Source organism: Helianthus annuus, chromosome 13, assembly GCF_002127325.2.
Source record: "Helianthus annuus cultivar XRQ/B chromosome 13, HanXRQr2.0-SUNRISE, whole genome shotgun sequence".
Classification (NCBI taxonomy): Eukaryota; Viridiplantae; Streptophyta; class Magnoliopsida; order Asterales; family Asteraceae; genus Helianthus; species Helianthus annuus.
The window spans coordinates 31,758,406-31,830,494 of record NC_035445.2 but is presented as its reverse complement, the minus strand read 5'-3'; the positions used below and the strand labels follow the sequence as shown (position 1 = coordinate 31,830,494).

Sequence of the window (72,089 nt, the reverse complement as noted above, 5' to 3'; positions counted from 1 at the left end):
ATCTAGTCGATGGAGTATTTCTTCCTGTTCAGGAGGAGAGAATCGTGGTTGTGGCGCTTGATGCGGAACTGGAGGTCTGGGAGGTATTGGATACCCATGAGCTGAGTAATCCGGTGGTCCCATGTTTCCATGTGCTCCGTCAGGGTAGCGCGCATTATATCTAGCCGACACCACATATGGGTCGCGCTCATAGCCGTAGTTGTATTGTGCTTGTGACGGTTCAAACGGGTTGTAAGCCGTTGGACCTGTGTAAGCTGGTATGGGTTGGTCATACCCAAATGGTGGCGAATTTCGTGCAGTAGGTGCGGAGTTCGCTTCTTGTATAGGACTTGAAGGTCCTTCTTCTTGTAGCGGCGGATAGTGGCTGCTACTAGAATGTCGAGGAGTGCTGAAGTGGTTACCCCCTCCTCCTCGTGTAGACATACGAGCATTGGTCCTCCTACGCCTCGGCGGATCAGGTATTACTGGTTGTGCCGGTGGCGGAGGTGGTGGCGTAACTGCCTCAAAGCGTGAATCCTCAGAGGGATCCTGTGGATGTCTCGGTTGTTGTGTCTGATGAGATGGTGTGTTGTACCACTCATGTCGGTCAAACAAGGCCATAAAGCTATCTGGGCCTTGATACTGCGGACCATGATATGAAGATCCATCAGATACTTCTATCGGATGCATGGGCGTACCACGAGCTGGTTCAGTTGGATCCTCATCTTCCTCCATGGGATCTTCAGAAAAGTGGTCTTGAGGACCAAGCGGAACAAATCCTGAAGGTTCCTGTATGTAGTCAGCCGGATTAAACTGAGCTACGTAGTAGGGAGTAGGGTCGTCGTAATTCCGGTGCGAAACCGAACGTTGTAGAGGTATGAAGGAAGGTTGTGGGTTGTTGGGATTATTTTCTGAATCTGGCCCAAAGGAGTGCCGGTAGGATGGCGTCGAGCTGTGCGAAGTGGAATGCCTCGCTGGTTCGTAAAGATCTCTTCGTCGTTGTGGCCCTTCGCTTCTTGTCATCGAAGGATGTCTTGTACCAGATGGTCCAGCTTCTTGATCGTGATGTGTCACGATTTCTCCTCGGCCTCTACGTCCCCTTCCTCTTCCTCGGAATATAACAGGTGGCATTTCCCTGCTCCAAAACTTATTAAAAATCAAATCGAAAAATAAAGACAAAAAGGAGTAAAAATCCGAATTTGTCCTAAGTTATTGTCTAGACTCAAGTATGTGCAATTGTGTCACTGAGATTAAACACATTAGGATAGTGTTTAATTCACTCAATGTTGGCTCTGATACCAACCTGTCACACCCCGATTTCCACGTGTCTCACCGGTGGGCCCGGTGGGGGATTACCGTGACGATGTTGGCAACAATATAGTCAAACCACACAATTATATAATGCACAGCGGAAGCATAATTTAAATATATAATTTCAACCTCTGATTGTAATATCAAAATGTATTACAGAAGTTGAATATCCACAGTGGATCGTAAATATAGATAAAGTATTGTTCCATTAGATACTGCAATCAAGCTTGCGAGGCTTATCCCGACGCTAGGGAGCTAATACCAGCCAATTACGTTTAGGTACCTGCACTTAATCTTTTTGGGGAAAATACGTCAGTTTACACTGGTAAATACATTCAACTGACACATTTGAAAATGTTTATTAAAATTGATTTGAATGCACAAGGCACAAACTCTTTTATAACTTGGGAAAATTCATAATGATCTTGTGAACGTTTTACATGTTCTTTTATGCGTTCAGTAGCCCGGGTCGTGCCGGGTTAAAGATTTATAGACACACCACGTTTGCGTAAAACCGTAGTATGAAAACCAACGGCTACGTCTTTTAGTTTTAATGTCGACACTTTATACCGGGTGTACGCCTACACCGGGATGTCGATGGTCGTGGCCATTTCGTAAAATGATGCCAAGGATATCCGGGACAACGGTCATTAAACCCCCCAAAGGCTTATAAGCAACAAAACTGTTTAAATGAGCCGATCATATTTAATCAATTAACCACCTAAGCGATGGAATTATATAATGCTCAATCAAGCGGTATTAATATACCGTAACCCAAGCCCATATAGGGGAAATAAGTTAAAGTATTTACCTTTGCAAGTATTAATCCTTAATTTAGATCAAGTCACCGATAGCTTTTACTGGGGCTCCTAATCTGGAACGAAGGTTTTAATTAACCTCTTAGAATCCTAACGGTCCTTGTATTAGCCGTAGCTTAAACCGGTTGATTCCGATATATAGATATGGTTAATTCGCACGAAAAGGCGAAAACCGAGAATGGAGTATGATTTGGACCCAACAAGTTCAGTGACTTGTTTTATATGGGTTTATAGTTCATACTCTGGATTTTGGGGTTCAAATAATATAATTTGACCCATATCGGCTATTGCACGAAAACTAGTTCCATGAGCCGTACCGTGTGCGCAAATAGGCGAAACGGTTAACCATAAGAGTCGTACGCTTATTTCCTAAGTCAATATTCCTTAAAAGTATTTTGGTATCAGTAGGATACCTTCCGTAATGCCCGTAACGAGTCTAAGTTAATATTATGCCCCGTAGGGGCTTTTCGGTCATTTTAAAGACTTTAAAAGGGCTTTTCGAGTTCTACAGGAAATCTGAGTTTCCCTAACAGCTTATAAAGCTTAAAATACTTTATTTATTATTTAAAATCAGTGGCAACTGGAATCGGGTCAAAAGACCTTGTAGAACTCCCGTTTTGGCCAAAAAGGGCATATTCGGTATTTACCGAACCGTAGCCATAACCGCAGGTTATGAGCGAGGTAAAAATTATTAAAAATCTTCAAAATTCCCAAAATATTATTTTACCACAGTGGGTAAAAGTTTTGGTGACGAAAACTTGGGTTAGATGGGCGTTATGCTAATTGCGCCGTTAATTACAAAACTTTCTTAAAAGTGCGCCTTTTAGCATAACTCTCATTCTAGGCCTCGGATTGACGTGAAACTTTAAGGACATGCTTATAATTCAACAAGCAAGGTTTTGGTCCGTTCACGTGTCCGAAATACTCGTTTTAATTTTAAAAGGCCGTTACGGTCGACTTTTAGGCGAATGACGGAATTGCGCAAAAGACTCGGATAACTCATGAACCGACCACAGAGGCTTATACCAACATGTGACCTGGTCCTAAGAGAGTCCTAAGGTATATTTATACCTCACTAAAACGGGTCAGAACTGAAGTCAAAGCAAAAGTCAAACTTTTGCGACATTCGGCTCCGAACCGGTTCTATATAGTAAATGATCGATTCAAACGAGCGCAAACAGGTTTATATACTTATTATCATGTTTTATGATTGTCAAAACAGGTTCCATAACATATATATTACAGATTATGCATAAATTGCTAAAATAGCTTTCTGTTGACTTTTTAACCGCACGTTTGACTCGATAATTGACATAGTTAGAGTGGTGATCAGGGGGAACCATTTTAGAGGTTTAATACCCACATAAATACCAACTCATAACCATTTTTGATTCGTCATAAGACTGAATCATTTGCGAGTTATTGTAATGACAACCGTTAGTTACGACGGTTGCGTTTATGAGCTATAAGTATGGAAATGTGAAACCAAAATGGTTATGAACGACTTACAGAAGTTGCTTCTTGATTATAGAGCAGAAGAGAATGCTTGGGAGCACTTAGAATGATCAGAGAGGTGTTGTTTGATTTGTGTGAATGTTATGTGCCAAACTTGGCTATTTATAGCCAATGTCAAGCAAGCATGATCATTACAAGCACTACAACAGGTCAAGGGTGATGGGTAGGTGTCCCCTGAAGCTATGGGTCAAGTGTAGGGTGCCCATGCCTCATACATTGGTGTTTGATCATTCAAAAGCTCCAAAAGCCAAGTAGTTACAACCATTCTGCATCTTGGCACTTTACGCGGCCCGCATGGGAGTTCCCATGCATTTTAATGCGGGTCGCCTAAAGATCAAATAACAGACGCGAAACAAAGGAGGCTCGCGGCCCGCCTCAACTAATCCTTAAACTTCACGCGGGTCGCCTAAGGTTAAGATTTCAGGATTTTTAAATCTTTTTGTAATGATTACAGAATCTGGCCATTAATAACGAAATCTTTCGTAATGATTCGCCTGACCTTTCGGTATTGAAGGGGTAACTTTGCGGTTTGGCCCTCGGTTATTTACCGATAGGGGCCTCGTGTTATTTACCCGCTTTATTAAGTCCCCGGTTTATTTATTTAATTGTTCAGAAAGCCTTAACTTTCATTATTGACGTTTTTAACCCTTCTTCTACGAATTCGATCGTAACTTTCTCGTTTCATATCGAAACTTCGCGAAATTTATATATATTATTTTAGTGAGGGTATAATACCGTTACAAAGTCTTTGGGACGTTAAAGGGTCACTCAGAGGTATTATTAAACATGTTGACACAGTTAACCCCTGTAGTTTGTAATCTCTCACTTTCTTCCGCATTTTGTTTTTGTACGATCTATAATTTATTCGTTTGAAGGTTTAAGCATTATTTAGGGATACTATACAGTATATTTACCCTTGTTGACATTTTATAACCCTCGAATTTATATACTTTCAAGGTTTGTCAAAATTAGTCCTTTGTTTATTATAGATGCCACGTGTAAACAAATGACACGTGTTAACACATCATTGGACACAAAAATTCGAGGTGTTACATTTAGGTTCTTGAACCTTCTGTTCTTTGACTTTCTGTTCTGAAACTTTCAGTTCCTTGGGCTTTTCTTTGACTTTGACTGACTTTATCACCCTTTTCTGAGATATAGCCCTCGATCTTTCATTTGATCTCATTGGGCAACCTCTGGCAATGTGACCTTTGATGTTGCAGTTATAGCATCTTCTCGATTCAAACCTCCAATTCTGGCAGTTAACAGCAATATGTCCTTGATAGCCGCATCTGTAACACACTCTGTTATCGTACCAATCACCATTTTCAGTCCAAATGCTCAAATCAAAGCATTGTTTGGCTTGTTGATACTCCTTTCTCCTCTTGATTGCTGGATTTGACTTTTGAGTACTGTGGTCCGACCTGCACCACTTATTACCAACAATTTTGAGTTTTCATTTTTTACTTTTTGTAATTTTTTATTTCGATTGGATGATCGATCTGATGAGCTTTTATTTTCTTTTTGTACATTTTTCTCATTTTTAATTTTTTGTTTCTGTTCCACTTTCTTCTTCAAAGGTTTTTGCTTAGAGCATTCTCCCTTTTCAGTCGATTGTAGAGCAGTTTTCTGAAATTTTTCTTTTAATTTCAAAAACAATTTTTATTTTTCAATTTTTTCATTTTCATCATCAGATTTCTTATCGCAATCTTCAACTTTGACATTGTCAAAGTTTGTGACATCGTCACTTATTGGAACAGAATTGATCGGTTTTGGACATGGAATATTCAAATACTCTGAAGAAGTCACAAAACCTTTCAATTTCGTTTCAAGCTTGTTGATTTTCTTTCGAGCTTGCTCACCTTCTTTTTCAAGTTGAATAATCTTCTGAAGATGAGAATTTATCATTTTTTGCTTTTCGATGTTGTTTTTGCTAAACACATCTCTCCCATCTTCAAGAATTTTTATTTGACTTTGAAAATCTTTTTCAATTTTTACTTTTTCATTTTCTAACTTTTTTATTTGAATTTTCAAATCATTTTCTGAATTTTTAAAATTTTTGTTTTCTAATGTCAAACTCTCTAAATCCCTCAAGAGTTTGGCATTTTCGGATTTCAGATTTACACAATTTAAGCACTTCTCGATCATCGTTTCAGCTTCAGCTTTCTTCTCAACCATGATAGCTGAAATATCTTTAACCTGCTCCTCTACCTCATGAACAATTTCTTCAGATTTGACTTTTACTTCATCAGTTGCTGATTTCTGATTCTTTTTTCCTGAATCAGACTTCAATTTTCTAATCTTTTGGAATTCAATTTCTTGAACTTGAATCTTCTCAACGAACAAGCTCAAATTAAAAAATTCATAGTTTGAATTGTTCTTCAACATCATCAAGTAAGTACTCCACTCATCATATGGCAATGCGTTTGCCAATTTGTCTTTCAATTCCTCATTGGTCTTGGTTATCTTCAATCTCCTCATCTCCAAATACAACTCGACGTACCTATCGATCAATTCTTTTGTAGACTCTCCCTTGATACCTGTAAAATTATCAAATTTGTTCATTGCAATATAAAACTCAGAATCCATGTTTCGGTATCAAAAGATTCACAATGACGAATTTTCAATCAATTATGAAATTCACACAGTCTAAAACCAATTCAATCACTTTGTCAAATCACTGAATCAGATGAATATCCGATTTAGTGACAAAAACCAAGCAACAACAGATTGGTTGGAGATTTGCTTGGACGGGTATCCAATGTTTGGCAAACCACGTTTCTCCTGCAAACAAACGTACAAATGATCAGTTCAAAACGAAACAAATACGTAAAAGTATATGTTTGATGAAATCAATCTAAGACTCGTTGTCGAAGATTCGCGAATTCGTTTTCACTGTTGTTCAAGTGAAAATCACTGAATGAATGGGTTATGATACACTTTTTGGATGAGCTTAGAATGATCTGGGCTTGATTGGTATAATGGGCTATTATCTATTGAAAGCTATACAAATTTGGGTCGACAAAAATGATAAGACTCAATTTTATAAGACCTGAAAATTCACTTAGTTCACAATAGCAATTGTTCAAATCAATCTGATTGGACCCCTTTATAAATGTGTCCGACAACTAATCTTTCACATGCAACATATTAACAAGCTTCTGACATATGATTTGGCCTGATGAGCACATGTATCGTTAATAAATGGGTCGAGAATCATATTGGTAGCCGACCACTTGATTGTTTATTTAATTCTGATTGGGCCGTTGTCTTAAAGCACTGTATTTCACATGATTGGGCCGACCAACTTATTCAATTATACATGGGCTTTAACATAGATTTGACCAAGTAAAATGATTTATCAATTCAATTAATCACATGTAACCAACACTATTTGAAATCGGGCCAAAAACAATCATTGGGTTTCAAACCCACATGCACACTCAATGCTGATTGGACCGAATACTATTAGACTCACGTGATGTCTTGGGCTGATTTGGCCAATTATTACAAATAGGCTGACAATTCTTTAATCCACTTGGGCAGTTTGTATTAGTGTCATTGGACCGCAACAGGAACCAATCTCATGGGTCGATAACTTTCATTTCACAATTCAATTCATTGAATTTTATGGCCGACAACAATTGTTCATTTCAACTTATGATTGGGCCTTTTTGATCACACACATATGAGCTAATTATAAATGTGGCCGACAAAAATTAATGCTTTTACTGACCGATTTTGTGTATTCAAGTGTGATTGGGCCTTAGCTTACACTAAGCCGACAACATCAATTTGCAATTCAACACCAATTAAATGCACAATCTGACAACTTTAATATGCCGACACAGATTATTGGACCGTTGAAGCAAAACTATATGTTACACTTATGAGCGGACCTCAACTGTTGCAATGAGCGGACCTATACTAGTGAAACCTATGAGCGGACCTCAACTGTTACTATGAGCGGACCTATTGTTGTACTTAAGAGCGAACCATAAAAGCGAACCACTTAAAATATCACAATAAGCGGACCTATCAATGTTCATACGAGCGGACCTGAATTTTGACGCAAAAACGAACCGAAAAACTTCGATTACTCCTAAACGACTAAGAATTTGGATCTGAAACTTGGTAGGGTTATAGATCAGGTGTTTTCGCACAACATATCAAAAATTCAGCCGATTCGGACAGTAAAAACCCGTTCAATTTGATGTTTTTCAGTAAAAAACGTGATAAAAGTGAAAAAATGAAGAAATTGATGAAAATCGGATCTGAAATCGCTGAAATCTGGTACGAATCAATACGTTTGATCAAAGCAATCGGGCTCCTAGCTCTGATACCACTTGTAGGACCGGTTTTGACGTCGTTCGATTGCGTAACGAACGTTCGACGTGCGGAATCCGTGAACGTGCGTGACCGAACACACAATAACGTACTAGAACCGTGATTTTATTGATGAAGATGACGTGTACGAGCAAAAATCACGTGGAGAGAGTTTTCTCTCTCTAGACTTTCTCTCTCTAGACTTGAATCTCTAAATCACCAAATGGAGCAAAAGTCTTAAACATTAAATCTAAGGCTCCTATTTATAGGCCTTGGAATTAATGAGATTTCTCATTAATTACCAAAATGCCACCTTACTAATTCTATCTAAATATTACAGTAAGACTTGATTTCTTCGGTTTCTCGTTACGGCTCGAATTGACGAAGGCGATAGACATTAATGCACTAACAAATATCTCTATGTTTTAAGGGATGACCCAATTGGACCCGTTAGTTACTAAAAAGAAGCCCAAACCGACCCATTGCAATTTAAAAAAGACCCAAAATGACCCAAATCTATTTAGTTACTAAAAAGAAGACAAAACCGACCCATTGCAATTTAAAAAAGACTCAAAACGACCCAAATCTAATAATTCAGGTCAGAACCCCCCTCCCCCCAATTTAAAGGGTTATTTGACTTTCCATGGTCAAACAAGTTAGACAGGAATGTTTAACGGTTATGCAGGGTGTAAAACGTTCAGATTTTACAAAGTACTGGGTGTAAAAAAATGGTATAAATGTCATTTCACATCACAACTAACATAAATGTGATGTCATTTAGTAGCAGGGTCCAAGATTGATTAAATTAGCCAAACGTGGGGGGTAATGCAGCAACACTTTGAAAATAGGGCGTAAACGTGATTACGCCCCAAACCACAGGGGATAAAACTGCAGTTTACTCTTTATTTTATAATAATAATAATAATAATAATAATAATAATAATAATAATAATATATCTTTATGCGATAACTATAATTATTTAAATATTAAACTATTTAATTGGCTATGCTTTGTTAACAACTTAACACATTTCATTACAACAAGCTTTTATGATTTAAGAATTTAACCTCTTCGTTATTAAAATTTATCCAAACCTAGACAGTAGACACTTAAAATATATTTAATAGCTTAGAATCTTTTATAAAACCAACTCAAATGGGCTTTCGTGATGCTATTGCAACACTGGGCTCGTCTCTAAGGCCTGTTTTAAATTGTCATCTTTTATGTGCAATTTTAAGGGTTTTTGTTTAAAGTGAATATTTTTATATAAAATTACAGTAATCGATTTTAAACATTTATAAATGCTTAAAAGTTGTTTGCATGTACGTTTAAGAACTACTTATGATGTTAATATCCAAGTTATGAGAATTATATGTGTTGTAATTAAGTAAAAAATATATAAAACTAATCATGACAACTCATAATAGTTTTTCGTTTATTAGTTTCTAGTTAGAATCTCGTATATTACACGAGTTGAATAAATGGTATATACATCACTTTTAATTGATGTGTTAATTAGAGGCCATTGATAGTTGTTAACTTAAAATAGAGTCCTTGATGGGGCAACCATTACCCAATCTATAAGTGACGCCCATGGTGAAAATATTTTATGTTATCATGTTAAAATGGAAGTCGCTTTGGAGTTGTATGATTGATGGAAACTTGTATGAAAGTTGATCGTCAATTATAATTATAATTGATTATCATAGGTAATCACGAGTTACTACTTATTAGTGGAAATTTGGTTCTTTAGTGGCAAATGATCTCAACAACTTATTGATGATCATCGGTAACAACTAGCCATTAACCCTCTACTGATCAGTGGTTACATAGTGGCAATGGAAACTAAGTTACCAACTTACCACATGTGGAGCTTTTTTGTCACAACCCCCGATCCCTAGTTCCCGGGAACGGGCGGTTGTGAGCCAGTTTTGGTGGTATCACTTTATTTATCCAATCTGGCAGCGAAAATTTTCATCAGGACCGTAGTTAGGAAATATTTAATCAGAGTAAACCACCACGTTTTATAATATTAAACACATGGGTAAAACCCAAGTTTTCAGTACACACATTTATAGGAATCAATCCTATTTTATTTAATAAAAACATCTATTTTATTCTTAGGTAACTTTATTGCCACTTTTCCAAGCCTTCAGTGCTGTCCAGCTGGCTTCTATTTGGCTTTCACATTTTGTTACCTGAAACCCGTTTTAAAAACAATTTGTCAGTGGGAAATATTGGTGAGTGAATCCCAGTTTAATCAAGTTTAAATAAAGAGTCACAGTGAACAGTATTGAGGGCGATCCCGCAATTACATTTGTTTCCAAGTTATATCAATTATCACCCGTCGGTACTGTCAGACCTGACTTGTGGAAATGTTACTCCTTGACCAGGTGGTAACAAATTTTGTATACAAAACCCCAACATACCCATGATAATTGTATTCTTACAAATACTCAATAACTGTTATTCGCATGGAAAGGTATTTAAGGTTTTGTAAAAACATTTAACAAAAAGAGGATTACTCACATTGCTGTCTTAGGGTTTTCAGTAATGATTTCTTGGGAATAATCTATAATTTACACAAATGCACGTGTGTTAGTATAATAACCCATTTTAACATTAGTAATACCCTCCCCGAGACGGCATTCAAACGACTACGTCGGGCAAAACCACGACAGCCATTACGGAACCCTAGATCAATCGGGCAGCGTATCTAATACGTCTCCAGGGGTTATAATACTTACATCGTAGCAGAACCTCGCTATTTACGGGGTATAATGCCCGCGTATAATAACTTCCTACAGAATTTTGAGATTGAGAATTGAAATCTGAGCGGACGAAAATGAAATCCGATGCGTTCTATTTATAGTTGTGAAATCAGACTTCCAGGCGGCCCGCGTAAGGTAAGGCTAAGCCTTACGCGGCCCGCGTCAACATGCGGTCAACCTATAGCTCGTCCGGATCACCACTAGCCTTGACACGATGTCGACACGTGTCAGCACCGGATGTATCCGCGTTTTATGAGTCCGCGCGGCCCGCGTTAATGTAAGCTCAAGCTTACGCGGCCCGCTTGAACTAAAGAATTCAGCGGAGTCCGGTTAACGCTCTCATATGGCCCGCGTGAGCTTGAGGTGGGATCTTACGCGGCCCGCCTCAGCTCTAAATTCAGATTTTTATTTTATTTTTATAAACTATAATGTATTTCGGGCTTGGTTTTCACATACGGGGTGCATATAAAGACATATTGAGACATTTTAAGATATATTAGGGTGTCAGAACTATTATGAGGGTGTTGGTTTTACCGAGGGTTATTACATCCTCCCCACCTTGTTTTAGAGCTCGTCCTCGAGATCTACCGGAATAAGTGTGGATATTTCTTTTGCATTTCTGATTCAAGCTCCCATGTATAGTCGGGTCCTCTTTTGGAGTCCCATTGCACTTTGACCAGAACTAATCTCTTATGCTTGAGATTCTTAATTTTCCTATCTTCAATTTGTAGAGGCCTCTCTATAAAATTAAGTTGTTCATTTACCTCTATATCTTTGAGAGGTACTACGAGTGATTCATTGGCTAGGCACTTTTTGAGATTACATACATGAAATACATCATGTATTCCTGCCATTTCCTCTGGCAGTTGTAGCTGATATGCTACAGGTCCTATTCTTTTAATAATCTTAAAAGGTCCAATATACCTGGGACTTAGCTTTCCTCTTGTGATGAATCTTACCATTCCTTTCCAAGGAGAGACTTTTAGTAACACTTTATCGCTTACTTGGAATTCTAACGGCTTACGTCTGTTGTCAGCGTAGCTCTTCTGTCGATCCCGTGCTGCTTTCAGTCGTTCCTTGACTTGAATGATTTTGTTAGTTGTTTCTTGTACTATCTCGGGTCCAGATAGTTGTTTTTCCCCAATTTCTGCCCAACAGACTGGGGTTCTGCACTTTCGTCCATAAAGTACTTCGAATGGTGCAGCATTGATACTTGTGTGATAACTGTTATTATAAGAAAATTCTATCAAAGGTAAGTGTTCGTCCCAATTACCTCCGAAATCAATTACACAAGCTCTAAGCATGTCTTCCATGGTCTAGATTGTCCTTTCGCTTTGTCCGTCCGTTTGAGGATGATAAGCGGTGCTTAGATTTAACTTGGTTCCCATTGCTTTTTGGAAACTTGACCAAAAATGAGAGGTAAAACGGCTATCCCTATCAGAAACAATTGATAAAGGTATTCCTGTAATGAAACAATTTCATTTACATACAATTTAGCTAATTGTTCCATGCTAAAGGTTTCCTTCATTGGTAGGAAATGAGCTGACTTGGTTAGCCTATCTACAATCACCCAGATTGTATCATTACCTTTTCTTGTTTTGGGTAATTTGGTAACGAAATCCATTGTTATCAATTCCCATTTCCAAACTGGCATTTCTAATTGCTGTAATAAACCTGAGGGTTTCTGATGTTCGGCTTTAACTTGTGAGCAAGTTAAATATTTAGAAACATAAGCTGCTATATCCTTTTTCATTCCTATCCACCAGAAATTTTTCCTTAAATCCTGGTACATCTTATCATTTCCTGGATCCATCGTATATTTAGATTTATGAGCTTCTTCTAATATACGGTGACGTAAATTTCCTAATTTAGGTATCCAAATTCTCTTTTGATGAAATCTCCCAATTCCATCTGTTCCTTGTTCTAATTCCTTAATCATTCCTTTTAATTTTTCCGTATCTTCCTTGATTGCTGATTCTTGAACTTTCCTAATCTGATCGTTTAAATCTACTTGAAGATTTAATTTAAGAGAACGTACCCTTTTTGGCTTTTCGTGATACTTTCGACTTAAAGCATCAGCCACCACATTGGCTTTTCCTGCATGATACTGAATATTACAATCATAATCGCTAAGCAGTTCCATCCAGCGTCTTTGTCTCATATTCAACTCCTTTTGCCCAAAAACATATCTTAAGCTCTTATGATCTGTGAATATGGTAAACTTACTACCATAAAGATAATGTCTCCAAATCTTAAGGGCAAAAATTATGGCTCCTAATTCCAAATCATGGGTTGAATAATTTTCTTCATGACTCTTAAGCTGTCTAGAGGCGTAAGCTATAACCTTTTGACGTTACATTAATACACATCCATATCCTAATTTTGAAGCGTCACAATAGACTACAAAGTCTTCCGTTCCTTCTGGTAACGCTAATATGGGTGCATGGGTTAATCTTTACTTAAGGATTCTAAAGGCTTCTTCTTGTTTTGGTCCCCATTCAAACTTAATAGATTTACAGGTTAACTTAGTTAAAGGAATGGCTATTCTAGAAAAATCTCGAATAAATCTTCTATAATAACCAGCCAATCCTAAGAAATTTCTAACCTCGGTTGGTGACTCAAGGGTTTTCCATTTGGTAATTGTCTCGATCTTTGTTGGATCTACATGAATTCCTTCATGATTAACTAAATGTCCAAGAAATTGAACCTGTTCTAACCAAAACTCGCATTTTGAAAACTTAGCATAAAGCTTTTCCTTTCTTAATAAACTTAAAAGTAAGTGCAAGTGCTTTGCATGTTCCTCTTTACTTTTAGAGTAAATTAGAATATCATCTATGAAGACAATTATGAATTTATCCAAATAGGGCTTACATATTCGGTTCATCATGTCCATAAATGCAGCTGGGGCATTGGTTAAACCAAATGGCATGACAGTAAATTCATAATGACCATACCTTGTTCTGAATGCGGTTTTAGGAATGTCCTCTTCCTGTACCTTTAATTGATGATATCCTGATCTTAAATCGATTTTTGAGAAAAATCGAGCTCCCTGAAGTTGATCGAACAGATCATCGATTCTCGGCAATGGATATCGATTCTTAATCATGACTTTGTTCAATTCACGGTAGTCAATGCACATACGCATTGATCCGTCCTTCTTTTTAACAAATAAAATCGGCACTCTACATGGCGATGAGCTTGGTTGTATGAATCCTTTTTCCAACAATTCGTCTAATTGTTTCTTCAGTTCCTGCATTTCGGCGGGTGCCAAACGGTAAGGTGCTTTGGCAATCGGTGTTGTTCCTGGTAGCAGATGGATTCTAAATTCGACTTCCCTGTCTGGCGGTAGTCCTGGCAATTCCTCTGGAAAGACATCTGAAAATTGGGACACTACTGGAATGTCTTTTAATTCTTTTCCTTTAGTGTTAGTGATTATAGAAATCAAATACACTATAGATCCTTTTCTTATATAGCTTGCAGTTTTCATCACAGAGATGAATTTAGTGGATCTGGATGGTTTATCTCCTTTAATTGTGATCTTCTTGATGATTTTACTTGAATTGACTTTTGATCACATAAAATACTGGCTTTATTGGCTATTAACCAATCCATTCCTAGCACAACATCGAATCCAGCCAGATTCATTGGGTAAAGGTTTGCAATAAACTTTTGATTAAAAATTTCTATTCTTTCTCCCTGCAAGATTTCAGAAATCCTAACGGTTTCTCCATTTGCTGTTTCTACTAGACATTCTTGTGGTAGTTTAGTTAATGATTGATTTAGGAGTTTGCAAAATGAAGTATTAATAAAACTTTGGTTTGCACCAGAGTCAAATAATACTTTAGCAAAAATATCATTAACTAAAAACGTACCAGCTATGACGTCCGGGATCATCTTGGCTTCATCTGCAGTTAGAACAAATGCTCTAGCATTTTTAGTATTCTTGTTGTTTGTAGCTGGAGCTAACTTCGGACAGTTTGGCTTGATATGACCTTTTTCTCCACAGTTGAAGCACATTCCATTTCTGGTTTTTCTCCTGCAATCTTCTTCCTTGTGTCCTGGTTCCTTACAGTAATTGCACTGAGTGGAGCATTTTCCAGAATACTTCTTCTTGCAGATCCTGCAGTATGGTGCAGAGGTAGAACCTACATTCCTACGGTTGGAATTTCCAGAACGGAATTCTTGAGTAAGCCTTTGGGTCAGGTTTCTCCTCTGGTCTTCTTCTCTAGTACGGATTAACTCATCTGTCAAGGTATTAGCTAGTTCTACAGCTTCTTCTATGGTTTGGGGTCTAGCTGCCTTGACTACATGTCTAATCTCCCCAATTAATCCCCAGATGTAACGGGAGATTAATACCGGCTCAGGTGATGCAAGGGTTGGTACTATCCTAGCACATTCAAAGAATGTGGTAGTGTAACCCTTACTGTCTACCCCGGTCATTCTAAGATTTAGAAATTTATTTGCTATTTGTTCCTTTTCATTGGGAGGGCAGAATTTCCTTTCTACCATGTTTTTGAACTCCTCCCATTCCATGTTATAAATCCTATCACTTCCTCTTGACTGGAGGATAGTGTTCCACCATTCTAGGGCTGCATTTTTAAACAGATTCGAAGCAAACATTATCTTATCTTCTTCAGCACACTTGCTTATTTTCAAAACAGCCTCAGTTTTCTCTATCCAGCGTAGAGCTACAATGGGTCCTTCATTGCCCGAGAATTCTATTGGTTTGCAGGACCAGAATTCTTTATAAGAACAACCATCTGGCATGGTTCTTCTTCTTTTGGGAATGGGCGCTTGAAGTACGAGTCCATTGTTCACGCTGTGTTCTGGTTCACTTGGTCGCTTACTGCTATGCTTACTTTTATTATTCGCTTATTGAACTGTTTGAATAATAAATGGCATTGCATCTATAATTCCTTGTGCCACTATGTGTTGGACGACACTATTATCCATTTGGTTTCCATTGTTGTTTGGATTCTCATTAAGCATGTTATTGTTACTCTGGTTATCGTTATTCAGATTATCTTGATTTCCCTCGTCGGCCACCTGAATTTTAAACATTTACCAAATTTTAGTATCACAAATAATATTTGAATATAGCCAATTACATGACAAACACTTTTGGTCAAAAGCGTCGAGCATTGCAACTTTTACTCTATTTATATAGTATGCATCATTACACACCAGTACTGAAATTAAAATTACAATACCGACTGAAATGTAAAGCTACAATACTAATAGTATGCATCCGTAGTTTTTTTTTCTAACACATACACACATATATTATTATCTTATTATTATTATTATTATTATTATTATTATTATTATTATTATTATTATTATTACTACTTACTACTACCGTTTCCACCATCACATTTACTGATATGGATTCATCCAAAAATCCATATTACGCTCGTCGTATTTCCATACGAGACGCTCTCCCACCTGTCGCATTCTCTCACTGCTTTCTAAAATGCCCTCACCGAAAGTCCTAAGTTCTTGTACGTTTTCTGCACTCATTAGGGGTGCAGGTTCTAGGACTGGGTTTGGAATCTGGGGTACGGGTTCCTGGTATGGAGGGATAGGGGCCTGGTATGGGTAGGGATTCTCTAAGATCTCCCTGATGTATGCATCACTAACGTTATAGGGATCTTGAGGATCTAACCCTGGGTAGGCTCCTAAGTTAGGTATTAGCACATTTTCCTGTATCGGGTTTTGTTGCACATAGTCCCTAACATCGTCCCACCAGGGGTCGTAGTCATTTGGGTCTAGGGGATTTGGTGCAGGTACCCTAGGTATCTCCTCTGGGTTCTAATCAGGCATTTCTATTTGGTTTTCAGGGTTTTCTAGCTCCATGGGTTGATCAGGAATTTGTGGTTATGGTTGGGGTGCTAGCATTTGCTCCAGGTTTGGGTCAGCTGCAGTGGTTGCTAAAATATGGATATTAGCTATACCCCTATTGAGCATATCCTGGGCATAGGCATCAGTTTCTCTTTTAGCTGCGGCTAACACTCGCTATTCCTGTAACTTTTTCATACGTTTCCTACGCTCGTGTGCTCCCCTACTGAACCATCCCCTCTTTTTCTGAGGAAATGGCTCTTCAGACTGAGCTTTAAACACAAAGATTCCTTCTTCCGTATCAGCAGAGTACCCTGAGAGGGCAGGCTGAGAAGAGGAGGTGCCTTCGCTTCTAGGCGAACCAGACAATTGACGGCACGCGTCAGATGGTCCTTGGTCGCTCATACTGTAAACTAACAAATAGTCAGATAACACATAACAAGAAAATACAATTATGCACGTATTTCCGTAATTTCCTAACACTTTGAATTTTGATGTCAGCAGAACACTTCTATGGCTGAATCAGTGGCATAGCTCTGATACCACCTTCTGTCACAACCCCCGATCCCTAGTTCCCGGGAACGGGCGGTCGTGAGCCAGTTTTGGTGGTATCACGTTTATTTATCCAATTTGGCAGCGGAAATTTTCATCAGGACCTTAGTTAGGAAATATTTAATCAGAGTAAACTGTAGGATCGGACTTCGACCTAAATGAGTCGTTCGGAAGAGCTCAAATCCGTTTCAGCGGCGGAAACAAAGAAACGGACGTATACACAGCTTGTATCACACTTTAATCCTCTTGTATATTAATATTACAGCGTTTACAGTAAGAGGAAATACCGGCAGCACCTTGGTATCAGTTTCGAACTTCGTTACAAATGAAATGACAAAGTACCTATATATACTAGTTGGGAACCGCTCATATGACAGTCCATAAAGGCGGTTCCAACAGATGCCGAAAAGGCGATTCCACATGTTCAAATAAGCGATTCAAACATTTGTAGAAAAAACGAGCCGTCATACTGTCATATACGCGATCCCTATGTTGCCTTCCATTTTTTTGTCTTCACATGATCTCTTTGATTTAATTGGGCCTTTGTTTGGTGGATTCTCATAGGACCACCTAGTGGTCCAATCAAACAATAGCCACTTCACTTTTTCTTTTGTGCATGATCATGTAAACGGCCATCATAGGTTTTTATTATCATGACATCACTTGTGATGTCACCTAGGTGATGTCACTCGTGATGTCATGCCCGATCAGATCTGCACCGTGACCGAGACTTGACACTAAGACGAAGCCGACAGATGACTGCACCAACAGACTCCCCCTCAGATGTTGACGAGTCTTAAGTGTCGAGTCTTCAACGACTTCAGTCTTTCTCACAGTCTTTGGACTTCTCTCTCTATCTTCAGAATCTTCAGGCTCCCCCTTTCGTCAAGCTTCCGTGCTTTTGGGATCGACACCTGGCTTTGCGTATCAACAGATTGAATGTTGACAGAATCTTCAGTGAGAGTCTTCAACATGACATTCTCGGATATAGTTCGGTCTTCTTCAAGAATTCTGCCTGAATCTAACTTTCTTTGGCTATAACCTTCATCAGACTCCCCCTATCACTCTGCTAGGATAGTTGTCTGGGATTTTGTTACCACCATCGAAATTATCTCCTGGCTTCTCTCTGTTCAGTTCATCATCTCTGGTTCTGATATATCTCCTGGCTATCTGTAGCAACAGGATCAGAAACCTGCAAAACTCAACCACTCTATCACAAAACAGAATAATTGTGATTCAATTTAATGAATCAACTTAATCATGTGATACCGTTTTCAATTAACCACTGCTTCACAAATTTGAAACATTTCAATTACTGATTCAACCTAATGAATCATTTTAAACATTTCAAATGTCTTAACCAACCTGTATGTTCATCAAGTTTAGCCTTTGAGATTTTGAAAATCAGCTCTTCACCATCAGTTGTCGAAAATCTTTTTGGATTTTTGAAAATATGAAACATAAATGCAAAGATAGAAATTTAAATGCAAAACAAACATATTTTTGTGAGTTTGTGCAAGAGGATCATATCAGTTTTTGAGACATAACACAAGCACCGTTAAGCTTCTAATCGTTTTAAGTTCTAAACAATTCACGTAGATTGACGATATAATTGTCCTCTTAAATTTTCATACAATTTTCAATCTATTCAGGATACTATTTAGGTATTTTATGAACTTAGTTCAATTCATGTGTCCCACCTCTTGAATATACTCCCGTATCCAGAATCCCAATATTCAGTCTTACAGGTATGAACACTACAATGATGTCTGTACATAAATTAGGGGAAAGATGCGAGAACTGAGGGATCTCAGGTCAGAACTTCCGTTCAGCAGAGAGATATCAGCTTCGACTTAGCAGTGTGTCCCCTTTAGAGGATCTTTTCAGCTACAACAAATGATTATCAATTTTATTGTCTAATCAACTGAGGGCTTTATGCTATATTTCAAGCATTTTGTGGAAAGTATTAGCCAAGGACTAGGTCAGAACTACCGTTCAGCAGAAGTCCCGGAATAATACCCCAGACATCATAGAGTATAAACACCTAGTATATCAGAATACGAGACCTTTCAAACGAGATTTCAGGGGTTACCTATATATCCAAGTAGTGTTCCCCACGAATTTCACAAGTTTGAAATTTTAGGTTTATATCCCGAATAAATCTACTAAATGTATAAAAACTATCATCACATCATCAGTGAGACCGTTTATCACATTTTACATTACATTTCTTTAGCATGCTGTGATAGTCCACTGATTTACAATCATTTCCTCTTTTTCACAACAAAACTCATTTTTAAATTTTTAATGTTTTTGACATTTTCAAATTTTCTAATTTTTTTAAAATTTTTCTCCCCCTAAAATCAAAATATGTTTCAATTTTGATTTTCTGGGAAAATTTGAAACAAACTGTACAAACTTGACAACTTGATGAAAATCACTTCAATTCTCCATCCACTTGGCATAAACAATCAGAACTCCCCCTCACAACAAACTATTTTCCCATTGTGATTTCAAAACACTTAAGTTTGTTTTAATCAGAATGGCTTTTCCGGAAAATATAAGTTTGTTTACCAAACAATTTAGGTACGGGGTTACTTCATCATCTTGTTTTCTACACAAAAGTAGGAAAATCCAAGTACAAGTTAATGTCCTTGATTTACCATATGCAGTCCAGAATCCTCTGTACCACTTGTAAAACATTCACAAACACAACCAAACCTCTTTACCGTTTGCATGATTGACGTTACCGAATAAAATTCAAGAAAGATGCCGATTCATGATCCACGATACCATCTTGGGATCTCCGGCAATTCCTGCAAAATCTTCAAACACAGATTTAAAAAGATGCCGATTCATGCTCCACGCTTACAAACCTGGGAGCTCCGGCAAGTCAGGTTTTTCTATTTGAAAAGTTTCACCCAAGCTTGACCAGCCTTGGGTGATTTTGAATTCTTGTTCAACAATGATGGAAAATTTTTCTCATCCATTGTTAAACTAGAATTCTCGACCTTTACCTCAACACATGGATCCTCTGGCTTTACCATTCCAGAATCATTGCCTGAATGTGGCTTGTCTGACTTTAATGAGTCAGATTCATCGCCGACATGTGGCTCCTTTGTTTTCGAAGAAACAGATTCATCGCCAGGAAGTGAAAACTTCACTTTCTTCTTCTTCTTATCCTCTTTTGTCCCCAGATTTGTATCTGATGAATTCATCTTGCTTGACTTTGCAGCCGAGGAAGTTGATTCATCAGAACTCTTCTTCGATCTGTCGGGTGAACCCGAGGACAAAATCTTTTCGAGATATTCTCTTGCTTTCTTTCTTTTTTTTCTCAGTCGATCTTTCTGCCCCTGAGAAAGCTTCACTTTTGTTTCTTGAACTTTAGGTTCTTTGACCTTCTGTTCTCTGACGTTTTGGACCGAAACTTTCAATTCTTTAGGCTTGACAACGACTGGTATCTTCTTTGCCATTTTCTGAGAATTAGCCCTCAATCTGTCATGCGATCTCTTTGGGCAATCTCTGGCAATGTGACCTTTGATATTGCAATTGTAGCACTTCCTGGTCTCATAACTCCAGTATTGGCAGTTAACAGCAATATGCCCCTGATATCCGCAGCTGTAGCACACCCTGTTATCATACCAGTTACCACCTTTTTCACACCAAATGCTCAGATCATAGCATTGTCTGGCTTGGTGATATTCCTTCCTCAAATGTGCTGGTTTTGACGCTTTTGCACTGTGGTTTGTTCTGCACACAACAAATTTTGAATTTTCATTTTCAATTTTTTGTAATTTTTTCTTTTGATTGGATGATCGTACTGATGAGTTTTTTTTTCATTTTTAAAGTTTTGATTCTGTTTTACAATCTTCTTCACAGGTTTTTGCTTAGAGCATTCACCTTTTTCAGTTGATTGCAGAACAGTTTTCTGAAATTTTTCTTTCAACTTTAAAAACAATTTTTGTTTTTCTTTCTTAACATTTTCATCATCAGACTCTGTCACAGACTCATCTGCTGAATAAAATTTCTCATTTTCCTCATCAGTTTTATCATCACAATCTTTGACTTTGACTTTGTCAACGTTTGTAGCCTTTTCACTCATCGGAACTGAATTGATCGGTTTTGGACAAGGAATATTCAACTTGTCAGATTTAGTCGCAAAACTAATCAATTTCTTCTCAAGTTTATCTATCTTGGTCCTGGAATTCTTAGCTTCTTCCTCAAGCTGAGATATTCTCTCAAGATGAGACTTGATGGAATTTTCATTTTCAACCTTCAAATTTTCAAGAACAGACTTTTCATTTATCAAAATTTTGATCTGTTCCTGAAATTTTGATTCATTTGCTTTCAGGTTTTTGTTTTCAAGCTTTATCCAGAAATCCTCATCTTCTGACGATTTCTTTTTGCTTTCAAGCTCTTTTACCAACTCTTTGATTCTCTTTTGAGCGCTTTCACCTTCTTTTTCAAGTTCGACAATCTTCTGAAGATGGGAATTTATCATCTTTTGTTTTTCAATGTTGTTTTTACTAAACACATTTTTCCCATCTTCAAGAATTTTCACTTGCCCCTCAAATTCTTGATATTTCAAAGTCAAACTGTTAAAATCAATCAACAGTTTGTCATTTTCTGCTTTCAACTTCTCACAATCTTTTTCCAGAGAAAGAATCTGGTTTTCAGCAACGTGCTTCTCGTCTTTCAACTTTTTGACTTCAAATGCCAAACTTTCTATGTCTCTCACAAGTTTGTCATTGTCATTCTTAAAGTTATCGCATGTTGAGCACATTGTTTCATTCTTCACCGATTCTTCAGCTTTTGAAGTTTCTTCTTCCTTTGCTATCAATGTACCTGCACAAAACAATTTAACGAAATCAAAAGGATTTCCATTATTATCAATATAACAACCTCGTTTGAAATCGTATTTCAGCACATGTTTTGTCCTGATACATTTAGTAACCCTTTTGTGCATCTCTTCAATCACATCTAAACTTAGATCAAGCACATTATATTCCAAAACCTTGATCAAATCTTTCTTTTTCTTTCTGGTTTCAAGTTCATGAGTTTGAAGTTTGCTGATGAATTGATTTAGAGGTAATTTTGAAAAATTTGAGTTCTCCCTTAAATTCCTCAAACATTCACCCCATTCAATCGGTAATGCATCTGCAAATTTTTCCAATTTTTCAACATTTGACGGGTATATCTCATGATCTTTCAGATAATTCAGTAAAACACTATATCGGTCTTTAAGATCATCCAACGTTTCGTCTTTCAGACACACGAAATATTTAAACCTTTTTGCCCATCCATCTTTGCTCACTTTTCTATAACCCTCATCTAGAAATCCGTGATGCCAATCATTAAATCTTTCGAAATAATAGTTCTCCTGTTCATCAAACACCTTTGCCATTTTTTCACAAAAACAAATCCGACACGTGTTCAAACTTTAATTGGGTTTTGGGCGGTTGTAAAGAACTATTGATTGGGCCGTTTTTGTGACAAATGATAAAATGGCAGTGCTTAATGGGACGGTGATATTGGGCGGCAACTTAAAAAAAACTATTGGTTGTTTTCGGTTAGTGGGGCGGTAGGTAGTTTTGTTAAAATGATATTATTGGCAATTGAGGCGGTGCCTTTTTGGAGTGATAACATGGCAGACAAAACTGAGATTTGGCCCAAAACATTAAAGGTAGGCTAATTAAATGGGCGTTGACTAAAGCATGGGCTTGTGGGGCGGTGTACAAGTCCGAAAAATAGAAAATGATTGTTTGTTTTAGTGGGACACAAACACGGTTCACTTGTTAAATTTTGAGCGGACCAAAAAACTCAACCAATGAGCGATCCACCTGAGGTCTTAAAAGCGGTTCATAAAGTGTTCCTATGAGCGATCCAGGTAAGGTCTAATGAGCGAGTCAGACAGAATTTTCGAGCGGTTCCAGAAGTGACGTCAGCAAACACGAACCGCTTTTTAAGCAAAAATTCAATTTTAACCAAATTTAAGCCGAATTAAGGTCTGAAAATTTCCAGGTTTTGTTAATTCATGATTACGCACACAATATGTAAATTTGAAGCGATTTTGACCGTAAAAAGTTGCGTTTTTCGAAAAAGAAAGGTGTAGAAGCAGAAAAAGTGATGGACACGAGCTGTATATGTGAGATCTCCTCCTCCTTGGCTCTGATACCAATTGTAGGATCGGACTTCGACCTAAATGAGTCGTTCGGAAGAGCTCAAATCCGTTTCAGCGGCGGAAACAAAGAAACGGACGTATACACAGCTTGTATCACACTTTAATCCTCTTGTATATTAATATTACAGCGTTTACAGTAAGAGGAAATACCGGCAGCACCTTGGTATCAGTTTCGAACTTCGTTACAAATGAAATGACAAAGTACCTATATATACTAGTTGGGAACCGCTCATATGACAGTCCATAAAGGCGGTTCCAACAGATGCCGAAAAGGCGATTCCACATGTTCAAATAAGCGATTCCAACATTTGTAGAAAAAACGAGCCGTCATACTGTCATATACGCGATCCCTATGTTGCCTTCCATTTTTTTGTCTTCACATGATCTCTTTGATTTAATTGGGCCTTTGTTTGGTGGATTCTCATAGGACCACCTAGTGGTCCAATCAAACAATAGCCACTTCACTTTTTCTTTTGTGCATGATCATGTAAACGGCCATCATAGGTTTTTATTATCATGACATCACTTGTGATGTCACCTAGGTGATGTCACTCGTGATGTCATGCCCGATCAGATCTGCACCGTGACCGAGACTTGACACTAAGACGAAGCCGACCGATGACTGCACCAACATAAACCACCACGTTTTATAATATTAAACACATGGGTAAAACCCAAGTTTTCAGTACACACATTTCATAGGAATCAATCCTATTTTATTTAATAAAAGCATCTATTTTATTCTTAGGTAACTTTATTGCCACTTTTCCAAGCCTTCAGTGCTGTCCAGCTGGCTTCTATTTGGCTTTCACATTTTGTTACCTAAAACGCGTTTTAAAAACAATTTGTCAGTGGGAAATACTGGTGAGTGAATCCCAGTTTAATCAAGTTTAAATAAAGAGTCACAGTGAACAGTATTGAGGGCGATCCCGCAATTACATTTGTTTCCAAGTTATATCAATTATCACCCGTCGGTACTGACAGACCTGACTTGTGGAAATGTTACTCCTTGACCAGGTGGTAACAAATTTTGTATACAAAACCCCAACATACCCACGATAATTGTATTCTTACAAATACTCAATAACTGTTATTCGCATGGAAAGGTATTTAAGGTTTTGTAAAAACATTTAACAAAAAGAGGATTACTCACATTGCTGTCTTAGGGTTCTCAGTAATGATTTCCTGGGAATAATCTATAATTTACACAAATGCACGTGTGTTAGTATAATAACCCATTTTAACATTAGTAAACCCTCCCCGAGACGGCATTCCAACGACTACGTCGGGCAGAACCACGACAGCCGTTACAGAACCCTAGATCAATCGGGCAGCGTATCTAATACGTCTCCAGGGGTTATAATACTTACATCGTAGCAGAACCTCACTATTTAGGGGGTATAATGCCCGCGTATAATAACTTCCTACAGAATTTTGAGATTGAGAATTGAAATTTGAGCGAACGAAAATGAAATCCGATGCGTTCTATTTATAGTTGTGAAATCAGACTTCCAGGCGGCCCGCGTAAGGTAAGGCTAAGCCTTACGCGGCCCGCGTCAACATGCGGTCAACCTATAGCTCGTCCGGATCACCACTAGGCTTGACACGATGTCGACACGTGTCAGCTCCGGATGTATCCACGTTTTATGAGTCCGCGCGGCCCGCGTTAATGTAAGCTTAAGCTTACGCGGCCCGCTTGAACTAAAGAATTCAGCGGAGTCCGGTTAACGCTCTCATACTGCCCGCGTGAGCTTGAGGTGGGATCTTACGCGGCCCGCCTCAGCTCTAAATTCAGATTTTTATTTTATTTTTATAAACTATAATGTATTTCGGGCTTGGTTTTCACATACGGGGTGCATATAAAGTCATATTGAGACATTTTAAGATATATTAGGGTGTCAGAACTATTATGAGGGTGTTGGTTTTACCGAGGGTTATTACATTTTTGGTTGATAATTTTGTATTGGTATAAATGTCTAACTATCGATGATTATAACCATCAACTAAAACGTCGATAGGACCATGGTCTAATGTTGGTTAAGTTTTCATAACAGACATGCATATTTGTTATTGTATTACTCTTGGAATTATCCACTTAAATTTTCAATAAGTACCATCGAAATATGTCAATGTGAAAGTCGTCTTCATGTTTTTCATAGTAATATCCAGACCTATGCAAATTTCTAGAAAACCTACAACTCGTTGGTGGGAAAAACTTTCTACTAACATGAGTATTGTCACACCCCGACCGCGTTAAAACAACAAAACCGCGGCGGAAACGTCGGGGAGTGGAGTAACAGAATCATTGTTTCACAACACATGGATATTGAAGTTATGTTTTATTGAATTAATAATTGTTTAACATTGTCTTGAAGTAAAATAAACGAGTTTAAACATATTGTCTTGCATATTTTATGTCACTAAGGCCCTCGTCCAATCCTATGTTTTGCTTCATGATCATCAAATAACTACATCTGAGACATATGTGAAAATAAAGTCAGCATAAAAATGCCGGTGAGTACATAGGTTTTGTGAGTGTGTCAAATTCATGGCTTGTATACATATTGCAATACCTCGTACGACTACTAGAGTCGATAATTGAAAACCTTGTATCGAAAAGTGTTTGGTGTTGCAATATAATTAACCAACTAAAACAAGTTGGTTATATGTTTAAGAAAAACCTCGTTGCCATGAATCTTGACTAAAACATTTTCTTTTGTAAACCAATTGAAAATCATCTCGTAAGAAAACTTGTATGGTTTATATCATTTAGTAAACATCGTTGCGTGACATCGTTTGAAATCATTCGTCCAAGTGAACTAAATAACGCCACAGAATGTAATATGATAAAAGCACTTATATATAAGAAGTACTAGTGGCGTATCTACCATGCTTTTATCACATTATACCCGTCCAGTTATCTAATCACTTACCATAAACCAATCGTTTAATTGTACGTGTTATCAATCGTTCGTGTTTTCAATCGTTCAAATCGTTTAATTCGTTCGTGTTATAAACTATTGTTCAATCGTTCGTGTCATAAACCATCGTTGAATCGTCCTTGTTTTAATGGTGAAAACTAACTTTTGGTCATTCTATTTGAATACATTCAAATCTATGTGACTCGTCTATACCACCAAAGGGTATCTTTAAATCGACTAAAAAACCACCAAAGGGTTTGTTAAAATAACAGATTCTGTCGTTACCCACATTACCCCCAAATCCATGATGATAGTTCGATAACGGGATTTGTCAGATCCTATGGTACCATAACATACTACTGGTCGGCTCGGCCAAAGCTAATGAATGTCATTCGTGTTATGTATTAGCGCACCAACAAGTTCGTCCACATTATTGAAATCGTTGTGTTTAATATAAATCATAGTATTTGTTTTTGAAATCTCAAAATCGTTTAGCACATATGAATCACCCCAAAACAAATGAAAGCAGTAAAAGAGGGGAGTATGTGTACTCACTTGAGATTGCAAGGTATCCTCGATTAAGTGACCTAACAAAGCTCGGGAAATCAAGGAATCAAGTGGCACCTAGTATCGGATCACTATGTTAATAATTCGGGACCTAAATTGGGAGATCGGGTAGAATGAGGTCTTGAAAACCAAATGAGTGTTGGAACTCATATGATATGGTTTAACATAGGCTACATTCTGATTTGAAACCTATCCTAAGTGCATTTGACCCGTTATGACCCGTTAAGTTAGTTTACGCTACTTTAACACGTCATTTGCGCAAATGCGCGTTCGGATGGTCTAACTTGCCCTATGATAAGTCTTATATGCCTAAACATGTTTAATAATGTTGCATAATCAGTTTAAGTGTCAAAATTTTGGTTACATATGCTTAAATTGAAATTATGCACAAAAAGGGCATTTTGGACATTTTCCTAAGGCATATAAACTACCTATCGTACAACTAATCAAACGAAGTGACCATAAGGTATAACCTCGGAAGGTTATTCCCTATATAACTACGGTCACAAAATATGTTTGGTCGGATCCTAATGATCGACCAAATGGGTCGGGTTCGAAAGTCTAAGCGGTTGTCGAGACCGCTTGACTTACGACCCTAAACAAGCACTAAACTAAAAGTGACAAGTTAAACATGTTTAACTAAGTTAGAAAACTGATTTGATATCAAAACAAAGTGTTTTGATTCCCGAAAATAGTTTCATCGCAAAATGCACATAATCGTGCATTTTGACCGAAACTTTAACTCGTCACTTCGACTAGTCAACGTGCTAATCAGTAGGTATAATCGCAAGGGACTATAACCATCGTGATTATGCTCACGTTGCAAAGTTCAATTGAACTTTGACTTGACCAAATCATGGTCAAAGCTGAAAGTCAAACATTGTTTGACTTTTAGCATTAAATAAATAAACAAGCCAAGGAAGAACACTTACAAGTGCTCTAGGCTGGAAAAATGACTAGAAAAACTCAGGTAAGAGGCCTCCAACAATGTGGTAGCCTCTGCTTAGAGTTTGTAGAGAGAAGAGAATGGAAATGAGCAAATTGGAATGAAGATGATCATGGGTATTTATAGTAATCTAGGATGAATGTGATCTTGCTAAGTGTTTTGTGTGGTGATCAAGGAATAATCTACACCATACACTTGGTAGGACCTGATTAGGGGACTTGTTGAACACACAAATAGCCCACAATAATCAGAAACAAGGATTAAAAATCAAGTGCGCAGGCTATTTTGAAGAAAAATAGTTTCTGCCCAGCTCCATTAGTCGCAACCCGTGACCCAGATGGCTTCAGGGCTCGCGGCCCGCCAGCCAGTCTGCTGGCTAGACTTTTCAAACTTGTTAAAACAGGTCCCTAGAGCTCCAAAACTTGTTTTTCGACGCGTTTAACCCCTGTTAACCCAATTTCAAGGCTTTATAACGACGTTAAAGCATAGGGGACTTGAAATATGCTTGGAAATATCACGGATGTCGGTTCGTTTGGTCGTACGATCGCGTTTTTCGGTTAATTACAACGAAACTCGAACGAACACGAAAACGATCCAAATTATGCGACGAATGTTATTTTTGCATTCCCATCACTAAAATACAATATTTTAGTGATTAAAAAAATTTTTGGATGTCCGGATACGCTCAGAACCCAAGATATGCACGCATTTGCATACTTTCATAGTTTTGACGCTTTTAGTCCCTGTGATCAAATAAGCGTATTTTCGCATACCGAACCCCTCAAAACTTATTTCTAAGCTATGTTAAGGGTATTTAGGATATGTTTAGCTTATGAACTTGTTTTTGCCATACCAAACCCTTCAAAACTTATTTCTAAGTTATGTAAAGGTTATTTAAGGTATGTTAAGCTTATGTCACTGTTCTGGAGTGTATGTCGCGTTAAACTGAATAAGTTTTACTTAACGGTTTGCGTATAACTTTCCAGAAAGTGATTAAGAGCTTGAAATCGAACTAGAATTGAAACGTGAAATCGTCAAACACAAATAAACAAATATTGGGATCAGAACACATTGTTCCATTGATATTTGAAATTGTTCTACATCGTATAGTGTTTACAAGAGCACAAATGTTACAAGTATCAAGCATCGTCTTACTTTTTTGAGTAAAGTACAATTTGTCACACCCCAACCAATAGCGGAAACATCGGAGTAAGACGAAAACATCGGAGTAAGACGAAAATGAGATTACTCGAGACTTCATAACATGCTAATGTGACAATATTTAAATTAATCATGTTTTATTTCATACTAAAAGAGGATTACATTGTCTTGAAATGTAAAAGTACAACAATTGCAACTTAAACAAATACAACATTGGAAGTACACATAAAGAATTTAAGTGTGTTTCTAAATCTATCCTATTTAGATTTCATCAAGCGTCAACATACGTTTTCCTGCAACATCTATTAAAATAAAATCAACAAATCAACACAAAGTTGGCGAGTATACAAGTTTGAGTACATAGCATAAGTAATAAAGATTATCTCAAATCCAACATGGCAATTTATATACTAAGTTGAAGCTAGCATGCATACTATAGGCCAAACCCGAGTGTCCATTAGAATAATGTGCCTCCCTCGTTACCAAAGTAAACGAGACCATAAAGTATAATGTGTATCCCTCGACACCGAAGTGATCGAGACCGTAAAGTATGAGTAACTTAACAATGCCCCGAAGGGCGGTGTGCTACTCCTATATCGCTATAATTGTTAACGTGGGCTAGCTAAGTTAATGACAAATAGAGTGCATGAAAGTTTTCTAGCATGAACAACCTAAGCATAACAAATAGCATGTTTGGTGGATTGAGTGATTTAATATGTTTGATTGTGTGAATTGTGTATTTTGATAGGTTATACATGTTACACCCAAAATGTGACATCTGTGCTTGTGATATCATTTTACAGACTCTGAACAATACAATAATAATAAAACAATGTGTTTTGATCCCAATGTTTGTCATTTATGTTTGGTTTTGTGCCCATGTTGATTTTTGATCGATTTTGAACTCTATATCGCTTTTTGGAGAGTTATACGCAAACTGATGCTTAAACACGATCAGTTTAATGCGACAAATACTCCAGGACATCATCATAAGCTTAACATATCTTAAATAACCTTTACATAACTTAGAAATAAGTTTTGAAGGCTTTGGTATGGCAAAAACAAGTTTATTCGCTCTCAGGGACTATTTGCGTCAACTTGCAAAAGTCTGCCGTTTCGTAAGGCAACGTACAGTCCAGAACTTGATCATAAGTTAAACATACCATAAATAACCTAAACATGGCTTAGAAATAAGCTTTGATAGGTTCGGTGTGCGAAAACATGCTTATATGATCTTACAGGGGCTAAAAGTGTCAAAAACGGCGTAAGTTTGCATTTTCGCGCATATCTTACGTTCTGGCCACATCTGATCATCTAAAATTTTTGTACACACTAAAATATTTTTATTTTAGTGATCGACATGCAAAAATTCCATTCGTCGCTTAATTTGGTTCGTTTTCGTGTCCGTTTGAGTTTCGTCGTAATTTAACGAACAACGCGACCGTACGACCAAACGAGCCGACATCTGAGACTTCTCTGAGCATATTTTGAGTCCTCTAAACTTTTTTGACCTTGTAGAGCCTTGAAAATGGCTTAACGGGGGTCAAAAAGGCCTGAAATGGACTCGAATGCATGCAGGGACCTAAACTGCCATTTTTGAAACTTTGCTGAAACTGGGGAACCAGGCGGGCCGTGTAAGGCCCATGCCTATCCTTACGCGGGCCGTGTAAACATGCCAGCGACCAGAAACTTGTTTTTAGCAATCTGTTGCAACTTCAGGGGCTGTTTATGCATTTTTTTGGAATGTTGAGCAAGTTTATCTCTTCCCCAAGGCTTCTAACCTGCTTGTAACAAGTGTGTGGCCATGATTTAATCCTTGGAGGCTACACAAACACTTGTGATGATCTTGTTAACTCAATACAACTATAAATAGCCATGCTCACTTCCTCATTTCCTTGCTCATTTCTCATTTCTCTTCTCTACAACCTGCTTTGGAGCTCTCGTAAGCTGATTGGGACTTTGTCTTCTTTGTTGAAAAGATAGCAAGGACCCTTAGTGAGCTTCTTTCATTTCTTTTATTGCTTTGCTTTATGTTAGTGCAGAAAGTCAAACAGTTTGGCCAACAGTTTGACTTTCGGTTTTGACCATCGATTGGTCAAGTCAAAGTTCAATTGAACTTTGAAACGTGATTGTAATCACGATAGTTATAATCCTTTGTGATTATAGCCGCTGATTACCACGTTAACTAGATGTAATGTCGAGTGAAAGTTTCGGTCAAAATGCGTTTTAGCACGCATTTTGCAACGGAACTACTTTAGGGTATCAAAACACTTTGTTTTGATACGAAATCAGTAGGTTAAACATGTTTTGACATGTTTAACCCGACACTATTAGTTAAGTGCTTGTTTAGGGTCGTAAGTTAAGCGGTCTAAACAACCGCTTACACTTCCGAACCCGACCCGTTTGGTCGATCTTTAGGATCCGACCAAGCTTAGTTAGTGATCTTAGTTGCATAGGGAATAACCTCTGAGGTTATACCTTATGATCACATAGGATTGGTTAGTTATATGCTTGTTAGCTTGTATGCCTATAGGAAATGACCAAAATGCCCTTTTGAAGCATAAATCCGTATTTTGACTATGTGAACATATTTTTGACTTATAATCTGACTTAGTAACATGTTTAGGGATAATTGGGCATGTAAGACTTGGCATAGCACATAGTTAACCATCCGAACATAGTTTTACGCTAACGACGCCTTATAGTAGCTTATGTTACCATAATGTGTCGAAACGGGTCAAAAGCACTTAGGTAGACTTTCCAATCAGAATGTAGGGTCTATTAAATCATACCATATGAGTTCAATTACTCATTTGATTTATAGAACCTCATTCTATCCTATCTCCCGATTTAGGAGCCGTTTATTAACATAGTTACCTACTAGGTACCGGTTGATTCTGTGATACTTGGAGCTTAAATTGGTCTTATTCTCAAGACTAACTAGCAACCCCAAGTGAGTACATAGTTCCCCTCTTTTACCGTTTTCAAATACTTTGGGGTGATACACATGTACATACGTGTTACTTTCGTGCATTTCATGCTTTTATGACATAAACATGATAGTTTCACCTAGTACACTTATAGTACATGCTTTCAATTGTGTTTTGCTATGTATGTCAAGCATGCTAGCGCATTGATTTATTACACATTTGCTGCATATGTTTATTTAGCATATGTACACATTGTTTTACATGACATTTCTACTAGGCATGTTTATTTAGCATTCCTAGTACATGGTTTTTATAGTATGCTTAGATTGGTTATGACATTTGGTATGTTAAATCGGGACAATAATACATTCATTAACATTGATCACGCCGCTCGGACTTATGTAATGGTACCATAGGAATTGACAACTCCCGTTTCCGACTTCCTAGGTTTGTTTGGAAGTTGGAAATGACAGAATCCGACTACATAACTTTAGATGAACTTTAATTTGTTTAAAGGTTTGTCGCCACAGTCGCAAGGCTTGAATGTATGCGATTAACATTACTGCATAAATGTTTGTAATCATAAAGCATTGTTTTTCTGCAAAACATAACATTTGATTTATCTTAGGTTTATTCAAAAACATTGTTTTGTACATTTTCTATGGGGTTGAGTAGCTTCTAGTTATTCACCATACATGACATTTGTTTCACATTGACAGCATCACATAGTTTAAGTAGATGATTTCCTACTTACTATGCATTTCATTAGTTATACATGATACAGTTATACACATGACATTATACATGGTTTATACATAAACATTTTGACATTTAACATGACATTTTGGTTGGTTATTGATAAGTGACTTATGTAACGGGGCTATGTGTTATATGATAAAAGCATGGTGGATACGCCGCTGGTACTTCCTATATATAAGTGCTTTTATCGTATCATACATTGTTGCGTTATCTAAATCACTTGGACAAGACATGAAACATTTTTACAAGAACATGACACTGTTTTACAAAGCATACATTTTTATACAAATTCACTTCTTCTTGGTTATTCATTTAACCATGCATCTTCCTTTCATTATCATTTGATTTCCATATCGATTTTCACATGGTTTTACAAGGGAAAACATTTTTTTACAAGGTTCATGACTACATTTTATTAAACACTTCTTTCAAATACAAGTCATGAATCTGCATAAACAAAACCTATGTATCTTACAGGCATTTTTATGCTGACGTACCTACTTTTACATGTGTTTTCAGGTGCTGATGCATGATGTGTGTGCTTCACTTAGGCGGACTCAGGCCTTAGTGACTTAAAAGACAGTTATTATGTTATTTTAGTTTGAACTTAAAGAAAATGTAACATTAATCTTAATAATACAAAACTTTTATTGCCATGGTTGTTGAAACAATAATTTTGTCGCATCACTCCCCGGCGTTTCCGTTGTGGTTTGTTGTTTTACGCGGCCGGGTGTGACAGAAGAGTTGGTATCAGAGCCAATGGTTATAGGGAATTAGGTTATTAGCAATGCTTTGACCTAGGCTATAACTTTCTAGGACCCTAACACAAGTTTATTTGTGTTTAGATCTTAAAACAATACACGTCACCTATCCTTAGGTGATAACCATAACGAGAACACAATAACAAAACCATTTCGAAAATTAATCATCTATCCTTGGATGATTGACTATATGGTTTTGAACCCTTCCAGTTTGATTCATTTTTGGCTTAATGCCTTCTAAGTTTTCAAAATCTCGTCAAAGTTTGGGTCTAAATAATGTGAACACGTGCAAACTGGAAGAGTGAATGCCTGTACCCTGAGTTTTCTGTCTAAGGCTAGAGTGTTTTTACAAATCCGCAGTATCGGACCAGTCACTCTTACCTGGGAACTCTTGGGGTGAGTGTTCATTTATAGGCGAGCATGTCTTCGCGATACATTATTATGACCCATTTACTTTGATTTGTCACCGTGTGTTGTTTGTTTGCTTTGTGGTAACAAACAAACAACCACCATCCTTTCTTTTGTTGATATTTTTGTCATCTCATTTTCATCACATCATCTCACTCGTTTTCTCTCATGTTTCCTCTTTTAAAATGCCTCCTCGACGTAACGTTCCTCAACCTGATGCCGAACTGGCAGCTATTATAGCACAGCAGATGGCTGCTATGCTACCTGGTCTCATAACTCAAATAAACCAAGCCACCAATAACAATGTTAATGCACCTGCTCCGTGCAACTTTAAACAGTTTAACTCGGCTAAACCGCTCAAGTTTAGTGGTACTGAAGGGGCAACAGGGCTTCTCCAGTGGTTTGGGAGTCTTGAGAGCACATTTCGCCATGTTCAGTGTCTGAACAATCGTAAGGTCGAGTTTACCTCTAGTGTATTCCAAAAGAGGGCTCTTACCTGGTGGAATGGGGTAATGAGAGATAGAGGTGCTGATGTTGCTTTGGGTCAGACATGGGAGGAACTCAGGGCTCTCATGATGAGAGAATTTTGTCCTCGTCATGAGCAGAGGGCACTCGAAGATGAGTTCAATGATCTGAAGCAAGTCAGTGGTGAACACCGGGCTTACACAGACAGATATGAGGAGTTAAGCTTGCTCTGTCCTACAATGGTCACGCCTTTGGATAAGGCAATCGAGAGGTACATAGACGGTTTGCCAGATCCTGTTCAGGATATTGTCACTGGCAGTCACCCTACTACCGTTCGTCAGGCCATTGAGCTAGCTGCTACCCTTACTGAATCCCAAATCAAAAAGGGTAAACTCCACAAAAAAGGTGACAAGAAGCAGAAGCAGTCTGATAGCACCAAGGAGAGTAAGGGCAAGAAGGCTGCTGAGCTTCTAAGAAATCGAGGAAGCGTAAGGCTTCCAAGAACTATGTTGTTACTGCTCAGACTAACCAGGCTGCTCCTAATCAGCCAGCACAGAATCAGGCTGCACAACCTGCTACCAAGAGGCAGTATGCTGGTAATGCACCTCTGTGCAACAGATGTAACAGCCATCACCAGCCACAGTTGCAATGTCGTATCTGCATTAATTGTGGTAAATCTGGTCATCTTGCGAATACTTGCCGTTTTGCTCCTAATCAGAATCAGGCAGCTCAGAACCAAGTTGCACAGAACCCTGCCCAGAATCCTGCACGAACAACTGCCTGGTTCATGTTTCAACTGTGGGGATCTGACCCACTACAGGAACAACTGCCCGAGGTTGGCAAACACAAATCAGGCACCGGCTCATGGTAGAGCTTTTAATTTGAATGCCAACGAGGCGCGTGCAGATAACGAAGTGGTGAACGGTATGTTCCTTGTTAACAACCATCCTGCTTCTGTTCTATTTGATTCGGGTGCCGATAAGAGTTTTATGTCCTTAGCATTTGAGCCTTTGCTTGCGATGACTAGAACAAAACTAGGAAAGCCCTTGACAGTTGTAAGGTCCGCTTTTCCGACTTTATAAAATTACCTACTAATGTAATTTAATAGACATAAAAAATACCAACTTTGTACAGAACAAAAATTTTACAAAAATTGGGCATGGCCCGTTCGAAACACGAACATGCCCCCTGTTTTAAACTTTATTCACTAAGTAACATTCTACGAACCGTTTGATATAAAAACTACTAAAACAAAGACAACAAGATTTACACATGTACGACTACTAACTAAGTTAGACAAAATAACAAGTCATGGACCAAAAGATGCGAATAAGCTAGCGGAAGCGTTCGATATAACAAGACATGGACATGTGCTCGCTCCAATCTCCAGATCGCCTAAAGTGAGGATTTACCTACATTCAACAACAAGGTTTTAAAAGTTAGTCATCATACTTGTTAAATTATAACTCCTTCGTTTTAGTTCCATCCGTATATGAGCTTTCATCTTTCTTACGCATTCGACTACCCAAGTACTTGGGTTTGGCATTAACACTCTCAATGAGAGTTAAGCATACATATCCAACCCGTTTAATCGGGTTATTTGCTTTCAACATAAATTCTTCTTTCTATCCGTATAACGGATTAAGCTTCTAGCATTTATCATAGCATTCAAAACCACCCGTTCAAAACGGATGGAAGCTTATTCTTGATCGCCTTGTTCACTAGAACCGGTCCACTTGCATAGCTTATTATAACTCTCATAACAACCAAATCCGCAAGGGATTTGCTAGTTACTTACTAATCACCATAACATTTTGACAATAATTAATTATCATGTTATAACAATATTATAAATAAGGTTTTTGTATGCAACGAAACATACCTCGATCCTGAGGGCCTTCCGACTTCTTAGAGCTTGAACCTTCTTCCTTTATGCCTATATCAACACATACATTCATTCGTTCAATACCCGAAATTTCTCTCTTTTATTTTCTAAATTACACATAGTTGTTCATTCAAGCATTTCATCAAACACATGGCGGGTTTCGCATTTTCGGGACATTTACTCATCTAACTAACATATATTTCTAAGCTAATTACTTCAATCATTCAACAACAATCAATTAAGCTTTACTCCATATCATATTTTCTAGTGATTTCATATCATAAACAAGGTTATTCTTCAACAACACACACACACATACCAAAACTTGATCATTCTAACCCTAGTAACTTCTCATCAACTTGGGTCTTGGCTATTAACAATAAAATTGCTAGAAATCGGACATAATTCTAATCTTACGTCATAATCTTAACCGAATTTCATAAATTTCATAACTTACCAATTCGAAGAACAGATGTAGGAGCCTAGAATTCGTTGTTTACACCTTCAATTTTCTCAAGATTTCACTTAATTCTTGTTAATTTGGTGAACTAGGGTTCATCCCCTTGCTCCCCCCTTGTTTGCTCGACCAGAACACCCACACACACGAATTGTGTGTGGGTTTTTGTCTTTTGTTATTTAGTAACCTAGCTTTTTGGGTATTTACAACTTTAGTCCCTAGATTTCATTTACTTATAACTTTTAAATACTATCCCATTTACTTCTACATTTTATCCTAAGTGAAATAAACATTTTTGGGGTGTTACAAGTCCACCCCCTAAACACATAACAAATCAATTAATGTCATACCAAAGAGAAACGGATAGTGCTTTCTCATTTCGTCTTCTGCTTCCCATGTAAGTTCCGAACCCTTTCTGTGCTGCCATTGCACCAATACTTGTCTAACGGACTTGTTGCGGAGATTCTTTACCTTGGAGTCCTTAATGACTACTGGCCTCTCGACATAATTCAATCCTTCATCCAACTCAATATCATCGAGTGGCATAATTTTTGTATCGTCTGCGAGACAATTTCTCAACTGCGACACGTGAAAGGTATTGTGAATTCCATCTAGTGAGGACGGTAATTCCAATCGATATGCAACCATCCTAACTCGAGCTATGATCTTAAATCGCCCTATATATAGTGGGCCCAACTTACCCCGTTTACGGAAACGGATTATACCCTTTCATGGTGACACATTCAATAGAACATAATCTCCGACCTGGAACTCAATAGGACGCCTCCTTTTGTCTGCATAAGCTTTTTGTCGATCCTGGGCCGCTTTCAGTCGAGCTCTAACCAATTCAATCTTTTTATTTGTTAATGATATTAAATCAACTGATGCAATTTCCCTTTGCCCCACTTCACCCCAACACACTGGAGTCCTACATTTCCTACCGTAAAGCAGTTCGTAAGGTGCCATTCGAATACCACTATGGTAACTATTATTATAAGAAAACTCCACTAGTGGTAAGTGGTCATCCCAATTTCCCCCAAAGTCTAAGACACACGCTCTCAACATATCGACAAGTGTTTGAATGGTTCTTTCTGACTGGCCGTCAGTTTGAGGGTGGTATGCAGTGCTTATGTGTAACTTCGTACCCAAACTCTCATGAAACTTTTGCCAATAGCGAGAAGTAAATCTAGTATCCCTATCCGAGATGATTGACACAGGCACCCCGTGTCGGGATATGATCTCGTTCATATAAATCTCTGCCATCTTTTTGAAAGAATAAGCTTCTTTGATGGGTAGAAAGTGAGCGCTTTTCGTAAGTCGATCTAGTATTACCCATATTGTATCATGCCCCCCTTTTGTTCTAGGAAGCTTGGTTACCAGGTCCATTGTTAGTTCCTCCCATTTCCATACCGGAATTTCCAAAGGTTGTAATTCCCCGTATGGTTTTTGATGTTCGGCTTTTACTTGGGAACAAGTCAAGCATTTCTTGACATATTTAACAATATCACGTTTCATACCCGGCCACCAGTAATTGGTTTTCAAGTCTTGATACATCTTGGTAGCCCCGGGGTGAACCGAGTATCGCGATTTGTGTGCTTCTTCAAGTAGCGCTGCCTTGACTTCACAGAAACGAGGTATCCAAATTCGGCCGAACCTTACCTTGAGTCCGGTCGAATTCTCTTCTAGCTTATCGACCACACCTTTTAGTCTTTCTTTCTTTAAATCTTCCGCTCCAAGAGCCTTTATTTGGGAATTTCTTATCATATCAAACAAATGTGGCGTAACAATCATCTTCATGGACTTCACTTGGATGGGAGGTGGATATTCTTTTAGGCTTAACGCATCGGCCACCACATTTGCTTTTCCCGGGTGATATAGGATATCACAATCGTAATCTTTAATAAGTTCTAACCATCTCCGTTGCCTCATATTCAAGTCTTTCTACTCAAAGAAATATTTAAGGCTTTTGTGGTCCGAGTAAATTATGCATTTCGCCCCATATAGATAATGCCTCCAAATCTTTAATGCAAACACTACCGCTGCTAATTCCAAATCATGTGTCGGGTAATTTACTTCGTGCACTTTCAGTTGTCGTGAAGCATATGCGATAACCCTTCCCCTTTGCATCAAGACGCAGCCCAAACCTTGGTGTGAAGCGTCTGAATAGATCGTCAGATCTTCGGTCCCATCCGGTAATGTCAAGACCGGGGGACAAGATAGTTTTTCCTTTAATATTCGAAAGGCTTCCTCCTGTTCTTTACCACACATAAACTTCTCTTTCTTCCTCGTCAATTTCGTTAAAGGCAAGGCTATCTTCGAAAAATCTTGTATGAACCTTCTGTAGTATCCCGCGAGGCCTAGAAAACTTCGTATCTCGGTCGGGTTCTTTGGGGAAACCCATTTCATTACAGCATCAATCTTTGACGGATCTACTAAGACACCTTCTGAATTAATCACGTGACCCAAAAACTGCACCTCTCTGAGCCAAAAGGCACATTTTGAGAATTTTGCGTAAAGCTTCTCTTTACGGAGAATTCCAAGTACTTCACGCACGTGCCTTGCATGTCCGGCCTTGCTTCGCGAGTAGACTAGAATATCATCTATGAATACGATCACAGATTTATCCAACATGGGTCGGCATACCCGGCTCATAAGGTCCATAAATGCCGCTGGCGCATTAGTTAACCCGAAGGACATGACTAAAAACTCATAATGCCCATAACGGGTTCTAAATGCGGTCTTTGGAATGTCTTCTTCTCGTACTCTAACTTGATGGTACCCCGAATGCAGGTCTATCTTGGAGAACCAACTCGCCCCTTGTAATTGATCAAAAAGGTCATCAATTCTAGGTAAAGGGTAGCGGTTCTTTATGGTCAGCTTATTCAATTCCCTATAGTCGATGCACATGCGCATCGACCCGTCTTTCTTTTTAACAAATAGGACAGGCGCTCCCCAAGGTGACACACTTGGGCGTATAAAGCCCTTATCTGAAAGATCTTGTAATTGTGTCATTAATTCCCGCATCTCGGTGGGAGCAAGTCTATAGGGATCCTTCGCAACGGGTTTCGCACCCGGATTTACTTCGATGCGAAACTCTATTTCTCTTTCGGGTGGGAGTCCCGGCAATTCTTCCGGAAATACATCCGGAAATTCATTCACGATCTCAACGTTTTCAAGTTTCGGCAGGGTTGGTCGGGCATCTACTACATAAGCTAGGTATGCCCTACCCCCGTTAAGTGTATACTTAGCGGCTTGAACGAGGGTACAAAGTTTCGCTTCCACCTTTCTTTCGCCTTGTATATTTAATCGCTTTCCACTTGGAGATTGGATAAGTATTGTTTTGGTTTCACAATTAATCTCCGCATGGTGTCTGGCCATCCAATCCATACCCACTATCATTTTAAATTCTCCCAAAACCATGGGTATAAGGTCGATATCGAGTTCTTCCTCCTCTATAGTGAATTTGCAATTTCTACAAATCTTGCGTAACAAGTAGTTCTTACTATCGGCTATTTCTACTTCTAGAGGAACTCACATTAATTCAACCTTAAACGAGGGATGATTTGCTATTTCGTTCGAAACAAACTACATGGTTGCTCCGGTATCAAATAATACATAAATCGGCATAGAGTTTAATAAAAAGATACCTGAAACTACATTCGGATGAACCTTAGCTTCCTCCGATGTGATTTGGAACATCCTCCCTTTAGCCCTAGAACCCTATTGCTTCTTATCTTCCTTTTTCGATTCTTGCTGAAGTTTAGGGCATTCTGATTTAATATACCCCTTTTCAAAACAATTGTAACAAGTCTTCAGGCTATTTGGACATTGATAAGACGAATGTCCCTCCTTACCACATTTGTAACACCCCTTCTTGCCTAACAGACACTCACCAGTATGAAGTTTTCCACATGTCTTGCAAGGAGTAATACCACCCTTCGACTTATCTTTCCTTCCTTGCTCTTGATACTTCCCCTTTTTAGATGGACTCGAACTAGCACCTTTTTCACTTGATCTCTTTTCACCACGTTCTTCTTGCCTCTTAATTTCAATTTCCCTATCCCGTGCCAGATTGATAAGCTCGTCAAGGGTCTCGCATTTCGAGGGAGTGATGAACTCCCTAAATTTAGCCTTTAATGCCCCGTAAAAGCGATTGATCTTCATCCTTTCAGTCTTCACAAAATCTCCACAAAACTTCATCTTATCCATGAAAGTATTTGATATTTCATTTATCGACTCGTTTTTCTGTCGGAGGCGCAAGAAATCCTCCTGGATCTTATCAATAGCCGACTGAGGGCAATGGTATCTCATAAAGGGTTCCTTAAATTCTTGCCAAGTCATCACTTGAAGTCTATCCTCCCCTATTTCTTTACTGTGTGCATCCCACCAATCCTTCGCCTGAAGAGTGAGTTGGCCAGTAGCGAACATCACCTTATCTTCATTATCACAACAGCTTCGAATAAATACTGCTTCTATATTTGAAATCCATCTTTGGCATGTGATCGGGTCGATTTTACCATCATACGTTGCGGGATTGCACGCCATAAAGTCTTTATACGTGCAACGTCGTTCTTTGCTTTTGCTTTTAGATCCCTCTATCAGTTCTTTCAGTTCTTCAATCTTGCTAGTCATCATGGCATCCACAACTCCAAATACCCGACTTTCTACTTCTTGAGCTAATCGTGGAAGATTAGCTTGCATAACCCCTTCTGCCACTTCTGTGACTTTATTGTAAAATACTTCTTGACGAGCAGTATCATCATCATCATTAACGTTGCTTGCATCAGCCATCTACACAATGTCATGTTTTCGTTTAATACAAATCACAAACTTTCAGTATATCATTGTTCATTAATCAGCATTTACTTAATCCATCTCATGTCATTCGGTTCATCACTTTTGATTCTTACGAATTCATTCTTGTTGTAATCACTAATTGTGATTACATATACCTCTTAAGCCTTATATGGACTCTACGTAGTCATGAAATAAGTTTTTGGATAGCCCGGCATCACAAAACGTGAAAAACAAAAAAAAAATCAGCGGATTGATATTGTATAAGCCGTCGGCGACGGCTAAGATGCCCATCGGCGACGGCTAAGATGCCCATCGGCGACGGGCTTTTAAAATGGGCGTCGGACTTATTTACCCATCGACAGGAAGTTAGGGCGTCGGACGGGGGTGTGGCGTCGGCGACGGGAGGTAACCCGTCGGCGACGGACTTTCGTTTAGCAGAAACGCTGCAGATTGATTTTTAAGCATTCTTGTTCGCTTCTTTCCATTCCGTTTAGGCTCTACAGCTCCTGAACTTCTCATTTAACCTCCCCACATATCTATTTTATTATTTTCATCATACTCATAATAAACACACTTGCAATTTGTTTATAACCTAAACGTTACCTCATTGGCGATTGATGCGTGTTAGTGTATATATGTTTTTAGATATATATTTAAGCCCTTTTTACACTTTTAGCCAAGTTTTAAATTTATAAAACACGATATTTACTAACACTAAGCACACATATGGGCAAGTGCACCCATCGTGGACGTAGTATAGTGTTGGTAAGATACCGAGGTCGTCCAAGGACACAAGAGCTTTTAATACCGGTTTATCCTCAACGTCTAATCAAATCAAAAAGGTTAGAAAAATGTTTTAAACTAAGAAAAATAAAAACTAACTAAATGATGAAAATAAAAATAAAATAAAAACAGATAGACAAGATGAATCACTTGGTTCCGACACGTGTATTAGTATAACCTTTGATTATTTTCGCACTTTTGCACTTGTTTAAGAGATTATCTTAGTTATTGTAGTAGGCCCCTCTTTTGAAGGCGACGTTACCCTCAACCCAGTAGTTTGAGTCAGCAAGGATACAATCCTAAAGGGTCGGATTATTGAAAGATAATGAATTAAGTTATTAATGCAAATTATGGTAGGCCCCGCTTTTGGCGGTGACGTTACCCTCGGCTAAGTAGTCTGAGTCAGCAGGGATACAGTCCTAAATAGCCGGGTTATAGTATTAATAGTAGTTAACTTATGAGGGGGTCAAAGAGTTTGGATCCCCGCCATCCAATACCTATGGGCATTGAAGGAGATCCTACTAAATTTGACCCAGGTCCCAAGCAGGACCTCTAAACGCTGAACAAGGGCAAGACCCTTACCAAACCGTTCCCTTAACCCCCGACCAGGTAGCCAACATACCTTCATATAGACCGTGGAGATATGAATGGTGAAAATCTTTTATTTTATATAGACAGTAAAATAACGCCAAGACACCACGGACAAACGATAAGGAAAGATCACCTTCAACATAAGTAACTAGTTATTAAAGTCATTAATACAAAACCAAATAAAAAGTGCAAAAGATTAAAAATAAAAAGTATTATACTAAACACTTGTCTTCACCAAGTGATGTAAGAGACTTAGGCAAACATGGCCTTGATTGTCAAGAACTCTTACGATCAATCTTGGATCCCGAGACGACTCACACACTCTACGATGGACAATGGATGATGGTGGTGGATGATGGTGTTATGGTGGTGGTGGGTGGTGGATGAAGTGTGAGAGAGGTGGTGTGCCAAGGGATGAGAGAGAATGAAGCCAAGCTCCTCTATTTATAGGCTGAACAGAAGGCTAGACACGGCCCCGTGTCCGCTGGACACGGCCCCGTGCCCGCCTGACACTCTCTCTCTTCATTAATTGTAATTGCGAATTACAATTAATGCACCTGCTGTACTTTCACCACGCCCCCGTGCTCGCTGGACACGGCCCCGTGGTGAGCAATGGAAGCTTCTACTGGTTTGTCTTTTCTGCTGCTTCCTGGGCACGCCCCCGTGTTCGCTGGACACGGGGCGTGTTCAGACTCTGTTTCCTTCTTTTTGCCTTGGGAGGTGCCGTTGAGGGTCCGGGCAGTCTACTTTTGTTCCTTTTCTTGTATTTATGGTAGAATTAGTGGTCTTTTTGCTTCTTTTGTGATTTTGAGCTCATTTCATCCTGAAAATACAAAAGGAAGACAAAAACACTCTTTTTCCAACATTAGTACTTAAAAAGGGTTAGTTTTATGCCTTAATTGATGTGTTTTATATGTTGCATTTTACACACATCAAATACCCCCACACTTGAACTTTTGCTTGTCCTCAAGCAAAACTCTTTAAATGTGGCTTACACTCCCAAATGGAATAGGTAGAAGAGAAGTTTTTTTTTTTATTTTTTTTTATTTTTTTTTAAGCTTGTCCTAGAGTGTCGGGAATCCAAGGTTATTTACAATCCTATTCGTTATGATTTATTTTGAACTTTTCACAAGATAAACTACTTAGTTGGGCATAACATGCCTTATTAAAATTCCATTTATATACAAGTTCACATACCTTACGGGAGATCACTCAACACTCGGCCGAAGGTGTATATTTTAGTGACTCACTCGAGAGCGGCACGGAACTTACGTCTTCCATAGGCTTGCCAAGCAATCAATCCTCCTCCTTTTTAACTTTTTACCTTTGTAAATATCAAGAGGACTTTTAGGGTGAAGGCTTGGGTTTAAAGGTGGGTGGTTGGTTAGTGGTTAGTAAAAAGGGCGAAAATCGTAACAAGTGTCGGTTTTCGTAGAATACCTTGTTTTTAGTGACTTATTATTTTTGAAGTATTTCTTCAAACAAGCTTTTGTAGCTTTTGTTTGTTTTTGACTTCATCATCTAGTTTTTTTTTTTTTTTTTTTTTTTTTTTGATGTCACTTGAAAGGGCAAGTTGACGAAAAACCGAGCTTGTTACTAAAATAAAGGGGAAAAAAATGAAAAAGGTTTTTGGTGGGTAAAAATGGTTTTTGGGGTAATGAAATGAAAGGTTTAGGCTCAAAGGGGCTATCTAGGGGGATTTTGGGTAGGTAAAAAAAATGAAAAATAATGGTTTTGAAAGAAAAATGGTTAGTCCTAATGCCTCCATCATTTACTTACTTGGGTTTAAGTTGGTAAGGACCGGGAATGTATCGTCGTGGCAAGTTCTAGATTTGTAAGGACCGAGCGGCTATTCACACAAGAAACGAAAAATGAGCATTTAATCTAAATATGTGTATTTTTATGCTCAATAAAGGCTCAAAACTCACTTTTGTGGGAATGGGTTTTTAATGTGACCAAGCATATATAATCGAATTTTAAACTAGATTTGTTATGCCGTTTCATAATTTTCTTATGTTGGTTCCTTTTTTATCACGACGCTATCGGTTGTAAACTTGTAAAAGTATAACCTTTTTAGACTTGTTCTTCCCAACTTAAACTAAGACAAGTAAATAAAAAAAAATGAAAAAGTTTTTGAAAAAAATTTGGGGTGTTTAGCGGTTCCAATAGAGTTTTGTGTAAGGCTTGTGTTTAGGATTTTGCAAAATTTCAAGGTTTTAGCATCCCCCCCACACTTAAATTACACATTGTCCTCAATGTGTCCAAAAACAATATTTTTGGGTGATTAAAATGTATAAAAGTGTGTTAAAAAGCAAATATTTATGTTACTGGCACTCTGGACACGGCCCCGTGTTCACCGGGCACGGCCCCGTGGTCAAGTGCCAGTAACAAAAAATTCAGAATTGAAACAGAAGCCTGGACACGGGGGCGTGTCCGCTGAACACGGCCCGTGTCCAGTTACCTGAACTGGGTGATTTTTCTGCAGGGGTTCAGCACGGGGCCGTGTTGGTTGGGCACGGCCCGTGTTGAGCCTTCTGTGATGGAGATTTTTGTCGGGTTGCTCTGTTCTTCATGCATGGTTCCATTTTTCTCGTTCCCTTTTTCATCCATTACCACCATGAGTGTGTTTTATTCTCAAAACAACCATCAATCATAAAAACCATCATAACATTGCAAATCATAGAGAGACATTACACTAAGTTAGCTAAATACTAGGGGATACATAAGGTTATCATAAGAGTTCTACTTATTTAAGAAAATTTCGGGAATAGTTTCCCGATGTATTAACTCTCTTTAGCCGATGGCTCCTTGGTTGTCAATCAAAGCCATTCTTCTATCTCCCTAGGGAGGTAAAAGGTAGCCTCATTCTCTTCGGTGTCTCGAGGAGGAACGCTCACCGGGATTCCTTGCACCACCCTCGGTTGAGGTACTTGGTGCATGGCGTGCCATTCTGCTGGAATGATAACCTCGGGTACTACATTCCACGCCCTTTGGGTTATCACCGGGACCAAAGGCGGGGAAGCGAGAAGGTTTAATCTCTGGTGCAGGAGATTTACTTCCCGTAGGCAACCCTCCAAACCTACCGTCAGATGATTAATACGATCCACCAAAGCTTCTTCTACTCCCGTCATCTCGTCTATGGCTTCCCTCAAAGCGTAAACGTAGTTTACTAGGGAATCCTCTGCCGTAGACGACCTCCTTCCATTTCGGTTATTTCTTGAAGATGTTCCGCTGTTTCTGCTGGCCATTTTCTGCGAAATATTCCGAAGATAACTAAACTTTTGCAAAACAGTACCTCGAACACGGCCTCGTGCTCAGTGAGCACGGCCTCGTGCTCAGTGAGCACGGCCCCGTGTTCAGCTATCTGCAGGGTTTTTGCCTAACGACTCCTAGTTTTTAAATTATTTTAATATACTTTTACTGCGTTTTAAGCTTAGATAATTTAAAACAAAGTTATAGAACTAACTTTAGACAAGAATCCGTGGCAAAAATTCCTACAAACCTTTCATAGAAGGTTGGAATCATGGGTTTCCAAGCTTCCATGGAGGTAAGGTTTGAAAAATTTTTGGAAGAAGGAGAAATGAACAAAAGTGGAAAAGACAAGGTGGTCCTTAGGAACCTTCTTTTAGCACTTACCTAGGATGGTATATGTGAAGATCCCAGGAATCTCTGCTTGGTGAAGTGGTCAAAAATGAGCAGAATTCAGGCTGCATTTAAAGAAAACGACAGTACACTGGACACGGCCCCGTGTCCGCTGGACACGGCCCTGTGTGCAGAGAAAATCCTGACACATTTTGTCCGTATTCTGACAGAATCAGCAGAGAATCTTCTGAGTGAACACGGGGGCGTGTTGACTGGGCACGGCCCCGTGTTGGTAGGCTGTTTTATGGAGTTTTGTTTCTTACTAAGGAGTTAATCTATATCGGGTGGTTCTTGACTTGTTGGAACAACCCCATAGTGCCTAAGATACCTTAATTGTCCTATACTAAGGCGAGAACGCAAGAGGTTGTCGGTGAGGGTAATTCCTATTTTCATTCTAGGTGGACAAGTCCAACCCTTTCCCGGGCTCTCGTTAAAGAAGGTGTATGCCGAATCGCTCAGGTCTATGTATGCACCGAACGAAGTCGATGGGGAGTCCTTCACGGCACAATCAGCACAGGGACGACTATCGTCCGCGTCTTGTTTAGGTAAAAAGGTATTTTCGGGAGCAACGAGGTTGTCAGAATGCGGTTCCAACATTTCCTCATGGTCATCATCTTGGGATGGATCTAAAAAATCCTTCCTAAGTTCTTTTGACCAATTAAGAAGTAGTTCTTCTAGTTGAAATAGCTCGTCAAGGAGCATTTCTCCTAGAATATCTGGCTGGGCGCATTCGAGGGAGAAATAGTGCTTATTTTTACTTTCGCCCCTCTTAAGGTTACAAGGAATCGGTGGGTCTATATAGTGGGGCCTATAAGTGAGGAAGAAACATTTTAATTCCTCATGTTCGCCTCCACATATTCGACACCACAAACCATAAGAGTGCCGAAAGTAAAAAGAATTACTATCACCCATGTTTGTATCAGAAATTACCAACCGCCGGGATCTAACGGTTCTGTTTTCAGCAACTGAATCTTGGGCACGGGGGCGTGTTGAGTGGACACGGCCCCGTGTTCAGCCTACTGTCTGATTTAAAACAGGATTGCCAGTTCCAATGATTGAGCACGGGGCGTGTTCAGCAAGCACGGCCCCATGTTGAGCTCTGCAGAAGCTAAAAATCTAAAAAAAAAATCCTAAAAAATTAAAGAAAAATAAAAATATGATTAGGCCGTTGATTCCTAACTTTCTTAAAATCCTTGTGTCCCCGGCAACGGCGCCAAAAACTTGATGCGTGTTAGTGTATATATGTTTTTAGATATATATTTAAGCCCTTTTTACACTTTTAGCCAAGTTTTAAATTTATAAAACACGATATTTACTAACACTAAGCACACATATGGGCAAGTGCACCCATCGTGGACGTAGTATAGTGTTGGTAAGATACCGAGGTCGTCCAAGGACACAAGAGCTTTTAATACCGGTTTATCCTCAACGTCTAATCAAATCAAAAAGGTTAGAAAAATGTTTTAAACTAAGAAAAATAAAAACTAACTAAATGCTGAAAATAAAAATAAAATAAAAACAGATAGACAAGATGAATCACTTGGTTCCGACACGTGTATTAGTATAACCTTTGATTATTTTCGCACTTTTGCACTTGTTTAAGAGATTATCTTAGTTATTGTAGTAGGCCCCTCTTTTGAAGGCGACGTTACCCTCAACCCAGTAGTTTGAGTCAGCAAGGATACAATCCTAAAGGGTCGGATTATTGAAAGATAATGAATTAAGTTATTAATGCAAATTATGGTAGGCCCCGCTTTTGGCGGTGACGTTACCCTCGGCTAAGTAGTCTGAGTCAGCAGGGATACAGTCCTAAATAGCCGGGTTATAGTATTAATAGTAGTTAACTTATGAGGGGGTCAAAGAGTTTGGATCCCCGCCATCCAATACCTATGGGCATTGAAGGAGATCCTACTAAATTTGACCCAGGTCCCAAGCAGGACCTCTAAACGCTGAACAAGGGCAAGACCCTTACCAAACTGTTCCCTTAACCCCCTACCAGGTAGCCAACATACCTCCATATAGACCGTGGAGATATGAATGGTGAAAATATTTTATTTTATATAGACAGTAAAATAACGCCAAGACACCACGGACAAACGATAAGGAAAGATCACCTTCAACATAAGTAACTAGTTATTAAAGTCATTAATACAAAACCAAATAAAAAGTGCAAAAGATTAAAAATAAAAAGTATTATACTAAACACTTGTCTTCACCAAGTGATGTAAGAGACTTAGGCAAACATGGCCTTGATTGTCAAGAACTCTTACGATCAATCTTGGATCCCGAGACGACTCACACACTCTACGATGGACAATGGATGATGGTGGTGGATGATGGTGTTATGGTGGTGGTGGGTGGTGGATGAAGTGTGAGAGAGGTGGTGTGCCAAGGGATGAGAGAGAATGAAGCCAAGCTCCTCTATTTATAGGCTGAACAGAAGGCTGGACACGGCCCCGTGTCCGCTGGACACGGCCCCGTGCCCGCCTGACACTCTCTCTCTTCATTAATTGTAATTGCGAATTACAATTAATGCGCCTGCTGTACTTTCACCACGCCCCCGTGCTCGATGGACACGGCCCCGTGGTGGGCAATGGAAGCTTCTACTGGTTTGTCTTTTCTGCTGCTTCCTGGGCACGCCCCCGTGTTCGCTGGACACGGGGCGTGTTCAGACTCTGTTTCCTTCTTTTTGCCTTGGGAGGTGCCGTTGAGGGTCCGGGCAGTCTACTTTTGTTCCTTTTCTTGTATTTATGGTAGAATTAGTGGTCTTTTTGCTTCTTTTGTGATTTTGAGCTCATTTCATCTTGAAAATACAAAAGGAAGACAAAAACACTCTTTTTCCAACATTAGTACTTAAAAAGGGTTAGTTTTATGCCTTAATTGATGTGTTTTATATGTTGCATTTGAGTTCAAGCATCGCGTTAAAGCTCGAATCCCTCAAACCTAGGATCTGATACCAACTTGTAAGGTCCGCTTTTCCGACTTTATAAAATTACCTACTAATGTAATTTAATAGACATCAAAAATACCAACTTTGTACATAACAAAAATTTTACAAAAATTGGGCATGACCCGTTCGAAACACGAACATGCCCCGTGTTTTAAACTTGATTCACTAAGTAACATTCTACGAACCGTTTGATATAAAAACTACTAAAAACAAAGACAACAAGTATTACACATGTACGACTACTAACTAAGTTAGACAAAATAACAAGTCATGGACCAAAAGATGCGAATAAGCTAGCGGAAGCGTTCGGTATAACTAGACATGGACATGTGCTCGCTCCAATCTCCAGATCGCCTAAAGTGAGGATTTACCTACATTCAACAACAAGGTTTTAAAAGTTAGTCATCATACTTGTTAAATTATAACTCCTTCGTTTTAGTTCCATCCGTATATGAGCTTTCATCTTTCTTACGCATTCGACTCCCAAGTACTTGGGTTTGGCATAAACACTCTCAATGAGAGTTAAGCATACATATCCAACCCGTTTAATCGGGTTATTTGCTTTCAACATAAATTCTTCTTTCTATCCGTATAACGGATTAAGCTTCTAGCATTTATCATAGCATTCAAAACCACCCGTTCAAAACGGATGGAAGCTTATTCTTGATCGCCTTGTTCACTAGAACCGGTCGACTTGCATAGCTTATTATAACTCTCATAACAACAAAATCCGCAAGGGATTTGCTAGTTACTTACTCATCACCATAACATTTTGACAATAATTAATTATCATGTTATAACAATAATATAAATAAGGTTTTTGTATGCAACAAAACATACCTCGATCCTGAGGGCCTTCCGACTTCTTAGAGCTTGAACCTTCTTCCTTTATGCCTATATCAACACATACATTCATTCGTTTAATACCCGAAATTTCTCTCTTTTATTTTCTAAATTACACATAGTTGTTCATTCAAGCATTTCATCAAACACATGGCGGGTTTCGCATTTTCGGGACATTTACTCATCTAACTAACATATATTTCTAAGCTAATTACTTCAATCATTCAACAACAATCAATTAAGCTTTACTCCATATCATATTTTCTAGTGATTTCATATCATAAACAAGGTTATTCTTCAATAACACACACACACATACCAAAACTTGATCATTCTAACCCTAGTAACTTCTCATCAACTTGGGTCTTGGCTATTAACAATAAAATTGTTAGAACTCGGACATAATTCTAATCTTACGTCATAATCTTAACCGAATTTCATAAATTTCATAACATGCAATCAGATTTGATCAAGACCCATTTCCTACACTTTACTAAATCATAAAATTTAACTTACCAATTCGAAGAACAGATGTAGGAGCCTAGAATTCGTTGTTTACACCTTCAATTTTCTCAAGATTTCACTTAATTCTTGTGAATTTGGTGAACTAGGGTTCATCCCCTTGCTCCCCCCTTGTTTGCTCGACCAGAACACCCACACACACGAATTGTGTGTGGGTTTTTGTCTTTTGTTATTTAGTAACCTAGCTTTTTGGGTATTTACAACTTTAGTCCCTAGATTTCATTTACTTATAAATTTTAAATACTATCCCATTTACTTCTACATTTTATCCTAAGTGAAATAAACATTTTTGGGGTGTTACAACAGTAGAAGTAGCTAGTGGTGAACCCGTTGTACTCAACTCAGTTCTTCGAAATTGCCAGTTGAATCCCAATAACCATCTTTTCCCTATCGACCTTACACCGATGCAACTCTGGAGCTTTGATATTATAGTAGGAATGGATTGGTTATCAAATTACCATGCCGAGGTGGTATGTTTTGAGAAGTTGGTCCATATACCGCTTTCGACTGGTGAGATCTTAGAAATTCATGGGGAGAAACCTGCTAGTAACCTTAAACTCATGTCTTGTACCCAAGCCCACAAATACCTGCGAAAGAAATTTGTTGCTTTCTTGGCACATGTCGTAGAGGATAAAGGCAAGGGTAAGACAGTCCAAGATATTCTTGTTGTTCGGGATTATCCAGAGGTATTTCCTGAAGAATTACCTGGTTTACCCCCTGTACGCCAAGTTGAGTTCCGTATTGATCTTGTGCCTGGCGCAAATCCCATTGCTAAATCACCTTATCGTCTTGCACCGTCTGAGATGCAAGAGTTATCTAAGCAACTTTAGGAGCTATCTGACAAAGGATTCATCCGTCCAAGCTTTTCACCTTGGGGTGCTCCTGTCCTATTTGTGAAAAAGAAAGATGGATCATTCAGAATGTGTATCGATTACCGTGAGCTTAACAAGCTTACCATCAAGAATCGATATCCCCTACCTCGCATTGATGATCTCTTTGATCAGCTTCAGGGTGCTACTTGCTTTTCAAAGATTGATCTGCGTTCTGGGTATCATCAACTTCGAGTCATCAAAGAAGATATTCCCAAGACAGCATTTCGTACTCGATATGGTCATTATGAGTTTACAGTTATGCCCTTCGGTTTAACTAATGCTCCTGTTGTTTTCATGGACTTGATGAATAGGGTTTGTAAGCCTTATTTGGACAAGTTCATCATTGTTTTCATTGATGACATTCTGATTTATTCTAAGACTCGAGCTGATCATGAGCAAAATCTCCGTCTTACAATGGAGCTCCTAAAGAAAGAACAACTTTTCGCCAAATTCTCCAAGTGCGAATTCTGGCTTAAGGAAGTTCAATTTTTGGGGCACATCGTCAACGAACAAGGTATTCATGTAGATCCCGCCAAAATCAGTGCGATTAAGGATTGGGATGCTCCTACTACTCCTACCGAGGTTCGTTCATTTCTTGGTCTAGCGGGTTATTACTGTCATTTCATTGAAAACTTCTCCAAGATTGCGGTTCCTCTCACTGCTTTAACTCAGAAGAATAAACCTTTTGAGTGGGGACCTAAACAGGAAGAAGCATTTCAGACTTTGAAACAGAAACTTTGTGATGCACCTATCCTATCTTTGCCCGAGGGTAACGACGATTTTGTCGTGTACTGTGATGCATCCAACTTAGGCCTTGGCTGCGTTCTTATGCAAAGAAACAAAATTATAGCCTATGCATCAAGACAGCTGAAGGTACATGAGAAAAACTACACAACTCATGATCTTGAGTTAGGTGCAGTAGTCTTTGCTCTCAAAATCTGGAGACACTACCTGTATGGTACAAAGTGTGTAGTGTTCACTGACCACAAGAGTCTCCAGCATATCTTCAATCCGAAAGAACTAAACATGAGGCAACGACATTGGGTTGAACTCCTAAACGACTACGATTGCGAAATTCGCTACCATCCTGGTAAGGCGAATGTCGTGGCTGACGCATTAAGTCGTAAGGAACATGTCAAGCTTCACTGTGTTCAGGTTCAATCTGACCTTCAAACCCGCATAATTCAGGCTCAACATACTTGTGTTACATAAGACTTGATGGGTAAAGAGTTACCGTGTCATACTAATCCTGAACTTGAACTGAGAGATTTTGGGATTTTCTATTACATGGGCCGTTTGTGGGTCCCAAGTATAGACAATCTTCGCACCTTGCTTATGAATGAAGCTCATAAGTCTTGTTATTCTATTCATCCTGGTGCAGAAAAAATGTATAAGGATCTTCGAACCCAGTACTGGTGGCCGGCTATGAAGAAAGACATTGCCTTATATATTTCAAAATGCCTTACTTGTCTTAAGGTTAAGGCAGAACACCAACATCCCTCTGGATTATTGGAGCAACCAGAGATTCCGGTTTGGAAATGGGAAAACATTTCTATGGATCTCATTACCAAGTTACCGCGGACTAAAAAGGGTCATGACGCCATTTGGGTTGTTGTTGGTCGTTTAACAAAGTCAGCACATTTCTTGCCGATCCGTGAGGATCTATCTACTGACAAGCTTGCCAAGATCTACGTTGATGAAATTGTATCTCGACATGGTGTTCCTTTGAACATTATATCTGATAGAGATGCTCGATTCTCGTCTCGCTTTTGGAGAACCATGCAATCTGCCATGGGTACCCAACTTCATTTGAGCTCAACGTACCATCCGCAAACAGATGGTCAATCTGAGAGAACAATCCAGACACTGGAGGATATGCTTAGAGCTTGTGTAATTGATTTTGGTGGTAGTTGGGATTCGCATCTACCATTGATCGAATTCTCCTACAACAATAGTTATCACTCTAGCATCAATATGGCTCCTTTCAAAGCTTTATACGGTCGAAAATGTCGTTCACCGGTCTGCTAGAATGAGATAGGTGAAGCTCAGCTTACTGGACCTGAACTCATTCTAGAGACTACAGATAAGGTCAAGAAGATTCGTGATAACCTACAGACAGCTAGAAGCCGTCAGAAGTGTTACACGGATCAACGACGCAAGCCCTTAGAATTTCAAGTTGGTGATCGCGTCCTACTCAAGGTATCCCCTTGGAAATGTGTGATTAGATTTGGAAAGAAAGGAAAACTTGCACCTCGCTATGTTGGACCATTCAAGATCGTTGAAAGAGTCGGAAAAGTAGCCTACAAACTTGAGCTACCTCCTGAACTTGGAAATGTTCATCCAACATTCCACGTGTCCAATCTCAGAAAGTGTTTAGCTAATGAGAACCTCCACATTCCACTTGATGAAATTCGTGTTGATAACACGATGCACTTCGTTGAGAAACCTATGGAGATAGTGGACCGTTCATTTAAGCAGTTGAAGGGCAAGCGGATTCGGTTGGTCAAGGTTCGCTGGGAATCTAAACGTGGCCCAGAGTTTACTTGGGAATGTGAAGATCAGATGAAAGCGAAATATCCGCATCTATTCTCACAAGTTTCCTCTAAATAAATTTCGGGACGAAATTTCCTGAAGTAGGGGAGACTGTGACATCTGTGCTTGTGATATCATTTTACAGACTCTGAACAATACAATAATAATAAAACAATGTGTTTTGATCCCAATGTTTGTCAGTTATGTTTGGTTTTGTGCCCATGTTGATTTTTGATCGATTTTGAACTCTATATCGCTTTCTGGAGAGTTATACGCAAACTGATGCGTAAACACGATCAGTTTAATGCGACAAACACTCCAGGACATCATCATAAGCTTAACATACCTTAAATAGCCTTTACATAACTTAGAAATAAGTTTTGAAGGCTTTGGTATGGCAAAAACAAGTTTATTCGCTCTCAGGGACTATTTGCATCAACTTGCAAAAGTCTGCCGTTTCGTAAGGCAACGTACAGTCCAGAACTTGATCATAAGTTAAACATACCATAAATAACCTAAACATGGCTTAGAAATAAGCTTTGATAGGTTCGGTGTGCGAAAACATGCTTATATGATCTTACAGGGGCTAAAAGTGTCAAAAACGGTGTAAGTTTGCATTTTCGCGCATATCTTACGTTCTGGCCACATCTGATCATCTAAAATTTTTGTACACACTAAAATATTTTTATTTTAGTGATCGACATGCAAAAATTCCATTCGTCGCTTAATTTGGTTCGTTTTCGTGTCCGTTTGAGTTTCGTCGTAATTTAACGAACAACGCGACCGTACGACCAAACGAGCCGACATCCGAGACTTCTCTGAGCATATTTTGAGTCCTCTAAACTTTTTTGACCTTGTAGAGCCTTGAAAATGGCTTAACGGGGGTCAAAAAGGCCTGAAATGGACTCGAATGCATGCAGGGACCTAAACTGCCATTTTTGAAACTTTGCTGAAACTGGGGAACCCAGGCGGGCCACGTAAGGCCCATGCCTATCCTTACGCGGGCCGTGTAAACATGCCAGCAACCAGAAACTTGTTTTTAGCAATCTGTTGCAACTTCAGGGGCTGTTTATGCATTTTTTTGGAATGTTGAGCAAGTTTATCTCTTCCCCAAGGCTTCTAACCTGCTTGTAACAAGTGTGTGGCCATGATTTAATCCTTGGAGGCTACACAAACACTTGTGATGATCTTGTTAACTCACTACAACTATAAATAGCCATGCTCACTTCCTCATTTCCTTACTCATTTCTCATTTCTCTTCTCTACAACCTGCTTTGGAGCTTTCCAAAGCTGATTGGGACTTTGTCTTCTTTGTTGAAAAGATAGCAAGGACCCTTAGTGAGCTTCTTTCATTTCTTTTATTGCTTTGCTTTATGTTAGTGCAGAAAGTCAAACAGTTTGGCCAACAATTTGACTTTCGGTTTTGACCATCAATTGGTCAAGTCAAAGTTCAATTGAACTTTGAAACGTGATTGTAATCACGATAGTTATAATCCTTTGTGATTATAGCCGCTGATTACCACGTTAACTAGATGTAGTGTCGAGTCAAAGTTTCGGTCAAAATGCGTTTTAGCACGCATTTTGCAACGGAATTACTTTAGGGTATCAAAACACTTTGTTTTGATACCAAATCAGTAGGTTAAACATGTTTTGACATGTTTAACTCGACACTATTAGTTAAGTGCTTGTTTAGGGTCGTAAGTTAAGCGGTCTAAACAACCGCTTACACTTCCGCACCTGGCCCGTTTGGTCGATCTTTAGGATCCGACCAAACTTAGTTAGTGATCATAGTTGCATAGGGAATAACCTCTGAGGTTATACCTTATGATCACATAAGATTGGTTAGTCATATGCTTGTTAGCTTGTATGCCCATAAGAAATGACCAAAATGCCCTTTTGAAGCATAAATCCGTATTTTGACTATGTGAACATATTTTTGACATGTAATCTGACTTAGTAACATGTTTAGGGATAATTGGGCATGTAAGACTTGGCATAGCACATAGTTAACCATCCGAACATAGTTTTACGCTAACGACGCCTTATAGTAGCTTATGTTACCATAATGTGTCGAAACGGGTCAAAAGCACTTAGGTAGACTTTCCAATCAGAATGTAGGGTCTATTAAATCATACCATATGAGTTCAATTACTCATTTGATTTATAGAGCCTCATTCTATCCTATCTCCCGATTTAGGAGCCGTTTATTAACATAGTTACCTACTAGGTACTGGTTGATTCTGTGATACTTGGAGCTTAAATTGGTCTTATCCTCAAGACTAATTAGCAACCCCAAGTGAGTACATAGTTCCCCTCTTTTACCGTTTTCAAATACTTTGGGGTGATACACATGTACATACGTGTTACTTTCGTGCATTTCATGCTTTTATGACATAAACATGCTAGTTTCACCTAGTACATTTATAGTACATGCTTTCAATTGTGTTTTGCTATGTATGTCAAGCATGCTAGCGCATTGATTTATTACACATTTGCTGCATATGTTTATTTATTATATGTACACATTGTTTTACATGACATTTCTACTAGGCATGTTTATTTAGCTTTCCTAGTACATGGTTTTTATAGTATGCTTACATTGGTTATGACATTTGGTATGTTAAATCGGGGACAATAATACATTCATCAACATTGATCACGCCGCTCAGACTTATGTAATGGTACCATAGGAATTGACAACTCCCGTTTCCGACTTCCTAGGTTTGTTTGGAAGTTGGAAATGACATAATCCGGCTACATAACTTTAGATGAACCTTTAATTTGTTTAAAGGTTTGTCGCCACAGTCGCAAGGCTTGAATGTATGCGATTAACATTACTGCATAAATGTTTGTAATCATAAAGCATTGTTTTTCTACATAACATAACATTTGATTTATCTTAGGTTTATTCAAAAACATTGTTTTGTACATTTTCTATGGGGTTGAGTAGCTTCTAGTTATTCACCATACATGGCATTTTTTTCACATTGACAGCATCACATAGTTTAAGTAGATAATTTCCTACTTACTATGCATTTCATTAGTTATACATGATACAGTTATGTGTTATATGATAAAAGCATGGTGGATACGCCGCTGGTACTTCCTATATATAAGTGCTTTTATCGTATCATACATTGTTGCGTTATCTAAATCACTTGGACAAGACATGAAACATTTTTACAAGAACATGACACTGTTTTACAAAGCATACATTTTTATACAAATTCACTTCTACTTGGTTATTCATTTAACCATGCATCTTCCTTTCATTATCATTTGATTTCCGTATCGATTTTCACATGGTTTTACAAAGGAAAACATTTTTTTACAAGGTTCATGACTACATTTTATTAAACACTTCTTTCAAATACAAGTCATGAATCTGCATAAACAAAACCTATGTATCTCACAGGCATTTTTATGCTGACGTACCTACTTTTACATGTGTTTTCAGGTGCTGATGCATGATGTGTGTGCTTCACTTAGGCGGACCCGGGCCTTAGTGACTTAAAAGACAGTTATTATGTTATTTTAGTTTGAACTTAAAGAAAATGTAACATTAATCTTAATAATACAAAACTTTTATTGCCATGGTTGTTGAAACACTAATTCTGTCGCATCACTCCCCGGCATTTCCGCCGCGGTTTGTTGTTTTATGCGGCCGTGGTGTGACACAAAAGTGCGTTAAAGCATAAAAAGGGTCAAATATACTCACAGTTTCTGAAGTAGCTCCACGTATGTGAGTTAGTGCATTGGAGAATTTTGGATAGACGCCGAATTATTTTTCATGGATAAACGAGGCTTATGAGTTTGACGGATTTTGGAATTTGAATGTATATGAGATGCATAATTTAGTATGAAAGTACATAAAAATTTATCTTATTAAAACACCCGATTTTGGACACCATGATTATGTATTTTTCATAGGCGCAAGTCAGCCTAAGATAATATAACATATCCCTTAACATCAATCCATGAGTTGGTTAATTATGTATTAAGTCTCATGGTGAAGTATATCAAGTATGTCAAGCAAGGAGGTAGGATGATTTCCATGCATTAATCATCATTATATGATTGTTGATGATTTCAGTTGGTCATGAATATGAAAATAATAAGACTAAAACCTACTAAATCTACAAACAACCAAGTGAGATAGCTAGATGTGTGCATCCCAGACATGGAAAGTGTTTGGAGACGTGATGTAGCCTTGTCCCTTTGATGGAAATTGTTTGATATTTAGTGGTATGAAGATACTAAATCAACAAGTAAGGTAGTGGAACAAAGTTGGAGAGCCAAAGCTTCCATGGTTTACACTTTTACCAAAACACAAGTTCAACACTTGTAGGTTGCTTGGAACCTTGTCAAAACAGAAAGTTTAGAAGGTGTTTGGACCTGTAAACTTAGGGTAATAAACCATACTCAAGCTCCATAACCATAGGTTTGATTAGAAGCAAGGTAGGTGCAAGATTGTACAAGTTAAACATATTTAAAGAAAGTGTAAGTACAAGTATAATCAAAACAGAATTTCAATACCAATTTGGACCTCAAATGTGGTGAGGTTCCACCTTAGTTTGCCATGGCAAACTTGTGGAAACCTTCCTAGAGGTTATCCAAGTAGTTTGAAAGAAGAAATGAAGAAGAAAAGTGAGTGAAAACTCACTTAGAACACTAGGTGTTTTCTGTCCAAAATGTGGAATTTCTTCAGAGATTTAGAGGTTTGAGAGTGGATTAAGTGTTTGGAAAGTGTTTAGGAATGTATGGAGGCTTCTATTTATAATGGGGTTGATTAGGGTTAGAGTTAAATGAGTTAGAAGGTGATTGGAGGTGAAAAGGGTGGCAAAAATGGACCAACTCGCGAGCTGGAAACGGACTGCTGCAAATTGACCTCTCCCACGCGTCGCTGGGGAGGACCTAGATTCTTCCACGTGGCGCCTGGGAGTGTTGGTGCATACATCTGTCGTTTTCGTCTTGTATCAAGTCTTGCTCTAGATATATTAGATTAGGGAACGTGGTACGAGAAAATGTTAGATTTAAGTGTAATTAATGCTGATTTCGCTTGAATGAGCATATTCCGCTTGAAATGACTTGTGTCATTTTCAAGCGGAATCACAAGTTATTAATTCCGCTTGAAATGTATTATGACACTTTCAAGCGGAACCTCATACACTATAAATAGCATTCGAGCGAAATCATTTGTATTGATTTGTGAACTTGGATGCCGAGGTGCTGCCGGTTTATCCTGTGCATGTAATCGTTGTTATATCAATCAGAAGGTGTTTAAAGTGATTTGCAAGCTGTGTTGAAGTCTGTTTCTTATTTTCCGCATCTGAAACTGATAAAAACTTCTCTGAATGACTCGTTCGGGTCATCACACGATCCTACAACTGGTATCAGAGCTAAGGAGGAGGAGTTCTTTTCGATACAACTCGAAATTCTGTTTTCTACACCTTTTCAAAATTAACAACTTTTCACGGTTAAAATTGGCTCAATTTTTCACATATCGTGTAAAACTGCATTTTAACAAACCCTTGAGAATTTCAGGCTAAAATTCGGTCTAAAACTGACTAAAATGGACCTAACAAGTAATTCCGCTTGAACAAACATATGTTATTTCGCTCGAGATTACCATATTCCGCTTGAGATTTTCAAGCGAAACCTGTGGTTCCGCTTCAACATTGTTTGATTCCGCTCGAAGGTTGCTATTTCGCTTGAAAGTTCAAGCGAAATCAGAGATTTCGCTTCAAATCTGTGATTCCGCTTCAAAACATTATTTTGCTTGAAATTAAACTTGTTATTCCGCTTGAAACTTTAATCTCTTATTTCGCTTGAAGGTGTCGTTTCAGGTGATTCCGCTTGAAGACATATTCCGCTTGAGAAGGGTATTTGGCTTGAAACTGATTCCGCTTGAATTGTGCTGTTTTTAAAAAACGTGCTACCGAGTCATGAGTGAAGAATTTTACAACGTGTTCGCAACATCCCTGACTACTCCGGCTTCCATTGCTCAAAACATGAATCTGGAAAATGAAACTGGAACATTACAAAAACCCCCGAAGCTAATGAGCATTGAGGAGTATTACGGATGGAAAGATAGATTTGAAAATTGGGTTCAAGCTAACCATCTGAGATCTTGGGAGTGTATTCTAAAAAAGTATGTTCTACCACGCACTGATCTGCAAGTTGACAAAGAAATCTCGGAATTCAATGACCAAGAACGTGATATGTACAAAGCTGAAAAAATGATGATCAGTTTACTTCAGCAAGCCATTAAAGAAGACATCTTTGTGCTGCTTCAACATGACAAGAGTTCAAAATCAATTTGGGATGCTCTTAGAATCAAATTCGAGGGAAGTGAAAAGATGATAAAAAGTAAAAAGGCATTGCTTAAGAAAGAATTTGATTTGTTCACAAGTCTGCCCGGGGAAGATACAAAGAAATTAATTGAACGATATTGCCATTTAGTGTGATCTATGTCGATGCTAAGCATAACCAAAGATCGGGAAGAATGGGTAGACAAGTTAGCTGATGCGTTACCTCAGAAAGAGTGGGGTACATATTTGATGATCTTGAAAAACACCGGAGAATATGATGGTTTGACGATTTCTCAGTTCATCGAGAAGATTGAGGGTCAAGATCTTGAACAGCAAAAGATTGCGAGGATGAATAATCTGAGTGGTCAACAAGATGTGAAGATGTATTACAAAGGCAGTGTTAAAGAGGTTGAGAGAAGTCCGAAAATACAAACTGCATTTAGTGCTGGAAATTCATCTGAAAATGCTGATCAAAGTCCGAATAGCAGCAGTGGTTTTTCTTCATATCCAAGTGTGAATCCAAAGAGTTCAACTGCAACTTTTCATTCTCAAAGCACAAAAACTGGAAATGGTTGTGTGATACAGTGCAACATTGCATTAAATCTTCCAGATGGTCAAAGCTTTTCTGAAGAAATTGCAAAAGATCATATGTCTTTACTTGCAACTGTGCTACAATCCTATGAAGGTTTAGTTGCAGGGAGGATCGGCAATCCTGTGCTTACAAAAGAGGATTACGATCAGATAGACGCTGAAGAGATGGAACTAATGGACATCAAATGGTGTCTAGCTAGTGTCCTAAGAAGAGATGAAAAGTTCAAATTGATTACTGGAAGAAATGATTTGCTTGATGCACATGTTTCTACTTTAGGTTTTGATAAATCTAAAGTTACTTGTTTTCGATGCAGGGAGAAAGGTCATTTCAAGAGGGAATGCAAGAATAGGGAAGCTAGTGAAACAAAGAATCCATTCGGAAAAGATGATTACTACTGGAAAGCCATATATCAACAAGATGGTCAACAATAACAACAAGAACCACAAGTGGCTCATGGTAGAAAAGTGATAGAGGATTCGAAGAGAGCATGTTTAGTGAATCAAGAAAATTTTAGCTGGAACAAATACATTTCATCCGACAGCAAAGCATGCTTAATCAATCAAGATGATGAAAGGTTACCTGAAGGTTTTAGCTGTGATATGTTTGTAGATGAGAAAGGAGAGTTTAAAGCATTCATTGCTAAAATTGTGAAAGAACCAGATATGTTTACTGAGTGGATGAAATCTATTGGTGTTAATGTGAAGAATGAAGATGAAAAGTCTGTTCCATCTGATGAAAACTCACAAAGTTCAGACGAAAGTTCAGAAAGAGAAATTGTTTTTGATCAAACACCATCTGATTCGGGTTCTTCGGATGATAGTTCTGACAAATCAATAGAATTTGATCAATCACCAACTGATGAAAGTGATGATGATGAAGAAGAAAGACATATTAATGTTGCAAAATCTCATCTCTCTCCTGAAAGTTTTCATTTTTATTTTGCAGATCGCTTAGAGAAACTAAAGGAGAAACAAGCTGCAAAAGAATAAAAGAAAATGAAAACTGAATGTGTTGTTCAAAAAGATGAGAATGCTCAAAATGATAAAGTTAAAAGTGTAGCTGAGGAGATTGTTGAAACAAAGAAGACGTTTGAAGCAGAAAAAGTTTTTGAAGTTGAGAAGATCATTGAAGTAGAAAAGATTGTGGAAGTTATCAAGCCATGCACAAAATGTCTAGAATCTTGCAAAGAATGTGTAGTTAAAGACGAGAAGCTGGCTGAGCTTGAGAAGATGAAGGAACAATTACTGTTCAATCTCAACTACGTGAAGGAGTTTTATGATGTTTTGAACAGAACAGTAACTGGTCTTCAAAAGACGAATTCTGAAAGAGAACAAGCATTAACCATGATGAATGCTGTGATGATGACAAAACAAAAGGCTATCAATCATTACATTGAGGAATGTGCTAAGCTGAAACAAGAGTTATAAACTGAGAAAATTGAGAATGAGAGAATCAGACGCTTATTACAGAGTTATTCTAGTTCTGATTACCTTATTGATCGAATTTATCCAACTGTTGCAGGTTTCGAAGCATTTCAGGATGAGAAGCCAAAGAAAGAGGATACTGGTAAGAAACCGAATGTTAGCTATAACAAGTGTCCGCCTCCAATCTGGGAAGGTTATTCTCCCAGAAAACCAAATGAGGAGCAAGTTGAAAAGGCAGTCAATATAAAGTTAAAAACCGATACAATTGATGAATTACCAGAAAACATTGACATCACTTTCACATCGTCTGACACTGATCATGAGTCTGAATTGATAAAAAAGGTGGTCGATCAGGTGTTGGATACAGATGAGGAGTCTGAGTCAAAGTCTGAGTCTGGAGGTTCAAGTTCGTCAGTCAACAGTCCAAAATCGTCGGTTAAAAGGATTTACATTAAAGAGTTTTTGTTATCAAAATCAAATTTGAATGATGAAACATTCAAAGTAGCATATACTTTGAATGATTCTGACAAATTATATTCTGACAAAGAATTTCCAATAAGAAGTGTTAGAATCGAAATGATTAAAAAGGTTTTTAGAATGACAGAAATTAATATTTCTGAAATAAAAGATTTAAATCTTACTAAAAACCTAAAAAATACACTTCAAGAGTTCAACAGCGATTAAACAAGAAAAAGGGTTACAATTCTGGTTCTGGTTTTCAAAAGAAACCAAACCATAATGGTAACTTCAAAAAGAAAGGACTTGGTTTTATTCCACCAGAAAATTATAAAAATTAGAAAAATTCTGGAGACAATCAAACCATGAGTTTCTTGCTGAGAAAAAGAGAAAAGGAACTGGAGTTTTTCACAGAAAGGATACTCGAACCTGTTTTAAATGCAATGAAGCTGGTCACATTGCATGGAATTGTCCGATGAATTCTAAGACAAAACAGGGAGTGTCTGAAAAACTTAAAGAAAAAGTTGTCGATGTTGAAACACCAACTGAGAAATTCAAAATTTTTGAAAATTCAACTTATGAAGTTGGTGAATGTTCTAGGAAAATTTTTTACAAAAAGAGAGCCAAAGACAACCAGATGTGGGTTGTTAAGAAGTTTGATGAGAAAGTCAGCGATGAACCTGATTCCACAAAATCAGAGGAGTCACAGGTTGAGGTTAAAAAGGAAGACTCAGTACCTCCGATGGATGATGAGAACTTTCCACCATTGAGGTCTGAAAATTTTAAATCAAAAGTTGGTAAGGTTGAGATATCGAATCAGTTCTATTCTGAAAAGAAAGAATTTGATGTCGATAAAACGTCTAATGGAAATGTGAAGAAGATTTTTGGAAAAATGGTTGATGGTAAGGTGAAAGGGGTAAAAGAATTTTATGAAACAAAGAAAGCAACATATACCCTGACTGAAAGTGAACTTGATAAGCTAACATCCAATTTTGCAGAGGCTTGGATGTCTGTGTTTAATATGTGAAAACCGGACTTGCCGGAGATCCCATGTTTGTAATCGCGGATCAGAAATCAGCATCATTCTTGTTTAAAATAGATTTTGGTGAAAGAGTTTAAAATTGTTGAAATTTTACAAGTGATGGACTTTGCCGGAGCTTCCAGGTTGGTAAATGTGAAGCAGGAATCGGCATCTTTGTTGGTAAAATGATTTAGTGTAGATGTTTTATTCCTACACTTGGTACAGGTGATTTTGTTTTTACAATTGGTACAAAGGTTTGAATGTGCATACTTGAAAATGGTAAATCAGGACATTAACTTGTACTTGATTTCCTATAAGTGATTAAATGAACAAGATGATGATTCCATCCCTACAAGTGGTAAAATCAACAAAACTTATTTTCCGGAAAAATCGTTTTGATTGAAACAAACTTAAGTGTTTTGAAATCTTAATGAGAAAATAGTTTGTTGAAAGGGGGAGTTCTGATTGTTTATGCCAAGTGGATGGCGAATTGAAGCAATTCGATATCAGTTGTCATTTTACTTGTATAGTTTGTTTTCAATTTTTCTTTAATGTGTTTGCATTTTAGGGGGAGTAAAAAATTCAGAATTTCAGAAAATCCAAAAACATTTAGAATTTGAAAAAGCCAAAAACATGATAAAATCAAAAATGAGTTTTGTTGAGAAAAAGAGGAAATGATAGTACATCAGTGGACTGTCACAACATGCTAAAGAAATGGATAGTCAAATGTGTTAAACAATCTCACTATGGATATGTCAGTAGGTTTTTGCACATTTAGTAGATTGTGACGAGATATAAACCTAAATTTCAAACTTGCTTATGTCGTGGGGAACAATTTCTTGGATATATGGGTAACCCCCAAAATCTTGTTTGAAAGGTCCCTCTTTCTGAGATACTAGGTCTTTATACTCAGTGATATCTGGGGTATTATCCCGGGACTTCTGCTGAATGGAAATTGTGACCTAGTCCCCGTATAATACTTTTTGCAAATGCTTAAAATAAGTGCCGCCCTCAGCATAAAAAATGATGAAACATTGAAAAATGCTAATCATGTGTCGTTGAAGAAAAGATCCTCTAAAGGGGACACACCAAAAGTCGAACCGTCATCTCTCTGCTGAACGGAAGTTCTGACCTGAGCTCTCATGGTTTCGCATCTAACCCTTTACAGATATCATCCAAGTATATTCATCTGTAAGACTGAATATTGGGATCTGGATACGGGGGTATATTCAAGTAGTGGGACACACGAATAAGTTTAAGTGCTTAAAACATTAATCTCGTATCTCGAAACAATTGAACTTTGTGTGAAAATTTAAGTGGACATATATACTGACAATCTAAGTGAATTGTTTAGAATTTAAAATGAAATGAAGCTTAATGGTGTTGGTGATTTATCTCAAAAACTGATATGATCCTCTTACACAAACTCACAAAAATAGTGTCTGTAAATATTTTTTTTTTCATTTCATTTCTGTTATATAAAAATCCAAAAAGATTTTTTGTGTGTTTTAGTATAAATTTTGAAAAATACAAAAAGATTTTCGACAACTGGTATTGAAGAGCTGATTTTCAAAGTTCCAAGTGCTAAACATGATGACCATATTTTGAGGGGGAGTCTGTTTAAATCTAAAAATGTTTGAATATTGTTCTGCAAGTGGTCAAAAATATGTTTGGTTGTTTTGATAAGAAAAATCTAAGTTGGTGCATACATTTTTCTATTAAATTGTTAAAATCATGGAACTTATTGTGTGGAAGAGACAGTGCAGGAGCTAGGTTAATCGATTCTGAGAAGCTTGTATTTGAAGAGAGCCAGGGTTCCGATACCTGAGGACTCTAAATTTGAGAATAGAGCTAGGTGATCTTGGGATAAAAGCCAGATTTCGATTCTGAGCACAGTATGAGCTAGGCAACAATCTTGAACCTGTGGAAACCAGATTACGAGTTTGAAGCAGATGATGCTGATGAACTTAAGGAATCAAGAGATCTGATCAAGAGAATTAGAAAGCTCAAGAGCCAGTCTCAGATTCTGGAAGTTATTAGTATTCAAGGGGAGGAATCTACTGAAGCTGAATAGGATAGAGCCAAGTCAAGATCATGGAAGAGAAGAGATTCTGAAAGCCCAAAGACTGATAAAGACTGAAGATGCGAAGACTCGACACTTACGACTCGTCAACATCTGAGGGGGAGTCTGTTGGTGCATACATCTGTCGTCTTCGTCTTGTATCGAGTCTTGTCTCTAGATATATTAGATCAGGGCACGTGGTACGAGAAAATGTTAGATTTAAGTGTAATTAATGTTGATTTCGCTTGAATGAGCATATTCCGCTTGAAATAACTTGTGTCATTTTCAAGCGGAATCACAAGTTATTAATTCCGCTTGAAATGTATTATGACACTTTCAAGCGGAACCTCATACACTATAAATAGCATTCGAGCGAAATCATTTGTATTGATTTGTGAACTTGGATACCGAGGTGCTGCTGGTTTATCCTGTGCTTGTAATCGTTGTTATATCAATCAGAAAGTGTTTAAAGTGATTTGCAAGATGTGTCGAAGTCTGTTTCTTATTTTCCGCATTTGAAACAGATAAAAACTTCTCTAAACAACTCGTTCGCGTCATCACACGATCCTACAGGGAGTGCAGTCTGAAAATGTTTATTTTTGGTACCTGAACTTTGTAATTATGTTATTTTATGCTGTAAACTTGTATTTTAGCTCATTTTTAGGTATTCAAGTGTATCAAAGTATCGTATGAGTGTGTTGCATGTATGACTAATATTACCAAGTATTTCGAGTCTCGGTTTTTGCTTATAAACATATATTCAACGATTGATTGCGTATAACACAAGTATGTAACACGTATATGTATAAAAATGAATTCCCATTATGATCAAAGCCTCGGATTACAAGATTGGAAATGAAATACGAATACGAGTTTCTAAAAATAGAAATACGAATACAACTTTCTAAATAAGGAATGTACAGAAATGTGAAATGGTACACAATTTCAATCCCTGCAGTTTTCACTCAATCACATTTCAATCCTCATTTGAAAAAACCGAACAGTCCAGTCCTGTGGTTGTCAATTGCTCGCAATCAAGTCACTCCCACTAACTAGTCGTTTGTAATTCAGTGAAAAGACTAAAATGCCCCATAACTTTACTTGCAATTTTAGTCCCTGCTGGTATATTTCATAATTTCCCTCTATATTCAAAATTCTTTCCTAATCTGGTAATAAACCACCTTAAGCCATCAATTACTTAGCAATAAGAAGGTACTATGATATGCACCAAAAGCAACATATAAATTATATCAAATAAGGTATAAAATCACCTCATTTTAGTACTAATGTTGGAAAAAGTGCTTTTCTTTGTATAACATTGATTTTCAAGATTAAAAGAGCTTAAATGTACAAAAGTAACAAATTAATGGCAAAAACCAGCATGAATACAAAAGAAGGGAAGTTGATACATCATACCGACCCTCCGAGCTTCACCCCAAGACTAAAAACAACAAATCAGAAGATAAGCACGGGTCCGTGCCACCAAGGCATGGGGTCTTGCCCCAATAGAGATTTCAGCAAGAAAAAGACAAACAGAAGCAGACAAGAAACATGGGGCCGTGTCCCATAGACACTGGCCGTGGTCAACTCCCAGATTTGCGAACCTTGGTTATTATAGCAAGTACAATGGCCACGGGGCCGTGTAAGCATCCGGATTGACAGCTCATTAAATGAAGACAGAGAATAATGAAGGCATAAGGCTGTGCAAAGCCTCTATTTCCAACTATAAATAGGGGTGCATGGTTCAATTACAATCCATCCATTGGCAAACCACTTCTCTCACACCTGCTTTGACTTTCGATTCTGACCCGGTTTAGCTAAGTTAGCTACTGAATTGAAGTTGCCTTATGATCATATTTATATATAGGATAACCCTCTGAGGTTATACTACTTGATCATAATCATTTGTCGGGTTTTATGCAAGTTCTTGAATTATGCCATAAAAATGTCGATTATACCCTTTTGTGCATAAATGGGTTTTGAACTATAATGAACTTATGAAATGTAATACTTACTGATATTGTGACAACCCTAGATTTCAAAACCTTTTCTTCACGCGTCACCTGTTTTACAAATCTGGTTTTACATTCGTTGAGCGTTGTATCGTTAATATCGTTGTAGAATGATTTAATGCTAGTTGTGTGGTGGGTTTAATGTTTGGGCATGTAGGACTTTCGTCACTTATGGGTCTCAACGAAACACCAGAGGAGTGTCACCAAGGGAGTTTTACCAAGGGAGTTTCACCAAGGGAGTTTCACCAGGGGAGTTTCACCATGAGGAGTTTCATCGTGAGGAGTTTCATCGTGAGGAGTTTCATCCTGAGGAGTTTCATCGTGAGGAGTTTCATCGTGAGGAGTTTCACCATGAGGAGTTTCATCATGAGGAGTTTCACCATGAGGAGTTTAACCATGAGGAGTTTCACCAAGAGATTGTTTCGACGAAACACTAGGATCTTCGCCACCAGAAGAGTTTCGCCAAGAAGGGCTTCAGCCCAACCCATTTCGTGGCCCAGCTGTGTAATGTTATAAGATGTAAACGAAACCCTAGACCCTCATATTCTTTGTGGCAGTTTCTCCTCCTCCATCTTATTGTACCATCATCTTAGCAGCCTTTCTTCATTCATCGAAGCCCAACCCTATGAAGCATCACATCCCCCTCGGCCTAGTGTGTAATCTGAACTCTCGGTTAATATATTTCAACACTAAATTGATTTGTATTTGTTTGTTAATCCTAGTTATGTGACTACGTGATGAATTGTGTCAGTGTATATGAATAACTATGATTTAGGGTCACAAGAACTATGATTCAGTGTTGTTAGGGATCGTATGGATGCTGATTGTTAATTGAGACTTTACATGATGATGATAAATCGATGATTTCATGTGATCCGATCTGAACGTGTTGGCTATATTTTGATATGATATAACTATGTATATGATGATTTGATGCATGACAACCGTGATTAGAATGATAGTTGGTTGAATTGTAGTATCTGAATAGAGAGATGAATATATGTTAATTGTCAATTATGATGAACTGATAATTATAAATTGTATTATGAAACTGTTAAATGGTAGTTAGGGTTTAATATGAATCGCAGATTTAGCATAAGGTTGTGATTGATGAATGACAAATATATGCGCTTGTACTGGAACCGACTCTTGATCTGTAATTGTTTAGCACCCTTGATCTGTAACTGTTTAGCATGAAAGCCGACGAAAGTTGGTGGACTTTCGTCACGTATAGGCCGACGAAAGTTGGTGGACTTTCGTCACATATGGGCCGACGAAAGTTAGTGGACTTTCACCACAGGGATGTTTCGTCGTGTAAGTTGATGAATCGATCAGTAGGTGCATGTGTTGTTGATTTTGTTAAATACTTGTGTGTATACAAGCTGTGTGATATGCCAATGAGAATGAGAAACACAGTTCGATTAGTGATTAATGGGTACAACAAGCCCACTTGTTATGTTCTGTGTAACTTGTGATAGAAACATGAGATATGAACTTGTATTGGAAGAATGTGCTTGCTAACTGATATACTGTGAACTGGTGTGTGTGATGCAACTTGTGTGAAAACAATAACTTGTTTAATCATGAAACTGATATTCATTGGTAACCACGGTAGGGTTGGTTGATTAACTTGAATAACGGGTAACTAATCAAACCGAGCAAACCAAGGTGAGTTCACTGCTCTTTTTCCAAGCATGCGTCCCGGGGAGGGACATCTGGTAAACGTTCTGAGGAGGAATGCTGGGTTATTGGGATGTTTGTTAATACTCGCATATCTATCACCTAAGTCCCATCTACCGATCGTTGCCGAGGAGGCAATGGGATATTAGTTAATAGCGCTATTTAGGCTTGGCAACCTCACACCGCACCTGGGAGGTCGGGAGTGAACTAATGATCCCAGTCTTGACCATTGCTTTGATAGAGGCAATGGGGTTTGGGCAAAATAACTTTAAGCCATCAGCGGTAAACGAGTTATTACAACATCAAATCATCGAATTTGTGAAACGTTTTAATCTGGTAACTGGTATCTAAACACGTTAACAAAACTTTAAACTCACCAGCGTCGTCTGACACACTTGTCTGCATGCTTGCAGGTCTATAGGCTTATATCAATTGGAACTTGCTGTATGGGAGGCTGGAGTGGTCATGGGTCGAGATACATGGATTCTCAATACAAGCTTAATGGTTTATGTACACATGTTTTATGAAACACTTAACAAATGAATTATGCTTCCGTTGTATACAATGAATGACATGTAACGTTTGTAACACTTTATGTTAATGAATGAAAGTTTTATTTAAATATATTTATGAGTTCAATGTGATTGGTGGCTTGGATCCTGGTACGTCACACGCCTCGCGGGGGTTTCTGCATGTGGTATTTTGGGGGTGTGACAGATATGGTAATGTAACAATAATGTTTTGGCATAATGAACTTGACATTGACTCATCCGATCACCCGATACCGCCTATGCGCATATGGTTGACTTATATAACTTAGTTTACGTAAGTTAACCGAATTGGGTCAAATCCTTCAATTTCTTTAAATTTCAAAATGTATTATTGTTTACCCATATTATACAAGTCTTAGTACTTGTGAGGATTTAGAGTACATTCTATCCGGTCACCGCTTAATCTAGCGTACTGTACCGTTTTCTTTATATTAGTTAACTGGTCCAAGTCTATGACTTGAATAGGACCCGTTAACATTCTAATTGGTTATTATACCATTCATTCCAGACTAGGGCATCCAGTAAATTGCAGCCTTGCTAGTTGTTTTGTTTGAACGGTTGTTCTTTTATATATCTCGGATTATAAGATTTAAGCCAGGTAAATACTCTAAACCTATTTTCCCTATACAGGCTTGGGATACGGTAAATTGTTACCGCTTGGTCGGGTATGGGATGAATAACAGATTGTGTCTAAAAATACGAATAACCTGTTTTAATGTGTTTTGCTTGATAACTTAAACATTTGGGATTAATGCGACCATGTCCTGGATAATCTCGGCTCATTTAATTGCAAATGGCCATGGCTTAAGCACGGGGTGTAGGCATACACACGACAGATGCTAATGCTATAATAAAATATTTTCTTACCCTTTTTGGGGATACCCTTTTATGGGTTTAAAGTGGCTTGTCGATTAATCATGTTATCGGAGTTTAGTTTCGGGCCCCATATGTATTGACAAGCATGTAATACTGATAACAAGAGACATATTTTATCCCAAGTTATTTATGAAAATATATGTGCTATTGTGTACATAAAATGATTTTGAAATATTTTCAAAATGTGTCAGTTATTTGTATTTACTAGTTTAAACTAACGTATCTTCAAAAGACTTACCGCAGTACGTAAATAGGCTAGAAGCTGCCCGGTAAATGCATAAGTGGAATTTGCAACTCCATGCATGAAGCCTAGTAGTCTGTTTATGTAATCATTTGTTTATCTGATCCACCTGTGGATCTTTATATACTTTGGTCTGTATAATACTTTTGAACTTTGGACACTTGTATTTTGTAATAATTACTTTTATAATCCTAAGACTTCCGTTGTGTTATTTGTGAATATATGTATCAATTTGTCATATACCCCAAGTCTGGGCCCACCGGGAAATCAGGGTATGATAGGTTGGTATCAGAGCCAACATTTGAGTGAATTAAACACTAGCCTTATGTGTTTAATCTCAAATATCACATTATCATAATCCTTAGACTTTTCGAGTCTAGGCATTGACCTAGGATTACTCATATCTATATTAAGTTATTGTTATTTTTTTATATTTAACAGGCAACATGTCGCCGAGAACCAGAGGACGAGGAAAAGGTCCAATGAGAGGAGAACCATCAGGACACATACCCTCTCAATCCCATAGCTCAGACCACCCACGGTACTCAAGCGAGTCACACTCGTCTAAGTCAGCGAGACATTCCGTCTCACACCATTCATCTCAATCTCATCACTCACACCATTCTCACCATTCTCACTCATATTCTTCTAATGACTCTTTCTACCCTAACCAGTTTATTAACACACCACCTGTTAGCCAAAACTAACAAAGCCAACAAAACCAACCGGATGACGATTCGGGCCCGGAAATACCGCTATCAGCATCCCACATGCATCCA

The 72,089-nt window shown here is 38.2% G+C and overlaps 3 protein-coding genes across 3 annotated transcripts in view; 1 reads left to right on the top strand and 2 right to left on the bottom strand.

Annotated features, from left to right (window-relative positions):
- Window positions 1-37,281: 37,281 nt before the first annotated feature.
- On the bottom strand, window positions 37,282-39,972 carry LOC110900974. The gene is made up of 4 exons (XM_022147829.1): window positions 39,519-39,972; window positions 38,590-39,251; window positions 38,212-38,493; window positions 37,282-38,037 (listed from the first exon to the last, which is right to left on the bottom strand). Exons 1-4 carry the CDS (start codon window positions 39,970-39,972, stop codon window positions 37,282-37,284), a joined length of 2,154 nt encoding a protein of 717 aa, XP_022003521.1.
- Window positions 39,973-40,272: 300 nt separating this feature from the next.
- LOC110900975 lies at window positions 40,273-41,343 on the bottom strand. The gene has a single exon (XM_022147830.1). The coding sequence runs from the start codon at window positions 41,341-41,343 to the stop codon at window positions 40,273-40,275; it is 1,071 nt and encodes a 356-aa protein (XP_022003522.1).
- Window positions 41,344-72,080: 30,737 nt separating this feature from the next.
- Window positions 72,081-72,089, top strand: part of LOC110900976 (vegetative cell wall protein gp1-like) — a 580-nt gene continuing 571 nt past the window's right edge. The window contains exon 1 of the mRNA XM_022147831.1: window positions 72,081-72,089. This exon is cut by the window's right edge and continues 295 nt beyond it. Coding sequence (XP_022003523.1) covers window positions 72,081-72,089 — 9 coding nt within the window.

Bases quoted from the DNA above. Each gene is read 5' to 3' on its own strand.
- LOC110900975 (XM_022147830.1), bottom strand. From the start codon at position 41,343: ATGGCTGATGCAAGCAACGTTAATGATGATGATGATACTGCTCGTCAA.
- LOC110900974 (XM_022147829.1), bottom strand. From the start codon at position 39,972: ATGGTTTTGGGAGAATTTAAAATGATAGTGGGTATGGATTGGATGGCC. The intron at 39,252-39,518 runs GTGTGTCACCTT...ATGAGTTTTTAG, and splicing joins TAAGGGCTTTATACGCCCAA to TCATGTCCTTCGGGTTAACT. The intron at 38,494-38,589 runs GTAGTGTTTGCA...TTCTTTGAGTAG, and splicing joins ATGATTTGGAATTAGCAGCG to AAAGACTTGAATATGAGGCA.